Raw genomic sequence first — 71,445 nt, 5'->3', positions numbered from 1 at the left:
TGTTGGTGTGCTGCCTCTGGCCCTCCTTAGCTGGTATCTTGAGGACATGGCTGGCTCATCCTTGGTGCCCATGCGGTCTTCCCGCATGTCTGAGGCTACTGGACATGTGACAACCTCTTCCAAGGTCTCACGGGACTGCTCCTTGTAAGTCTTGATTTTGTAGAAGTCATCCTCCTCGGCCAAGGTGATTGGATCATCGGGAACATAGACTTCAAGATACATCAGCACCTTCTGCATGCCTGAAATGTCCTCTATCTCTTCCAGGCCTGTTGACAATGGCTGCTCAATGCTGAGAAATGCGCTCTCCTGGAAGGTGAGAAAGGAGAGAGGGGCATTTCTTGAGGAGTTCTTCCTCATCTTCAGTAAGAGCTTCTTTATACTGAGGTGGCAGAGCCCTAGCATGTGCTAGCCAGGGAGGTCGTGGAGTCTCCCCAGTCTGGAGACATTCCAAAGCCACCTGAACTTTTATGTGCGTAACCTGCTCAAGGTGACCCTGCCTTGGCAGAGCGTTGGAAGGACAATCTCCTGAGAGCCCTTCCGATCCTAATATTTATGATTCTATGTAATTCAGTGATTCTGTTATTTGTAAAGGTCACCGGGCTCCCACCAGGGAATGCCTGCTGGAGACATGGTAGCAGCAGCTGCTGGGAACAGGGCTGTGGGAGATGATGGGGTTGCAGTGGTGGAGTGCAGCAGCTGGTCCTGACCAGAGGGAGGCTCATCCCCCTGTCCCAGCTTGTCCCATCCTGTCCTTGGCACTCACATGCCCGACACACTAGATGGAACCATCATAAGTCTGCCATGGAGTCTGCCATGGAGCCACCCAGGCCATGGCAGGGAGGCAAGCTGCTCCTTGCCTTCCTGCTTTGGGAGCTCTTCCTCCTCCAGGCTGTAATGCTGCCGTGGCAGGATAGCATTCCTCTGGACCCCTGCTCCTGGGATGGGCCTGGCCTTGCAGAAGCTTCATTGTTTGACCTGGTGGCTGGGGCTCCCTCCATCCTGTGAGCACTTGGGTGGAGGAGCTGTCTGAGCCTGTCCCCATGGAGGGACATGCCCTGGGCCTGGCTCTCCAGGTCTGTGACGCACCCTCGGGAAGCAAGACCAGGAGGAGGATGAGGAGTGGCATGGAGGCAGCTGCCTTGGCACAGCGTCCCTCACAGTGTCAGCAAGCCCAGCCCCAGGCAGCTCCATGCATCCCCATCCCACCCTGGGCCTCACCCTCCTGCCCCTCCCTCACCTGACACTCCCAGTCCAGCCTCGGCATCCTCTTGTGCATGGGGGAAGTGACATTCTTCACATCCATCTCCATGTTTGTCTCTGACACCCTCTGCTGCAGGGCAGCCAGGGGCTCCAGGAGATGCAGCCTTCTGTGGAAGTGCTCTCCTGAGAGTGGCACCTTCTGCATGCCTGAAATGTCCTCTATCTCTTCCAGGCCTGTTGACAATGGCTGCTCAATGCTGAGAAATGCGCTCTCCTGGAAGGTGAGAAAGGAGAGAGGGGCATTCCTTGTGGAGTTCTTCCTCATCTTCAGTAAGAGTTTCTTTATACTGAGGTGGCAGAGCCCTAGCATGTGCTATCCAGGGAGGTCGTGGAGTCTCCCCGTCCGGAGACATTCCAAAGCCACCTGAACTTTTATGTGCGTAACCTGCTCAAGTGACCGTGACTTATCAGAGCGTTGGACAGGACAATCTCCTGAGAGACCTTCCAATCCTTATATTTTTGATTCTATGTGATTCAGTGATTCTGTTATTTGTAAAGGTCACCGGGCTCCCACCAGGGAATGCCTGCTGGAGACATGGCAGCAGCACCTGCTGGGAACAGGGCTGTGGGAGATGATGGTACCACAGTGGTGCGGTGCAGCAGCTGGTCCTGACCAGAGGGAGGCTCATCCCCCTGTCCCAGCTTGTCCCATCCTGTCCTTGGCACTCACTTGCCCGACACACTAGATGGAACCATCATTAGTCTGCCATGGAACCACCCAGACCATGGCAGGGAGGCAAGCTGCTCCTTGCTTTCCTGCTTTGGGAGCTCTTCCTCCTCCAGGCTGTCCTGCTGCCGTGGCAGGATAGCATTCCTCTGGACCCCTGCTCCTGGGATGGACCTGGCCTTGCAGAGGCTTCATTGCTTGACCTGGTGGCTGGGGTTCCCTCCATCCTGCGAGAACTTTGGTGGAGGAGCTGTCTGAGCCTGTCCCCATGGAGGGACATGCCCTGGGCCTGGCTCTCCAGGAGGAGGATGAGGAGTGGGATGGAGGCAGCTGCCTTGGCAGAGCATCCCTCACAGTGCCAGCAAGCCCAGCCCCAGGCAGCTCCATGCATCCCCATCCCATCCTGGGCCTGACCCTCTTCCCCTCCCTCACCTGGCACTCCCAGTCCAGCCTCGGCAGCCTCTTGTGCACGTGGGAGCTGCCATTCTTCACATCCATCTCCATGTCTGTCTCTGACACCCTCTGCTGCAGGGCAGCCAGGGGCTCCTGGAGATGCAACCTCCTGTGGAAGTGCTCTCCTGAGAGTGGCACATTCTGCATGCCTGAAATGTCCTCTATCTCTTCCAGGACTGTTGACAATGGCTGCTCAATGCTGAGAAATGCGCTCTCCTGGAAGGTGACAAAGGAGAGAGGTTCATTTCTTGAGGAGTTCTTCCTCATCTTCAGTAAGAGCTTCTTTATACTGAGGTGGCAGAGCCCTAGCATGTGCTATCCAGGGAGGTCGTGGAGTCTCCCCAGTCTGGAGACATTCCAAAGCCACCTGAACTTTTATGTGCGTAAGCTGCTCAAGGTCACCCTGCCATGGCAGAGCGTTGGACAGGACAATCTCCCGAGAGCCCTTCCAATCCTTATATTTTTGATTCTATGTGATTCAGTGATTCTGTTATTTGTAAAGGTCACCGGGCTCCCACCAGGGAATGCCTGCTGGAGACATGGCAGCAGCACCTGCTGGGAACAGGGCTGTGGGAGATGATGGGGCTGCGGTGCTGCGGTGCAGCAGCTGGTCCTGACCAGAGGGAGGCTCATCCCCCTGTCCCAGCTTGTCCCATCCTGTCCTTGGCACTCACTTCCCCGACACACTAGATGGAACCATCATTAGTCTGCCATGGAGCCACCCAGACCATGGCAGGGAGGCAAGCTGCTCCTTGCCTTCCTGCTTTTGGAGCTCTTCCTCCTCCAGGCTGTCCTGCTGCCGTGGCAGGAGAGCATTCCCCTGGACCCCTGCTCCTGGGATGGGCCTGGCCTTGCAGAAGCTTCACTGCTTGACCTGATGGCTGGGGCTCCCTCCATCCTATGAGCTCTTGGGTGGAGGAGTTGTCTGAACCTGTCCCCATGGAGGGACGTGCCCTGGGCCAGGCTCTCCAGGAGGAGGTTGAGGAGTGGCATGGAGGCAGCTGCCTTGGCACAGCATCCCTCACAGTGCCAGCAAGCCCAGCCCCAGGCAGCTCCATGCATCCCCATCCCACCCTGGGCCTGACCCTCCTGCTCCTCCCTCACCTGGCACTCCCAGTCCAGCCTCGGCATCCTCTTGTGCACGGGGGATCTGCCATTCTTCACATCCATCTCCATGTCTGTCTCTGACACCCTCTGCTGCAGGGCAGCCAGGGGCTCCAGGAGATGCAACCTCCTGTGGAAGTGCTCTCCTGAGAGTGGCACTCCGGGGCTCTGCGCTCCCTCCATCCCCCTGGCCAAGGCAAGGCCCCGCCATGTCACAATGGTCGCTGCGCCCGTCACCACAACGCCCAGGCACAACATTCCATTCCTAGCGCAGGTGTTCCACGCAAGATATAAGAAACCATAATGAAACATTAGTTTGAAGTTTGAATCAATTTTTTTTTTTTAATGCACACAACTCGGTTAATTGTGCTTAATTGACAATTTTATTGAAGAAAAATGCCAACCTATTAGATACAAATACATATCAAATACAGCCTATTTGCAAACTATGTGTGATAATAGTGAACTAGAGCTAATTGTAATATCTGAAGGGGAATTATAAGCTAGTGTTATGAAGACATGGCCAAGAAGAGCCTGGCAGCAGGGTGGCCTGGGGACAGCCAGATGCCTGAGGCACTGTCCCTGCATCCTTCCCTGCTGTGCTTCCCTGTGTCACTTCCTCCGATGACGCTGCTGAGGCTTGGAGCAGCCGTCTCCAGGCACCTGCGTGGCACTGGGAGCAGGGCGCTGCTACTCCATCTGCCGCAGGCACTGGGTGCCAAGGAACGCCCTGCACACAGCCCTGAGTGTTCTCCTCAACAGGGATGGACGCTGATGTTGTGCGGCGTGGGTGGCTCTGAGGGAAGATCTGTCCCCAGGGGGCTGTGAGGGCAACAGGTAAGTTCTTCTATGCATTCCAATCAATGAAAGTAGATCCCAGGTGGAAGTGGATGGTGCCTGGCTAGTGCTTGTTGGTGTGCTGCCTCTGGCCCTCCTTAGCTGGTATCTTGAGGACATGGCTGGCTCATCCTTGGTGCCCATGCGGTCTTCCCGCATGTCTGAGGCTACTGGACATGTGACAACCTCTTCCAAGGTCTCACGGGACTGCTCCTTGTAAGTCTTGATTTTGTAGAAGTCATCCTCCTCGGCCAAGGTGATTGGATCATCGGGAACATAGACTTCAAGATACATCAGCACCTTCTGCATGCCTGAAATGTCCTCTATCTCTTCCAGGCCTGTTGACAATGGCTGCTCAATGCTGAGAAATGCGCTCTCCTGGAAGGTGAGAAAGGAGAGAGGGGCATTTCTTGAGGAGTTCTTCCTCATCTTCAGTAAGAGCTTCTTTATACTGAGGTGGCAGAGCCCTAGCATGTGCTAGCCAGGGAGGTCGTGGAGTCTCCCCAGTCTGGAGACATTCCAAAGCCACCTGAACTTTTATGTGCGTAACCTGCTCAAGGTGACCCTGCCTTGGCAGAGCGTTGGAAGGACAATCTCCTGAGAGCCCTTCCGATCCTAATATTTATGATTCTATGTAATTCAGTGATTCTGTTGTTTTTAAAGGTCACCGGGCTCCCACCAGGGAATGCCTGCTGGAGACATGGTAGCAGCAGCTGCTGGGAACAGGGCTGTGGGAGATGATGGGGTTGCAGTGGTGGAGTGCAGCAGCTGGTCCTGACCAGAGGGAGGCTCATCCCCCTGTCCCAGCTTGTCCCATCCTGTCCTTGGCACTCACATGCCCGACACACTAGATGGAACCATCATAAGTCTGCCATGGAGTCTGCCATGGAGCCACCCAGGCCATGGCAGGGAGGCAAGCTGCTCCTTGCCTTCCTGCTTTGGGAGCTCTTCCTCCTCCAGGCTGTAATGCTGCCGTGGCAGGATAGCATTCCTCTGGACCCCTGCTCCTGGGATGGGCCTGGCCTTGCAGAAGCTTCATTGTTTGACCTGGTGGCTGGGGCTCCCTCCATCCTGTGAGCACTTGGGTGGAGGAGCTGTCTGAGCCTGTCCCCATGGAGGGACATGCCCTGGGCCTGGCTCTCCAGGCCTGTGACGCACCCTCGGGAAGCAAGACCAGGAGGAGGATGAGGAGTGGCATGGAGGCAGCTGCCTTGGCACAGCGTCCCTCACAGTGTCAGCAAGCCCAGCCCCAGGCAGCTCCATGCATCCCCATCCCACCCTGGGCCTCACCCTCCTGCCCCTCCCTCACCTGACACTCCCAGTCCAGCCTCGGCATCCTCTTGTGCACGGGGGAAGTGACATTCTTCACATCCATCTCCATGTTTCTCTGACACCCTCTGCTGCAGGGCAGCCAGGGGCTCCAGGAGATGCAGCCTTCTGTGGAAGTGCTCTCCTGAGAGTGGCACCTTCTGCATGCCTGAAATGTCCTCTATCTCTTCCAGGCCTGTTGACAATGGCTGCTCAATGCTGAGATATGCGCTCTCCTGGAAGGTGAGAAAGGAGAGAGGTTCATTTCTTGAGGAGTTCTTCCTCATCTTCAGTAAGAGCTTCTTTATACTGAGGTGGCAGAGCCCTAGCATGTGCTATCCAGAAAGGTCGTGGAGTCTCCCCGTCCGGAGACATTCCAAAGCCACCTGAACTTTTATGTGCGTAACCTGCTCAAGTGACCGTGACTTATCAGAGCGTTGGACAGGACAATCTCCTGAGAGACCTTCCAATCCTTATATTTTTGATTCTATGTGATTCAGTGATTCTGTTATTTGTAAACGTCACCGGGCTCCCACCAGGGAATGCCTGCTGGAGACATGGCAGCAGCACCTGCTGGGAACAGGGCTGTGGGAGATGATGGTACCACAGTGGTGCGGTGCAGCAGCTGGTCCTGACCAGAGGGAGGCTCATCCCCCTGTCCCAGCTTGTCCCATCCTGTCCTTGGCACTCACTTGCCCGACACACTAGATGGAACCATCATTAGTCTGCCGTGGAGTCTGCCATGGAGCCACCCAGACCATGGCAGGGAGGCAAACTGCTCCTTGCTTTCCTGCTTTGGGAGCTCTTCCTCCTCCAGGCTGTCCTGCTGCCGTGGCAGGAGAGCATTCCTCTGGACCCCTGCTCCTGGGATGGACCTGGCCTTGCAGAGGCTTCATTGCTTGACCTGGTGGCTGGGGTTCCCTCCATCCTGCGAGAACTCTGGTGGAGGAGCTGTCTGAGCCTGTCCCCATGGAGGGACATGCCCTGGGCCTGGCTCTCCAAGAGGAGGATGAGGAGTGGGATGGAGGCAGCTGCCTTGGCACAGCATCCCTCACAGTGCCAGCAAGCCCAGCCCCAGGCAGCTCCATGCATCCCCATCCCATCCTGGGCCTGACCCTCTTCCCCTCCCTCACCTGGCACTCCCAGTCCAGCCTCGGCAGCCTCTTGTGCACGTGGGAGCTGCCATTCTTCACATCCATCTCCATGTCTGTCTCTGACACCCTCTGCTGCAGGGCAGCCAGGGGCTCCAGGAGATGCAACCTCCTGTGGAAGTGCTCTCCTGAGAGTGGCACCTTCTGCATGCCTGAAATGTCCTCTATCTCTTCCAGGACTGTTGACAATGGCTGCTCAATGCTGAGAAATGCACTCTCCTGGAAGGTGACAAAGGAGAGAGGTTCATTTCTTGAGGAGTTCTTCCTCATCTTCAGTAAGAGCTTCTTTATACTGAGGTGGCAGAGCCCTAGCATGTGCTATCCAGGGAGGTCGTGGAGTCTCCCCGTCCGGAGACATTCCAAAGCCACCTGAACTTTTATGTGCGTAACCTGCTCAAGGTGACCCTGCCATGGCAGAGCGTTGGACAGGACAATCTCCCGAGAGCCCTTCCAATCCTTATATTTTTGATTCTATGTGATTCAGTGATTCTGTTATTTGTAAAGGTCACCGGGCTCCCACCAGGGAATGCCTGCTGGAGACATGGCAGCAGCACCTGCTGGGAACAGGGCTGTGGGAGATGATGGGGCTGCGGTGCTGCGGTGCAGCAGCTGGTCCTGACCAGAGGGAGGCTCATCCCCCTGTCCCAGCTTGTCCCATCCTGTCCTTGGCACTCACTTGCCCGACACACTAGATGGAACCCTCATTAGTCTGCCATGGAGCCACCCAGACCATGGCAGGGAGGCAAGCTGCTCCTTGCCTTCCTGCTTTTGGAGCTCTTCCTCCTCCAGGCTGTCCTGCTGCCGTGGCAGGATAGCATTCCTCTGGACCCCTGCTCCTGGGATGGACCTGGCCTTGCAGAAGCTTCACTGCTTGACCTGATGGCTGGGGCTCCCTCCATCCTATGAGCTCTTGGGTGGAGGAGTTTTCTGAACCTGTCCCCATGGAGGGACGTGCCCTGGGCCAGGCTCTCCAGGAGGAGGTTGAGGAGTGGCATGGAGGCAGCTGCCTTGGCACAGCATCCCTCACAGTGCCAGCAAGCCCAGCCCCAGGCAGCTCCATGCATCCCCATCCCACCCTGGGCCTGACCCTCCTGCCCCTCCCTCACCTGGCACTCCCAGTCCAGCCTCGGCATCCTCTTGTGCACGGGGGAGCTGCCATTCTTCACATCCATCTCCATGTCTGTCTCTGACACCCTCTGCTGCAGGGCAGCCAGGGGCTCCAGGAGATGCAGCCTCCTGTGGAAGTGCTCTCCTGAGAGTGGCACTCCGGGGCTCTGCGCTCCCTCCATCCCCCTGGCCAAGGCAAGGCCCCGCCATGTCACAATGGTCGCTGCGCCCGTCACCACAACGCCCAGGCACAACATTCCATTCCTAGCGCAGGTGTTCCACGCAAGATATAAGAAACCATAATGAAACATTAGTTTGAAGTTTGAATCAATTTTTTTTTTTTAATGCACACAACTCGGTTAATTGTGCTTAATTGACAATTTTATTGAAGAAAAATGCCAACCTATTAGATACAAATACATATCAAATACAGCCTATTTGCAATCTAAAGGTGATAATAATGAACTAGAGCTAATTGTAATATCTGAAGGGGAATTATAAGCTAGTGTTATGAAGACATGGCCAAGAAGAGCCTGGCAGCAGGGTGGCCTGGGGACAGCCAGATGCCTGAGGCACTGTCCCTGCATCCTTCCCTGCTGTGCTTCCCTGTGTCACTTCCTCCGATGACGCTGCTGAGGCTTGGAGCAGCCGTCTCCAGGCACCTGCGTGGCACTGGGAGCAGGGCGCTGCTACTCCATCTGCCGCAGGCACTGGGTGCCAAGGAACGCCCTGCACACAGCCCTGAGTGTTCTCCTCAACAGGGATGGACGCTGATGTTGTGCGGCGTGGGTGGCTCTGAGGGAAGATCTGTCCCCAGGGGGCTGTGAGGGCAACAGGTAAGTTCTTCTATGCATTCCAATCAATGAAAGTAGATCCCAGGTGGAAGTGGATGGTGCCTGGCTAGTGCTTGTTGGTGTGCTGCCTCTGGCCCTCCTTAGCTGGTATCTTGAGGACATGGCTGGCTCATCCTTGGTGCCCATGCGGTCTTCCCGCATGTCTGAGGCTACTGGACGTGTGACATCCTCTTCCAACGTCTCACGGGACTGCTCCTTGTAAGTCTTGATTTTGTAGAAGTCATCCTCCTCGGCCAAGGTGATTGGATCATCGGGAACATAGACTTCAAGATACATCAGCACCTTCTGCATGCCTGAAATGTCCTCTATCTCTTCCAGGCCTGTTGACAATGGCTGCTCAATGCTGAGAAATGCGCTCTCCTGGAAGGTGAGAAAGGAGAGAGGGGCATTTCTTGAGGAGTTCTTCCTCATCTTCAGTAAGAGCTTCTTTATACTGAGGTGGCAGAGCCCTAGCATGTGCTATCCAGGGAGGTCGTGGAGTCTCCCCCATCTGGAGACATTCCAAAGCCACCTGAACTTTTATGTGCGTAACCTGCTCAAGGTGACCCTGCCTTGGCAGAGCGTTGGAAGGACAATCTCCTGAGAGCCCTTCCGATCCTAATATTTATGATTCCATGTAATTCAGTGATTCTGTTATTTGTAAAGGTCACCGGGCTCCCACCAGGGAATGCCTGCTGGAGACATGGTAGCAGCAGCTGCTGGGAACAGGGCTGTGGGAGATGATGGGGTTGCAGTGGTGGAGTGCAGCAGCTGGTCCTGACCAGAGGGAGGCTCATCCCCCTGTCCCAGCTTGTCCCATCCTGTCCTTGGCACTCACATGCCCGACACACTAGATGGAACCATCATTAGTCTGCCATGGAGTCTGCCATGGAGCCACCCAGGCCATGGCAGGGAGGCAAGCTGCTCCTTGCCTTCCTGCTTTGGGAGCTCTTCCTCCTCCAGGCTGTAATGCTGCCGCGGCAGGATAGCATTCCTCTGGACCCCTGCTCCTGGGATGGGTCTGGCCTTGCAGAAACTTCATTGTTAGAGCTGGTGGCTGGGGCTCCCTCCATCCTGTGAGCACTTGCGTGGAGGAGCTGTCTGAGCCTGTCCCCATGGAGGGACATGCCCTGGGCCTGGCTCTCCAGGCCTGTGACGCACCCTCGGGAAGCAAGACCAGGAGGAGGATGAGGAGTGGCATGGAGGCAGCTGCCTTGGCACAGCATCCCTCACAGTGTCAGCAAGCCCAGCCCCAGGCAGCTCCATGCATCCCCATCCCACCCTGGGCCTGACCCTCCTGCCCCTCCCTCACCTGACACTCCCAGTCCAGCCTCGGCATCCTCTTGTGCACGGGGGAAGTGACATTCTTCACATCCATCTCCATGTTTGTCTCTGACACCCTCTGCTGCAGGGCAGCCAGGGGCTCCAGGAGATGCAGCCTTCTGTGGAAGTGCTCTCCTGATTGTGGCACCTTCTGCATGCCTGAAATGTCCTCTATCTCTTCCAGGCCTGTTGACAATGGCTGCTCAATGCTGAGAAATGCGCTCTCCTGGAAGGTGAGAAAGGAGAGAGGTTCATTTCTTGAGGAGTTCTTCCTCATCTTCAGTAAGAGCTTCTTTATACTGAGGTGGCAGAGCCCTAGCATGTGCTATCCAGAAAGGTCGTGGAGTCTCCCCGTCCGGAGACATTCCAAAGCCACCTGAACTTTTATGTGCGTAACCTGCTCAAGTGACCGTGACTTATCAGAGCGTTGGACAGGACAATCTCCTGAGAGACCTTCCAATCCTTATATTTTTGATTCTATGTGATTCAGTGATTCTGTTATTTGTAAACGTCACCGGGCTCCCACCAGGGAATGCCTGCTGGAGACATGGCAGCAGCACCTGCTGGGAACAGGGCTGTGGGAGATGATGGTACCACAGTGGTGCGGTGCAGCAGCTGGTCCTGACCAGAGGGAGGCTCATCCCCCTGTCCCAGCTTGTCCCATCCTGTCCTTGGCACTCACTTGCCCGACACACTAGATGGAACCATCGTTAGTCTGCCGTGGAGTCTGCCATGGAGCCACCCAGACCATGGCAGGGAGGCAAACTGCTCCTTGCTTTCCTGCTTTGGGAGCTCTTCCTCCTCCAGGCTGTCCTGCTGCCGTGGCAGGATAGCATTCCCCTGGACCCCTGCTCCTGGGATGGGCCTGGCCTTGCAGAGGCTTCATTGCTTGACCTGGTGGCTGGGGTTCCCTCCATCCTGCGAGAACTCTGGTGGAGGAGCTGTCTGAGCCTGTCCCCATGGAGGGACATGCCCTGGGCCTGGCTCTCCAAGAGGAGGATGAGGAGTGGGATGGAGGCAGCTGCCTTGGCACAGCATCCCTCACAGTGCCAGCAAGCCCAGCCCCAGGCAGCTCCATGCATCCCCATCCCATCCTGGGCCTGACCCTCTTCCCCTCCCTCACCTGGCACTCCCAGTCCAGCCTCGGCAGCCTCTTGTGCACGTGGGAGCTGCCATTCTTCACATCCATCTCCATGTCTGTCTCTGACACCCTCTGCTGCAGGGCAGCCAGGGGCTCCTGGAGATGCAACCTCCTGTGGAAGTGCTCTCCTGAGAGTGGCACATTCTGCATGCCTGAAATGTCCTCTATCTCTTCCAGGACTGTTGACAATGGCTGCTCAATGCTGAGAAATGCACTCTCCTGGAAGGTGACAAAGGAGAGAGGTTCATTTCTTGAGGAGTTCTTCCTCATCTTCAGTAAGAGTTTCTTTATACTGAGGTGGCAGAGCCCTAGCATGTGCTATCCAGGGAGGTCGTGGAGTCTCCCCAGTCTGGAGACTTTCCAAAGCCACCTGAACTTTTATGTGCGTAACCTGCTCAAGGTGACCCTGCCATGGCAGAGCGTTGGACAGGACAATCTCCCGAGAGCCCTTCCAATCCTCACATAGAATTTTTGATTCTATGTGATTCAGTGATTCTGATATTTGTAAAGGTCACCGGGCTCCCACCAGGGAATGCCTGCTGGAGACATGGCAGCAGCACCTGCTGGGAACAGGGCTGTGGGAGATGATGGGGTTGCAGTGGTGCGGTGCAGCAGCTGGTCCTGACCAGAGGGAGGCTCATCCCCCTGTCCCAGCTTGTCCCATCCTGTCCTTGGCACTCACTTGCCCGACACACTAGATGGAACCCTCATTAGTCTGCCATGGAGCCACCCAGACCATGGCAGGGAGGCAAGCTGCTCCTTGCCTTCCTGCTTTGGGAGCGCTTCCTCCTCCAGGCTGTCCTGCTGCCGTGGCAGGATAGCATTCCCCTGGACCCCTGCTCCTGGGATGGGCCTGGCCTTGCAGAAGCTTCACTGCTTGACCTGATGGTTGGGGCTCCCTCCATCCTATGAGCTCTTGGGTGGAGGAGTTGTCTGAACCTGTCCCCATGGAGGGACGTGCCCTGGGCCTGGCTCTCCAGGAGGAGGTTGAGGAGTGGCATGGAGGCAGCTGCCTTGGCACAGCGTCCCTCACAGTGCCAGCAAGCCCAGCCCCAGGCAGCTCCATGCATCCCCATCCCACCCTGGGCCTGACCCTCCTGCTCCTCCCTCACCTGGCACTCCCAGTCCAGCCTCGGCATCCTCTTGTGCACGGGGGAGCTGCCATTCTTCACATCCATCTCCATGTCTGTCTCTGACACCCTCTGCTGCAGGGCAGCCAGGGGCTCCAGGAGATGCAGCCTCCTGTGGAAGTGCTCTCCTGAGAGTGGCACTCCGGGGCTCTGCGCTCCCTCCATCCCCCTGGCCAAGGCAAGGCCCCGCCATGTCACAATGGTCGCTGCGCCCGTCACCACAACGCCCAGGCACAACATTCCATTCCTAGCGCAGGTGTTCCACGCAAGATATAAGAAACCATAATGAAACATTAGTTTGAAGTTTGAATCAATTTTTTTTTTTTAATGCACACAACTCGGTTAATTGTGCTTAATTGACAATTTTATTGAAGAAAAATGCCAACCTATTAGATACAAATACATATCAAATACAGCCTATTTGCAAACTATGTGTGATAATAGTGAACTAGAGCTAATTGTAATATCTGAAGGGGAATTATAAGCTAGTGTTATGAAGACATGGCCAAGAAGAGCCTGGCAGCAGGGTGGCCTGGGGACAGCCAGATGCCTGAGGCACTGTCCCTGCATCCTTCCCTGCTGTGCTTCCCTGTGTCACTTCCTCCGAGGACGCTGCTGAGGCTTGGAGCACCCGTCTCCAGGCACCTGCGTGGCACTGGGAGCAGGGCGCTGCTGCTCCATCTGCCGCAGGCACTGGGTGCCAAGGAACGCCCTGCACACAACCCTGAGTGTTCTTCTCAACAGGGATGGACGCTGATGTTGTGCGGCGTGGGTGGCTCTGAGGGAAGATCTGTCCCCAGGGGGCTGTGAGGGCAACAGGTAAGTTCTTCTATGCATTCCAATCAATGAAAGTAGATCCCAGGTGGAAGTGGATGGTGCCTGGCTAGTGCTTGTTGGTGTGCTGCCTCTGGCCCTCCTTAGCTGGTATCTTGAGGACATGGCTGGCTCATCCTTGGTGCCCATGCGGTCTTCCCGCATGTCTGAGGCTACTGGACGTGTGACATCCTCTTCCAACGTCTCACGGGACTGCTCCTTGTAAGTCTTGATTTTGTAGAAGTCATCCTCCTCGGCCAAGGTGATTGGATCATCGGGAACATAGACTTCAAGATACATCAGCACCTTCTGCATGCCTGAAATGTCCTCTATCTCTTCCAGGCCTGTTGACAATGGCTGCTCAATGCTGAGAAATGCACTCTCCTGGAAGGTGAGAAAGGAGAGAGGGGCATTTCTTGAGGAGTTCTTCCTCATCTTCAGTAAGAGCTTCTTTATACTGAGGTGGCAGAGCCCTAGCATGTGCTATCCAGGGAGGTCGTGGAGTCTCCCCCATCTGGAGACATTCCAAAGCCACCTGAACTTTTATGTGCGTAACCTGCTCAAGGTGACCCTGCCTTGGCAGAGCGTTGGAAGGACAATCTCCTGAGAGCCCTTCCGATCCTGATATTTATGATTCTATGTAATTCAGTGATTCTGTTATTTGTAAAGGTCACCGGGCTCCCACCAGGGAATGCCTGCTGGAGACATGGTAGCAGCAGCTGCTGGGAACAGGGCTGTGGGAGATGATGGGGTTGCAGTGGTGGAGTGCAGCAGCTGGTCCTGACCAGAGGGAGGCTCATCCCCCTGTCCCAGCTTGTCCCATCCTGTCCTTGGCACTCACTTGCCCGACACACTAGATGGAACTATCATAAGTCTGCCATGGAGTCTGCCATGGAGCCACCCAGGCCATGGCAGGGAGGCAAGCTGCTCCTTGCCTTCCTGCTTTGGGAGCTCTTCCTCCTCCAGGCTGTCCTGCTGCCGTGGCAGGATAGCATTCCTCTGGACCCCTGCTCCTGGGATGGGCCTGGCCTTGCAGAAGCTTCATTGTTAGAGCTGGTGGCTGGGGCTCCCTCCATCCTGTGAGCACTTGGGTGGAGGAGCTGTCTGAGCCTGTCCCCATGGAGGGACATGCCCTGGACCTGGCTCTCCAGGCCTGTGACGCACCCTCGGGAAGCAAGACCAGGAGGAGGATGAGGAGTGGCATGGAGGCAGCTGCCTTGGCACAGCATCCCTCACAGTGCCAGCAAGCCCAGCCCCAGGCAGCTCCATGCATCCCCATCCCACCCTGGGCCTGACCCTCCTGCTCCTCCCTCACCTGGCACTCCCAGTCCACCCTCGGCAGCCTCTTGTGCACGGGGGAGCTGCCATTCTTCACATCCATCTCCATGTCTGTCTCTGACACCCTCTGCTGCAGGGCAGCCAGGGGCTCCAGGAGATGCAGCCTCCTGTGGAAGTGCTCTCCTGAGAGTGGCACTCCGGGGCTCTGCGCTCCCTCCATCCCCCTGGCCAAGGCAAGGCCCCGCCATGTCACAATGGTCGCTGCGCCCGTCACCACAACGCCCAGGCACAACATTCCATTCCTAGCGCAGGTGTTCCACGCAAGATATAAGAAACCATAATGAAACATTAGTTTGAAGTTTGAATCAATTTTTTTTTTTTAATGCACACAACTCGGTTAATTGTGCTTAATTGACAATTTTATTGAAGAAAAATGCCAACCTATTAGATACAAATACATATCAAATACAGCCTATTTGCAAACTATGTGTGATAATAGTGAACGAGAGCTAATTGTAATATCTGAAGGGGAATTATAAGCTAGTGTTATGAAGACATGGCCAAGAAGAGCCTGGCAGCAGCGTGGCCAGGGGACAGCCAGATGCCTGAGGCACTGTCCCTGCATCCTTCCCTGCTGTGCTTCCCTGTGTCACTTCCTCCGAGGACGCTGCTGAGGCTTGGAGCAGCCGTCCCCAGGCACCTGCCTGGCACTGGGAGCAGGGCGCTGCAGCTCCAGCTGCCGCAGGCACTGGGTGCCAAGGAACGCCCTGCACACAGCCCTGAGTGTTCTCCTCAACAGGGATGGACGCTGATGTTGTGCGGCGTGGGTGGCTCTGAGGGAAGATCTGTCCCCAGGGGGCTGTGAGGGCAACAGGTAAGTTCTTCTATGCATTCCAATCAATGAAAGTAGATCCCAGGTGGAAGTGGATGGTGCCTGGCTAGTGCTTGTTGGTGTGCTGCCTCTGGCCTTCCTTAGCTGGTATCTTGAGGACATGGCTGGCTCATCCTTGGTGCCCATGCGGTCTTCCCGCATGTCTGAGGCTACTGGACGTATGACATCCTCTTCCAACGTCTCACGGGACTGCTCCTTGTAAGTCTTGATTTTGTAGAAGTCATCCTCCTCGGCCAAGGTGATTGGATCATCGGGAACATAGACTTCAAGATACATCAGCACCTTCTGCATGCCTGAAATGTCCTCTATCTCTTCCAGGCCTGTTGACAATGGCTGCTCAATGCTGAGAAATGTGCTCTCCTGGAAGGTGAGAAAGGAGAGAGGGGCATTTCTTGAGGAGTTCTTCCTCATCTTCAGTAAGAGCTTCTTTATACTGAGGTGGCAGAGCCCTAGCATGTGCTATCCAGGGAGGTCGTGGAGTCTCCCCCATCTGGAGACATTCCAAAGCCACCTGAACTTTTATGTGCGTAACCTGCTCAAGGTGACCCTGCCTTGGCAGAGCGTTGGAAGGACAATCTCCTGAGAGCCCTTCCAATCCTAATATTTATGATTCTATGTAATTCAGTGATTCTGTTATTTGTAAAGGTCACCGGGCTCCCACCAGGGAATGGCTGCTGGAGACATGGTAGCAGCAGCTGCTGGGAACAGGGCTGTGGGAGATGATGGGGTTGCAGTGGTGGAGTGCAGCAGCTGGTCCTGACCAGAGGGAGGCTCATCCCCCTGTCCCAGCTTGTCCCATCCTGTCCTTGGCACTCACTTGCCCGACACACTAGATGGAACCATCATTAGTCTGCCATGGAACCACCCAGACCATGGCAGGGAGGCAAGCTGCTCCTTGCCTTCCTGCTTTGGGAGCTCTTCCTCCTCCAGGCTGTAATGCTGCCGTGGCAGGATAGCATTCCTCTGGACCCCTGCTCCTGGGATGGGCCTGACCTTGCAGAGGCTTCATTGTTTGACCTGGTGGCTGGGGCTCCCTCCATCCTGTGAGCACTTGGGTGGAGGAGCTGTCTGAGCCTGTCCCCATGGAGGGACATGCCCTGGGCCTGGCTCTCCAGGCCTGTGACGCACCCTTGGGAAGCAAGACCAGGAGGAGGATGAGGAGTGGCATGGAGGCAGCTGCCTTGGCACAGCATCCCTCACAGTGCCAGCAAGCCCAGCCCCAGGCAGCTCCATGCATCCCCATCCCACCCTGGGCCTGACCCTCCTGCCCCTCCCTCACCTGGCACTCCCAGTCCAGCCTCGGCATCCTCTTGTGCACGGGGGAAGTGACATTCTTCACATCCGTCTCCATGTCTGTCTCTGACACCCTCTGCTGCAGGGCAGCCAGGGGCTCCAGGAGATGCAGCCTCCTGTGGAAGTGCTCTCCTGAGAGTGGCACCTTCTGCATGCCTGAAATGTCCTCTATCTCTTCCAGGACTGTTGACAATGGCTGCTCAATGCTGAGAAATGCGCTCTCCTGGAAGGTGAGAAAGGAGAGAGGGGCATTCCTTGTGGAGTTCTTCCTCATCTTCAGTAAGAGCTTCTTTATACTGAGGTGGCAGAGCCCTAGCATGTGCTATCCAGGGAGGTCGTGGAGTCTCCCTGTCCGGAGACATTCCAAAGCCACCTGAACTTTTATGTGCGTAACCTGCTCAAGGTGACCCTGCCTTGGCAGAGCGTTGGACAGGACAATCTCCTGAGAGCCCTTCTGATCCTAATATTTATGATTCTATGTAATTCAGTGATTCTGTTATTTGTAAAGGTCACCGGGCTCCTACCAGGGAATGCCTGCTGGAGACATGGCAGCAGCACCTGCTGGGAACAGGGCTGTGGGAGATGATGGTACCACAGTGGTGCGGTGCAGCAGCTGGTCCTGACCAGAGGGAGGCTCATCCCCCTGTCCCAACTTGTCCCATCCTGTCCTTGGCACTCACTTGCCCGACACACTAGATGGAACCATCATTAGTCTGCCATGGAGCCACCCAGACCATGGCAGGGAGGCAAGCTGCTCCTTGCCTTCCTGCTTTGGGAGCTCTTCCTCCTCCAGGCTGTAATGCTGCCGTGGCAGGATAGCATTCCTCTGGACCCCTGCTCCTGGGATGGGCCTGGCCTTGCAGAAGCTTCATTGTTAGAGCTGGTGGCTGGGGCTCCCTCCATCCTGTGAGCACTTGGGTGGAGGAGCTGTCTGAGCCTGTCCCCATGGAGGGACATGCCCTGGGCCTGGCTCTCCAGGAGGAGGATGAGGAGCGGGATGGAGGCAGCTGCCTTGGCACAGCATCCCTCACAGTGCCAGCAAGCCCAGCCCCTGGCTGCTCCATGCATCCCCATCCCATCCTGGGCCTGACCCTCTTCCCCTCCCTCACCTGGCACTCCCAGTCCAGCCTCCGCAGCCTCTTGTGCACGGGGAATCTGCCATTCTTCACATCCATCTCCATGTCTGTCTCTGACACCCTCTGCTGCAGGGCAGCCAGGGGCTCCTGGAGATGCAACCTCCTGTGGAAGTGCTCTCCTGAGAGTGGCACATTCTGCATGCCTGAAATGTCCTCTATCTCTTCCAGGACTGTTGACAATGGCTGCTCAATGCTGAGAAATGCGCTCTCCTGGAAGGTGAGAAAGGAGAGAGGTTCATTTCTTGAGGAGTTCTTCCTCATCTTCAGTAAGAGCTTCTTTATACTGAGGTGGCAGAGCCCTAGCATGTGCTATCCGGGGAGGTCGTGGAGTCTCCCCCGTGTGGAGACATTCCAAAGCCACCTGAACTTTTATGTGCGTAACCTGCTCAAGGTGACCCTGCCATGGCAGAGCGTGTGACAGGACAATCTCCCGAGAGCCCTTCCAATCCTTATATTTTTGATTCTATGTGATTCAGTGATTCTGTTATTTGTAAAGGTCACCGGGCTCCCACCAGGGAATGGCTGCTGGAGACATGGCAGCAGCAGCTGCTGGGAACAGGGCTGTGGGAGATGATGGTACCACAGTGGTGCGGTGCAGCAGCTGGTCCTGACCAGAGGGAGGCTCATCCCCCTGTCCCAGCTTGTCCCATCCTGTCCTTGGCACTCACTTGCCCGACACACTAGATGGAACCATCATTAGTCTGCCATGGAGCCACCCAGACCATGGCAGGGAGGCAAGCTGCTCCTTGCCTTCCTGCTTTGGGAGCTCTTCCTCCTCCAGGCTGTAATGCTGCCGTGGCAGGATAGCATTCCTCTGGACCCCTGCTCCTGGGATGGGCCTGGCCTTGCAGAAGCTTCACTGCTTGACCTGATGGCTGGGGCTCCCTCCATGCTATGAGCTCTTGGGTGGAGGAGTTGTCTGAACCTGTCCCCATGGAGGGACGTGCCCTGGGCCAGGCTCTCCAGGAGGAGGTTGAGGAGTGGCATGGAGGCAGCTGCCTTGGCACAGCATCCCTCACAGTGCCAACAAGCCCAGCCCCAGGCAGCTCCATGCATCCCCATCCCATCCTGGGCCTGACCCTCCTGCTCCTCCCTCACCTGGCACTCCCAGTCCAGCCTCGGCATCCTCTTGTGCACGGGGGAGCTGCCATTCTTCACATCCATCTCCATGTCTGTCTCTGACACCCTCTGCTGCAGGGCAGCCAGGGGCTCCAGGAGATGCAGCCTCCTGTGGAAGTGCTCTCCTGAGAGTGGCACTCCGGGGCTCTGCGCTCCCTCCATCCCCCTGGCCAAGGCAAGGCCCCGCCATGTCACAATGGTCGCTGCGCCCGTCACCACAACGCCCAGGCACAACATTCCATTCCTAGCGCATGGTGTTCCACGCAAGATATAAGAAACCATAATGAAACATTAGTTTGAAGTTTGAATCAATTTTTTTTTTTTAATGCACACAACTCGGTTAATTGTGCTTAATTGACAATTTTATTGAAGAAAAATGCCAATCCTATTAGATACAAATACATATCAAATACAGCCTATTTGCAATCTAAATGTGATAATAGTGAACTAGAGCTAATTGTAATATCTGAAGGGGAATTATAAGCTAGTGTTATGAAGACATGGCCAAGAAGAGCCTGGCAGCAGGGTGGCCTGGGGACAGCCAGATGCCTGAGGCACTGTCCCTGCATCCTTCCCTGCTGTGCTTCCCTGTGTCACTTCCTCCTGATGACGCTGCTGAGGCTTGGAGCAGCCGTCTCCAGGCACCTGCGTGGCACTGGGAGCAGGGCGCTGCTACTCCATCTGCCGCAGGCACTGGGTGCCAAGGAACGCCCTGCACACAGCCCTGAGTGTTCTCCTCAACAGGGATGGACGCTGATGTTGTGCGGCGTGGGTGGCTCTGAGGGAAGATCTGTCCCCAGGGGGCTGTGAGGGCAACAGGTAAGTTCTTCTATGCATTCCAATCAATGAAAGTAGATCCCAGGTGGAAGTGGATGGTGCCTGGCTAGTGCTTGTTGGTGTGCTGCCTCTGGCCTTCCTTAGCTGGTATCTTGAGGACATGGCTGGCTCATCCTTGGTGCCCATGCGGTCTTCCCGCATGTCTGAGGCTACTGGACGTGTGACATCCTCTTCCAACGTCTCACGGGACTGCTCCTTGTAAGTCTTGATTTTGTAGAAGTCATCCTCCTCGGCCAAGGTGATTGGATCATCGGGAACATAGACTTCAAGATACATCAGCACCTTCTGCATGCCTGAAATGTCCTCTATCTCTTCCAGGCCTGTTGACAATGGCTGCTCAATGCTGAGAAATGTGCTCTCCTGGAAGGTGAGAAAGGAGAGAGGGGCATTTCTTGAGGAGTTCTTCCTCATCTTCAGTAAGAGCTTCTTTATACTGAGGTGGCAGAGCCCTAGCATGTGCTATCCAGGGAGGTCGTGGAGTCTCCCCCATCTGGAGACATTCCAAAGCCACCTGAACTTTTATGTGCGTAACCTGCTCAAGGTGACCCTGCCTTGGCAGAGCGTTGGAAGGACAATCTCCTGAGAGCCCTTCTGATCCTTATATTTATGACTCTATGTAATTCAGTGATTCTGTTGTTTGTAAAGGTCACCGGGCTCCTACCAGGGAATGCCTGCTGGAGACATGGCAGCAGCAGCTGCTGGGAACAGGGCTGTGGGAGATGATGGGGTTGCAGTGGTGGAGTGCAGCAGCTGGTCCTGACCAGAGGGAGGCTCATCCCCCTGTCCCAGCTTGTCCCATCCTGTCCTTGGCACTCACATGCCCGACACACTAGATGGAACCATCATAAGTCTGCCATGGAGTCTGCCATGGAGCCACCCAGGCCATGGCAGGGAGGCAAGCTGCTCCTTGCCTTCCTGCTTTGGGAGCTCTTCCTCCTCCAGGCTGTAATGCTGCCGTGGCAGGATAGCATTCCTCTGGACCCCTGCTCCTGGGATGGGCCTGGCCTTGCAGAAGCTTCATTGTTTGACCTGGTGGCTGGGGCTCCCTCCATCCTGTGAGCACTTGGGTGGAGGAGCTGTCTGAGCCTGTCCCCATGGAGGGACATGTCCTGGGCCTGGCTCTCCAGGCCTGTGACGCACCCTCGGGAAGCAAGACCAGGAGGAGGATGAGGAGTGGCATGGAGGCAGCTGCCTTGGCACAGCATCCCTCACAGTGCCAGCAAGCCCAGCCCCAGGCAGCTCCATGCATCCCCATCCCACCCTGGGCCTGACCCTCCTGCCCCTCCCTCACCTGACACTCCCAGTCCAGCCTCGGCAGCCTCTTGTGCACGGGGGAAGTGACATTCTTCACATCCATCTCCATGTCTGTCTCTGACACCCTCTGCTGCAGGGCAGCCAGGGGCTCCAGGAGATGCAACCTCCTGTGGAAGTGCTCTCCTGAGAGTGGCACCTTCTGCATGCCTGAAATGTCCTCTATCTCTTCCAGGACTGTTGACAATGGCTGCTCAATGCTGAGAAATGCACTCTCCTGGAAGGTGACAAAGGAGAGAGGTTCATTTCTTGAGGAGTTCTTCCTCATCTTCAGTAAGAGCTTCTTTATACTGAGGTGGCAGAGCCCTAGCATGTGCTATCCAGGGAGGTCGTGGAGTCTCCCTGTCCGGAGACATTCCAAAGCCACCTGAACTTTTATGTGCGTAACCTGCTCAAGGTGACCCTGCCATGGCAGAGCGTGTGACAGGACAATCTCCCGAGAGCCCTTCCAATCCTTATATTTTTGATTCTATGTGATTCAGTGATTCTGTTATTTGTAAAGGTCACCGGGCTCCCACCAGGGAATGCCTGCTGGAGACATGGCAGCAGCAGCTGCTGGGAACAGGGCTGTGGGAGATGATGGGTACCTGCAGTGGCTGCGGTGCAGCAGCTGGTCCTGACCAGAGGGAGGCTCATCCCCCTGTCCCAGCTTGTCCCATCCTGTCCTTGGCACTCACTTGCCCGACACACTAGATGGAACCCTCATTAGTCTGCCATGGAGCCACCCAGACCATGGCAGGGAGGCAAGCTGCTCCTTGCCTTCCTGCTTTGGGAGCTCTTCCTCCTCCAGGCTGTCCTGCTGCCGTGGCAGGATAGCATTCCCCTGGACCCCTGCTCCTGGGATGGGCCTGGCCTTGCAGAAGCTTCACTGCTTGACCTGATGGCTGGGGCTCCCTCCATCCTATGAGCTCTTAGGATGGAGGAGTTGTCTGAACCTGTCCCCATGGAGGGACGTGCCCTGGGCCAGGCTCTCCAGGAGGAGGTTGAGGAGTGGCATGGAGGCAGCTGCCTTGGCACAGCATCCCTCACAGTGCCAGCAAGCCCAGCCCCAGGCAGCTCCATGCATCCCCATCCCACCCTGGGCCTGACCCTCCTGCTCCTCCCTCACCTGGCACTCCCAGTCCAGCCTCGGCATCCTCTTGTGCACGGGGGAGCTGCCATTCTTCACATCCATCTCCATGTCTGTCTCTGACACCCTCTGCTGCAGGGCAGCCAGGGGCTCCAGGAGATGCAGCCTCCTGTGGAAGTGCTCTCCTGAGAGTGGCACTCCGGGGCTCTGCGCTCCCTCCATCCCCCTGGCCAAGGCAAGGCCCCGCCATGTCACAATGGTCGCTGCGCCCGTCACCACAACGCCCAGGCACAACATTCCATTCCTAGCGCTGGTGTTCCACGCAAGATATAAGAAACCATAATGAAACATTAGTTTGAAGTTTGAATCAATTTTTTTTTTTTAATGCACACAACTCGGTTAATTGTGCTTAATTGACAATTTTATTGAAGAAAAATGCCAACCTATTAGATACAAATACATATCAAATACAGCCTATTTGCAATCTAAATGTGATAATAGTGAACTAGAGCTAATTGTAATATCTGAAGGGGAATTATAAGCTAGTGTTATGAAGACATGGCCAAGAAGAGCCTGGCAGCAGGGTGGCCTGGGGACAGCCAGATGCCTGAGGCACTGTCCCTGCATCCTTCCCTGCTGTGCTTCCCTGTGTCACTTCCTCCGATGACGCTGCTGAGGCTTGGAGCAGCCGTCTCCAGGCACCTGCCTGGCACTGGGAGCAGGGCGCTGCTACTCCATCTGCCGCAGGCACTGGGTGCCAAGGAACGCCCTGCACACAGCCCTGAGTGTTCTCCTCAACAGGGATGGACGCTGATGTTGTGCGGCGTGGGTGGCTCTGAGGGAAGATCTGTCCCCAGGGGGCTGTGAGGGCAACAGGTAAGTTCTTCTATGCATTCCAATCAATGAAAGTAGATCCCAGGTGGAAGTGGATGGTGCCTGGCTAGTGCTTGTTGGTGTGCTGCCTCTGGCCTTCCTTAGCTGGTATCTTGAGGACATGGCTGGCTCATCCTTGGTGCCCATGCGGTCTTCCCGCATGTCTGAGGCTACTGGACGTGTGACATCCTCTTCCAACGTCTCACGGGACTGCTCCTTGTAAGTCTTGATTTTGTAGAAGTCATCCTCCTCGGCCAAGGTGATTGGATCATCGGGAACATAGACTTCAAGATACATCAGCACCTTCTGCATGCCTGAAATGTCCTCTATCTCTTCCAGGCCTGTTGACAATGGCTGCTCAATGCTGAGAAATGCGCTCTCCTGGAAGGTGAGAAAGGAGAGAGGGGCATTTCTTGAGGAGTTCTTCCTCATCTTCAGTAAGAGCTTCTTTATACTGAGGTGGCAGAGCCCTAGCATGTGCTATCCAGGGAGGTCGTGGAGTCTCCCCCATCTGGAGACATTCCAAAGCCACCTGAACTTTTATGTGCGTAACCTGCTCAAGGCGACCCTGCCTTGGCAGAGCGTTGGAAGGACAATCTCCTGAGAGCCCTTCCGAATCCTAATATTTATGATTCTATGTAATTCAGTGATTCTGTTATTTGTAAAGGTCACCGGGCTCCCACCAGGGAATGCCTGCTGGAGACATGGTAGCAGCAGCTGCTGGGAACAGGGCTGTGGGAGATGATGGGGTTGCAGTGGAGGAGTGCAGCAGCTGGTCCTGACCAGAGGGAGGCTCATCCCCCTGTCCCAGCTTGTCCCATCCTGTCCTTGGCACTCACATTGCCCGACACACTAGATGGAACCATCATTAGTCTGCCATGGAGTCTGCCATGGAGCCACCCAGACCATGGCAGGGAGGCAAGCTGCTCCTTGCCTTCCTGCTTTGGGAGCTCTTCCTCCTCCAGGCTGTAATGCTGCCGTGGCAGGATAGCATTCCTCTGGACCCCTGCTCCTGGGATGGGCCTGACCTTGCAGAGGCTTCATTGTTTGACCTGGTGGCTGGGGCTCCCTCCATCCTGTGAGCACTTGGGTGGAGGAGCTGTCTGAGCCTGTCCCCATGGAGGGACATGCCCTGGGCCTGGCTCTCCAGGCCTGTGACGCACCCTTGGGAAGCAAGACCAGGAGGAGGATGAGGAGTGGCATGGAGGCAGCTGCCTTGGCACAGCATCCCTCACAGTGCCAGCAAGCCCAGCCCCTGGCTGCTCCATGCATCCCCATCCCACCCTGGGCCTGACCCTCCTGCCCCTCCCTCACCTGGCACTCCCAGTCCAGCCTCGGCAGCCTCTTGTGCACGTGGGATCTGCCATTCTTCACATCCGTCTCCATGTCTGTCTCTGACACCCTCTGCTGCAGGGCAGCCAGGGGCTCCAGGAGATGCAGCCTCCTGTGGAAGTGCTCTCCTGAGAGTGGCACCTTCTGCATGCCTGAAATGTCCTCTATCTCTTCCAGGACTGTTGACAATGGCTGCTCAATGCTGAGAAATGCGCTCTCCTGGAAGGTGAGAAAGGAGAGAGGGGCATTCCTTGTGGAGTTCTTCCTCATCTTCAGTAAGAGCTTCTTTATACTGAGGTGGCAGAGCCCTAGCATGTGCTATCCAGGGAGGTCGTGGAGTCTCCCTGTCCGGAGACATTCCAAAGCCACCTGAACTTTTATGTGCGTAACCTGCTCAAGGTGACCCTGCCTTGGCAGAGCGTTGGACAGGACAATCTCCTGAGAGCCCTTCCGATCCTAATATTTATGATTCTATGTAATTCAGTGATTCTGTTATTTGTAAAGGTCACCGGGCTCCTACCAGGGAATGCCTGCTGGAGACATGGCAGCAGCAGCTGCTGGGAACAGGGCTGTGGGAGATGATGGGTACTGCAGGTGCTGCGGTGCAGCAGCTGGTCCTGACCAGAGGGAGGCTCATCCCCCTGTCCCAGCTTGTCCCATCCTGTCCTTGGCACTCACTTGCCCGACACACTAGATGGAACCATCATTAGTCTGCCATGGAGCCACCCAGACCATGGCAGGGAGGCAAGCTGCTCCTTGCCTTCCTGCTTTGGGAGCTCTTCCTCCTCCAGGCTGTAATGCTGCCGTGGCAGGATAGCATTCCTCTGGACCCCTGCTCCTGGGATGGGCCTGGCCTTGCAGAAGCTTCACTGCTTGACCTGATGGCTGGGGCTCCCTCCATGCTATGAGCTCTTGGGTGGAGGAGTTGTCTGAACCTGTCCCCATGGAGGGACGTGCCCTGGGCCAGGCTCTCCAGGAGGAGGTTGAGGAGTGGCATGGAGGCAGCTGCCTTGGCACAGCATCCCTCACAGTGCCAGCAAGCCCAGCCCCAGGCAGCTCCATGCATCCCCATCCCACCCTGGGCCTGACCCTCCTGCTCCTCCCTCACCTGGCACTCCCAGTCCAGCCTCGGCATCCTCTTGTGCACGGGGGAGCTGCCATTCTTCACATCCATCTCCATGTCTGTCTCTGACACCCTCTGCTGCAGGGCAGCCAGGGGCTCCAGGAGATGCAGCCTCCTGTGGAAGTGCTCTCCTGAGAGTGGCACTCCGGGGCTCTGCGCTCCCTCCATCCCCCTGGCCAAGGCAAGGCCCCGCCATGTCACAATGGTCGCTGCGCCCGTCACCACAACGCCCAGGCACAACATTCCATTCCTAGCGCATGGTGTTCCACGCAAGATATAAGAAACCATAATGAAACATTAGTTTGAAGTTTGAATCAATTTTTTTTTTTTAATGCTACACAACTCGGTTAATTGTGCTTAATTGACAATTTTATTGAAGAAAAATGCCAACCTATTAGATACAAATACATATCAAATACAGCCTATTTGCAATCTAAATGTGATAATAGTGAACTAGAGCTAATTGTAATATCTGAAGGGGAATTATAAGCTAGTGTTATGAAGACATGGCCAAGAAGAGCCTGGCAGCAGGGTGGCCTGGGGACAGCCAGATGCCTGAGGCACTGTCCCTGCATCCTTCCCTGCTGTGCTTCCCTGTGTCACTTCCTCCGATGACGCTGCTGAGGCTTGGAGCAGCCGTCTCCAGGCACCTGCGTGGCACTGGGAGCAGGGCGCTGCTACTCCATCTGCCGCAGGCACTGGGTGCCAAGGAACGCCCTGCACACAGCCCTGAGTGTTCTCCTCAACAGGGATGGACGCTGATGTTGTGCGGCGTGGGTGGCTCTGAGGGAAGATCTGTCCCCAGGGGGCTGTGAGGGCAACAGGTAAGTTCTTCTATGCATTCCAATCAATGAAAGTAGATCCCAGGTGGAAGTGGATGGTGCCTGGCTAGTGCTTGTTGGTGTGCTGCCTCTGGCCTTCCTTAGCTGGTATCTTGAGGACATGGCTGGCTCATCCTTGGTGCCCATGCGGTCTTCCCGCATGTCTGAGGCTACTGGACGTGTGACATCCTCTTCCAACGTCTCACGGGACTGCTCCTTGTAAGTCTTGATTTTGTAGAAGTCATCCTCCTCGGCCAAGGTGATTGGATCATCGGGAACATAGACTTCAAGATACATCAGCACCTTCTGCATGCCTGAAATGTCCTCTATCTCTTCCAGGCCTGTTGACAATGGCTGCTCAATGCTGAGAAATGCTGCTCTCCTGGAAGGTGAGAAAGGAGAGAGGGGCATTTCTTGAGGAGTTCTTCCTCATCTTCAGTAAGAGCTTCTTTATACTGAGGTGGCAGAGCCCTAGCATGTGCTATCCAGGGAGATCGTGGAGTCTCCCCCATCTGGAGACATTCCAAAGCCACCTGAACTTTTATGTGCGTAACCTGCTCAAGGTGACCCTGCCTTGGCAGAGCGTTGGAAGGACAATCTCCTGAGAGCCCTTCCGATCCTAATATTTATGACTCTATGTAATTCAGTGATTCTGTTGTTTGTAAAGGTCACCGGGCTCCCACCAGGGAATGCCTGCTGGAGACATGGCAGCAGCAGCTGCTGGGAACAGGGCTGTGGGAGATGATGGGGTTGCAGTGGTGGAGTGCAGCAGCTGGTCCTGACCAGAGGGAGGCTCATCCCCCTGTCCCAGCTTGTCCCATCCTGTCCTTGGCACTCACATGCCCGACACACTAGATGGAACCATCATAAGTCTGCCATGGAGTCTGCCATGGAACCACCCAGGCCATGGCAGGGAGGCAAGCTGCTCCTTGCCTTCCTGCTTTGGGAGCTCTTCCTCCTCCAGGCTGTAATGCTGCCGTGGCAGGATAGCATTCCTCTGGACCCCTGCTCCTGGGATGGGCCTGGCCTTGCAGAGACTTCATTGTTTGACCTGGTGGCTGGGGCTCCCTCCATCCTGTGAGCACTTGGGTGGAGGAGCTGTCTGAGCCTGTCCCCATGGAGGGACATGCCCTGGGCATGGCGCTCCAGGCCTGTGACGCACCCTCGGGAAGCAAGACCAGGAGGAGGATGAGGAGTAGCATGGAGGCAGCTGCCTTGGCACAGCATCCCTCACAGTGCCAGCAAGCCCAGCCCCAGGCAGCTCCATGCATCCCCATCCCACCCTGGGCCTGACCCTCCTGCCCCTCCCTCACCTGACACTCCCAGTCCAGCCTCGGCATCCTCTTGTGCACGGGGGAAGTGGCATTCTTCACATCCATCTCCATGTCTGTCTCTGACACCCTCTGCTGCAGGGCAGCCAGGGGCTCCAGGAGATGCAGCCTCCTGTGGAAGTGCTCTCCTGAGAGTGGCACATTCTGCATGCCTGAAATGTCCTCTATCTCTTCCAGGCCTGTTGACAATGGCTGCTCAATGCTGAGAAATGCGCTCTCCTGGAAGGTGAGAAAGGAGAGAGGGGCATTCCTTGTGGAGTTCTTCCTCATCTTCAGTAAGAGCTTCTTTATACTGAGGTGGCAGAGCCCTAGCATGTGCTATCCAGGGAGGTCGTGGAGTCTCCCCGTCCGGAGACATTCCAAAGCCACCTGAACTTTTATGTGCGTAACCTGCTCAAGGTGACCCTGCCTTGGCAGAGCGTTGGACAGGACAATCTCCTGAGAGCCCTTCCGATCCTTAATATTTATGATTCTATGTAATTCAGTGATTCTGTTATTTGTAAAGGTCACCGGGCTCCCTACCAGGGAATGCCTGCTGGAGACATGGCAGCAGCAGCTGCTGGGAACAGGGCTGTGGGAGATGATGGGGCTGCAGTGGCTGCGGTGCAGCAGCTGGTCCTGACCAGAGGGAGGCTCATCCCCCTGTCCCAGCTTGTCCCATCCTGTCCTTGGCACTCACATGCCCGACACACTAGATGGAACCATCATTAAGTCTGCCATGGAGTCTGCCATGGAAGCCACCCAGGCCATGGCAGGGAGGCAAGCTGCTCCTTGCCTTCCTGCTTTGGGAGCTCTTCCTCCTCCAGGCTGTAATGCTGCCGTGGCAGGATAGCATTCCTCTGGACCCCTGCTCCTGGGATGGGCCTGGCCTTGCAGAAGCTTCATTGTTTGACCTGGTGGCTGGGGCTCCCTCCATCCTGTGAGCACTTGGGTGGAGGTGCTGTCTGAGCCTGTCCCCATGGAGGGACATGTCCTGGGCCTGGCTCTCCAGGCCTGTGACGCACCCTCGGGAAGCAGGACCAGGAGGAGGATGAGGAGTGGCATGGAGGCAGCTGCCTTGGCACAGCATCCCTCACAGTGCCAGCAAGCCCAGCCCCAGGCACCTCCATGCATCCCCATCCCACCCTGGGCCTGACCCTCCTGCTCCTCCCTCACCTGGCACTCCCAGTCCAGCCTCGGCATCCTCTTGTGCACGGGGGAAGTGACATTCTTCACATCCATCTCCATGTCTGTCTCTGACACCCTCTGCTGCAGGGCAGCCAGGGGCTCCAGGAGATGCAGTCTCCTGTGGAAGTGCTCTCCTGAGAGTGGCACATTCTGCATGCCTGAAATGTCCTCTATCTCTTCCAGGCCTGTTGACAATGGCTGCTCAATGCTGAGAAATGCGCTCTCCTGGAAGGTGAGAAAGGAGAGAGGGGCATTCCTTGTGGAGTTCTTCCTCATCTTCAGTAAGAGTTTCTTTATACTGAGGTGGCAGAGCCCTAGCATGTGCTATCCAGGGAGGTCGTGGAGTCTCCCTGTCCGGAGACATTCCAAAGCCACCTGAACTTTTATGTGCGTAACCTGCTCAAGGTGACCCTGCCTTGGCAGAGCGTTGGACAGGACAATCTCCCGAGAGCCCTTCCGATCCTAATATTTATGATTCTATGTAATTCAGTGATTCTGTTATTTGTAAAGGTCACCGGGCTCCCACCAGGGAATGCCTGCTGGAGACATGGCAGCAGCAGCTGCTGGGAACAGGGCTGTGGGAGATGATGGGTACCTACAGGTGCTGCGGTGCAGCAGCTGGTCCTGACCAGAGGGAGGCTCATCCCCCTGTCCCAGCTTGTCCCATCCTGTCCTTGGCACTCACTTGCCCGACACACTAGATGGAACCATCATTAGTCTGCCATGGAGCCACCCAGACCATGGCAGGGAGGCAAGCTGCTCCTTGCCTTCCTGCTTTGGGAGCTCTTCCTCCTCCAGGCTGTACTGCTGCCGTGGCAGGATAGCATTCCTCTGGACCCCTGCTCCTGGGATGGGCCTGGCCTTGCAGAAGCTTCACTGCTTGACCTGATGGCTGGGGCTCCCTCCATCCTATGAGCTCTTAGGTGGAGGAGTTGTCTGAACCTGTCCCCATGGAGGGACGTGCCCTGGGCCAGGCTCTCCAGGAGGAGGTTGAGGAGTGGCATGGAGGCAGCTGCCTTGGCACAGCATCCCTCACAGTGCCAGCAAGCCCAGCCCCAGGCAGCTCCATGCATCCCCATCCCACCCTGGGCCTGACCCTCCTGTTCCTCCCTCACCTGGCACTCCCAGTCCAGCCTCGGCAGCCTCTTGTGCACGGGGGAGCTGCCATTCTTCACATCCATCTCCATGTCTGTCTCTGACACCCTCTGCTGCAGGGCAGCCAGGGGCTCCAGGAGATGCAGCCTCCTGTGGAAGTGCTCTCCTGAGAGTGGCACTCCGGGGCTCTGCGCTCCCTCCATCCCCCTGGCCAAGGCAAGGCCCCGCCATGTCACAATGGTCGCTGCGCCCGTCACCACAACGCCCAGGCACAACATTCCATTCCTAGCGCAGGTGTTCCACGCAAGATATAAGAAACCATAATGAAACATTAGTTTGAAGTTTGAATCAATTTTTTTTTTTTAATGCACACAACTCGGTTAATTGTGCTTAATTGACAATTTTATTGAAGAAAAATGCCAACCTATTAGATACAAATACATATCAAATACAGCCTATTTGCAATCTAAATGTGATAATAGTGAACTAGAGCTAATTGTAATATCTGAAGGGGAATTATAAGCTAGTGTTATGAAGACATGGCCAAGAAGAGCCTGGCAGCAGGGTGGCCTGGGGACAGCCAGATGCCTGAGGCACTGTCCCTGCATCCTTCCCTGCTGTGCTTCCCTGTGTCACTTCCTCCGATGACGCTGCTGAGGCTTGGAGCAGCCGTCTCCAGGCACCTGCGTGGCACTGGGAGCAGGGCGCTGCTACTCCATCTGCCGCAGGCACTGGGTGCCAAGGAACGCCCTGCACACAGCCCTGAGTGTTCTCCTCAACAGGGATGGACGCTGATGTTGTGCGGCGTGGGTGGCTCTGAGGGAAGATCTGTCCCCAGGGGGCTGTGAGGGCAACAGGTAAGTTCTTCTATGCATTCCAATCAATGAAAGTAGATCCCAGGTGGAAGTGGATGGTGCCTGGCTAGTGCTTGTTGGTGTGCTGCCTCTGGCCTTCCTTAGCTGGTATCTTGAGGACATGGCTGGCTCATCCTTGGTGCCCATGCGGTCTTCCCGCATGTCTGAGGCTACTGGACGTATGACATCCTCTTCCAACGTCTCACGGGACTGCTCCTTGTAAGTCTTGATTTTGTAGAAGTCATCCTCCTCGGCCAAGGTGATTGGATCATCGGGAACATAGACTTCAAGATATATCAGCACCTTCTGCATGCCTGAAATGTCCTCTATCTCTTCCAGGACTGTTGACAATGGCTGCTCAATGCTGAGAAATGCGCTCTCCTGGAAGGTGAGAAAGGAGAGAGGGGCATTTCTTGAGGAGTTCTTCCTCATCTTCAGTAAGAGTTTCTTTATACTGAGGTGGCAGAGCCCTAGCATGTGCTATCCAGGGAGGTCGTGGAGTCTCCCCAGTCCTGGAGACATTCCAAAGCCACCTGAACTTTTATGTGCGTAACCTGCTCAAGGTGACCCTGCCTTGGCAGAGCGTTGGAAGGACAATCTCCTGAGAGCCCTTCCAATCCTAATATTTATGATTCTATGTAATTCAGTGATTCTGTTATTTGTAAAGGTCACCGGGCTCCCACCAGGGAATGCCTGCTGGAGACATGGCAGCAGCAGCTGCTGGGAACAGGGCTGTGGGAGATGATGGGGTTGCAGTGGTGGAGTGCAGCAGCTGGTCCTGACCAGAGGGAGGCTCATCCCCCTGTCCCAGCTTGTCCCATCCTGTCCTTGGCACTCACATGCCCGACACACTAGATGGAACCATCATAAGTCTGCCATGGAGTCTGCCATGGAACCACCCAGGCCATGGCAGGGAGGCAAGCTGCTCCTTGCCTTCCTGCTTTGGGAGCTCTTCCTCCTCCAGGCTGTAATGCTGCCGTGGCAGGATAGCATTCCTCTGGACCCCTGCTCCTGGGATGGGCCTGGCCTTGCAGAAGCTTCATTGTTAGAGCTGGCGACTGGGGCTCCCTCCATCCTGTGAGCACTTGGGTGGAGGAGCTGTCCGAACCTGTCCCCATGGAGGGACATGCCCTGGGCCTGGCTCTCCAGGCCTGTGACGCACCCTCGGGAAGCAAGACCCGGAGGAGGATGAGGAGTGGCATGGAGGCAGCTGTCTTGGCACAGCATCCCTCACAGTGTCAGCAAGCCCAGCCCCAGGCAGCTCCATGCATCCCCATCCCACCCTGGGCCTGACCCTCCTGCTCCTCCCTCACCTGGCACTCCCAGTCCAGCCTCGGCAGCCTCTTTTGCACGGGGGATCTGCCATTCTTCACATCCATCTCCATGTCTGTCTCTGACACCCTCTGCTGCAGGGCAGCCAGGGGCTCCAGGAGATGCAGCCTCCTGTGGAAGTGCTCTCCTGAGAGTGGCACCTTCTGCATGCCTGAAATGTCCTCTATCTCTTCCAGGCCTGTTGACAATGGCTGCTCAATGCTGAGATATGCGCTCTCCTGGAAGGTGAGAAAGGAGAGAGGGGCATTTCTTGAGGAGTTCTTCCTCATCTTCAGTAAGAGTTTCTTTATACTGAGGTGGCAGAGCCCTAGCATGTGCTATCCAGGGAGGTCGTGGAGTCTCCCCAGTCTGGAGACATTCCAAAGCCCCCTGAACTTTTATGTGCGTAACCTGCTCAAGTGACCGTGACTTATCAGAGCGTTGGACAGGACAATCTCCCGAGAGCCCTTCCAATCCTTATATTTTTGATTCTATGTGATTCAGTGATTCTGTTATTTGTAAACGTCACCGGGCTCCCACCAGGGAATGCCTGCTGGAGACATGGCAGCAGCACCTGCTGGGAACAAGGCTGTGGGAGATGATGGGGTTGCAGTGGTGCGGTGCAGCAGCTGGTCCTGACCAGAGGGAGGCTCATCCCCCTGTCCCAGCTTGTCCCATCCTGTCCTTGGCACTCACTTGCCCGACACACTAGATGGAACCATCATTAGTCTGCCATGGAGTCTGCCATGGAGCCACCCAGACCATGGCAGGGAGGCAAGCTGCTCCTTGCCTTCCTGCTTTGGGAGCTCTTCCTCCTCCAGGCTGTAATGCTGCCGTGGCAGGATAGCATTCCTCTGGACCCCTGCTCCTGGGATGGGCCTGGCCTTGCAGAAGCTTCACTGCTTGACCTGATGGCTGGGGCTCCCTGCATGCTATGAGCTCTTGGGTGGAGGAGTTGTCTGAACCTGTCCCCATGGAGGGACGTGCCCTGGGCCAGGCTCTCCAGGAGGAGGTTGAGGAGTGGCATGGAGGCAGCTGCCTTGGCACAGCATCCCTCACAGTGCCAGCAAGCCCAGCCCCAGGCAGCTCCATGCATCCCCATCCCACCCTGGGCCTGACCCTCCTGCTCCTCCCTCACCTGGCACTCCCAGTCCAGCCTCGGCAGCCTCTTGTGCACGGGGGAGCTGCCATTCTTCACATCCATCTCCATGTCTGTCTCTGACACCCTCTGCTGCAGGGCAGCCAGGGGCTCCAGGAGATGCAGCCTCCTGTGGAAGTGCTCTCCTGAGAGTGGCACTCCGGGGCTCTGCGCTCCCTCCATCCCCCTGGCCAAGGCAAGGCCCCGCCATGTCACAATGGTCACTGCGCCCGTCACCACAACGCCCAGGCACAACATTCCATTCCTAGCGCTGGTGTTCCACGCAAGATATAAGAAACCATAATGAAACATTAGTTTGAAGTTTGAATCAATTTTTTTTTTTTAATGCACACAACTCGGTTAATTGTGCTTAATTGACAATTTTATTGAAGAAAAATGCCAACCTATTAGATACAAATACATATCAAATACAGCCTATTTGCAATCTAAAGGTGATAATAATGAACTAGAGCTAATTGTAATATCTGAAGGGGAATTATAAGCTAGTGTTATGAAGACATGGCCAAGAAGAGCCTGGCAGCAGGGTGGCCTGGGGACAGCCAGATGCCTGAGGCACTGTCCCTGCATCCTTCCCTGCTGTGCTTCCCTGTGTCACTTCCTCCGATGACGCTGCTGAGGCTTGGAGCAGCCGTCTCCAGGCACCTGCCTGGCACTGGGAGCAGGGCGCTGCTACTCCATCTGCCGCAGGCACTGGGTGCCAAGGAACGCCCTGCACACAGCCCTGAGTGTTCTCCTCAACAGGGATGGACGCTGATGTTGTGCGGCGTGGGTGGCTCTGAGGGAAGATCTGTCCCCAGGGGGCTGTGAGGGCAACAGGTAAGTTCTTCTATGCATTCCAATCAATGAAAGTAGATCCCAGGTGGAAGTGGATGGTGCCTGGCTAGTGCTTGTTGGTGTGCTGCCTCTGGCCTTCCTTAGCTGGTATCTTGAGGACATGGCTGGCTCATCCTTGGTGCCCATGCGGTCTTCCCGCATGTCTGAGGCTACTGGACGTGTGACATCCTCTTCCAACGTCTCACGGGACTGCTCCTTGTAAGTCTTGATTTTGTAGAAGTCATCCTCCTCGGCCAAGGTGATTGGATCATCGGGAACATAGACTTCAAGATATATCAGCACCTTCTGCATGCCTGAAATGTCCTCTATCTCTTCCAGGCCTGTTGACAATGGCTGCTCAATGCTGAGAAATGTGCTCTCCTGGAAGGTGAGAAAGGAGAGAGGGGCATTTCTTGAGGAGTTCTTCCTCATCTTCAGTAAGAGTTTCTTTATACTGAGGTGGCAGAGCAATAGCATGTGCTATCCAGGGAGGTCGTGGAGTCTCCCCGTCCGGAGACATTCCAAAGCCACCTGAACTTTTATGTGCGTAACCTGCTCAAGGTGACCCTGCCTTGGCAGAGCGTTGGAAGGACAATCTCCTGAGAGCCCTTCCAATCCTAATATTTATGATTCTATGTAATTCAGTGATTCTGTTATTTGTAAAGGTCACCGGGCTCCCACCAGGGAATGCCTGCTGGAGACATGGTAGCAGCAGCTGCTGGGAACAGGGCTGTGGGAGATGATGGGGTTGCAGTGGTGGAGTGCAGCAGCTGGTCCTGACCAGAGGGAGGCTCATCCCCCTGTCCCAGCTTGTCCCATGCTGTCCTTGGCACTCACATGCCCGACACACTAGATGGAACCATCATAAGTCTGCCATGGAGTCTGCCATGGAGCCACCCAGGCCATGGCAGGGAGGCAAGCTGCTCCTTGCCTTCCTGCTTTGGGAGCTCTTCCTCCTCCAGGCTGTCCTGCTGCCGTGGCAGGATAGCATTCCTCTGGACCCCTGCTCCTGGGATGGGCCTGGCCTTGCAGAGGCTTCATTGTTTGACCTGGTGGCTGGGGCTCCCTCCATCCTGTGAGCACTTGGGTGGAGGTGCTGTCTGAGCCTGTCCCCATGGAGGGACATGTCCTGGGCCTGGCTCTCCAGGCCTGTGACGCACCCTCGGGAAGCAGGACCAGGAGGAGGATGAGGAGTGGCATGGAGGCAGCTGCCTTGGCACAGCATCCCTCACAGTGCCAGCAAGCCCAGCCCCAGGCAGCTCCATGCATCCCCATCCCACCCTGGGCCTGACCCTCCTGCTCCTCCCTCACCTGGCACTCCCAGTCCAGCCTCGGCATCCTCTTGTGCACGGGGGAGCTGCCATTCTTCACATCCATCTCCATGTCTGTCTCTGACACCCTCTGCTGCAGGGCAGCCAGGGGCTCCAGGAGATGCAGCCTCCTGTGGAAGTGCTCTCCTGAGAGTGGCACCTTCTGCATGCCTGAAATGTCCTCTATCTCTTCCAGGCCTGTCGGCAATGGCTGCTCAATGCTGAGAAATGCGCTCTCCTGGAAGGTGAGAAAGGAGAGAGGGGCATTTCTTGAGGAGTTCTTCCTCATCTTCAGTAAGAGCTTCTTTATACTGAGGTGGCAGAGCCCTAGCATGTGCTATCCAGGGAGGTCGTGGAGTCTCCCCCGTCTGGAGACATTCCAAAGCCACCTGAACTTTTATGTGCGTAACCTGCTCAAGTGACCGTGACTTAGCAGAGTGTTGGACAGGACAATCTCCTGAGAGCCCTTCCAATCCTAATATTTATGATTCTACGTAATTCAGTGATTCTGTTATTTGTAAACGTCACCGGGCTCCCACCAGGGAATGCCTGCTGGAGACATGGCAGCAGCAGCTGCTGGGAACAGGGCTGTGGGAGATGATGGGGCTGCAGTGGTGGAGTGCAGCAGCTGGTCCTGACCAGAGGGAGGCTCATCCCCCTGTCCCAGCTTGTCCCATCCTGTCCTTGGCACTCACTTGCCCGACACACTAGATGGAACCATCATTAGTCTGCCGTGGAGTCTGCCATGGAACCACCCAGGCCATGGCAGGGAGACAAGCTGCTCCTTGCCTTCCTGCTTTGGGAGCTCTTCCTCCTCCAGGCTGTAATGCTGCCGTGGCAGGATAGCATTCCTCTGGACCCCTGCTCCTGGGATGGGCCTGGCCTTGCAGAGGCTTCATTGTTAGAGCTGGTGGCTGGGGCTCCCTCCATCCTGTGAGCACTTGGGTGGAGGAGTTGTCTGAGCCTGTCCCCATGGAGGGACATGCCCTGGGCCTTGGTCTCTAGGAGGAGGATGAGGAGTGGGATGGAGGCAGCTGCCTTGGCACAGCATCCCTCACAGTGCCAGCAAGCCCAGCCCCAGGCAGCTCCATGCATCCCCATCCCACCCTGGGCCTGACCCTCCTGCTCCTCCCTCACCTGGCACTCCCAGTCCAGCCTCGGCAGCCTCTTGTGCACGGGGGAGCTGCCATTCTTCACATCCATCTCCATGTCTGTCTCTGACACCCTCTGCTGCAGGGCAGCCAGGGGCTCCAGGAGATGCAGCCTCCTGTGGAAGTGCTCTCCTGAGAGTGGCACTCCGGGGCTCTGCGCTCCCTCCATCCCCCTGGCCAAGGCAAGGCCCCGCCATGTCACAATGGTCGCTGCGCCCGTCACCACAACGCCCAGGCACAACATTCCATTCCTAGCGCAGGTGTTCCACGCAAGATATAAGAAACCATAATGAAACATTAGTTTCAAGTTTGAACCAATTTTTTTTTTTTTTGCACTGAACTCAGTTAATTGTGCTTAATTGACAATTTTATTGAAGAAAAATGCCAACCTATTAGATACAAATACAGATCAAATACAGCCTATTTGCAAACTATGTGTGATAATAGTGAACTAGAGCTAATTGTAATATCTGAAGGGGAATTATAAGCTAGTGTTATGAAGACATGGCCAAGAAGAGCCTGGCAGCAGGGTGGCCTGGGGACAGCCAGATGCCTGAGGCACTGTCCCTGCATCCTTCCCTGCTGTGCTTCCCTGTGTCACTCCCTCCGATGACGCTGCTGAGGCTTGGAGCAGCCATGTCCAGGCACCTGCCTGGCACTGGGAGCAGGGCGCTGTTGCTCCAGCTGCTGCAGGCACTGGGTGCCAAGGAACGCCCTGCACACAGCCCTGAGTGTTCTTCTCAACAGGGACTGCTGTTGCCATCGTGCCAGGGGAGGTGATCTGTTTTCAGTGAGCTGTGTGGACATCAGACACGCTCCTGCCTCCACTCCAGGCACTGAGGGCTCTTCCCAGGAAGATGTGTGCCTGGTCATTGCTTGTGATTTTGGGGATGCTGAGCATACGTGGGTGCTGCTCCCCATGATAGCTGGGCCAGGCCTGCCCACCCTTGTACACCACTTGACTCTGGATGTGTCTCATCCTTGGTGTCCATGGGCCAGCAGACACGCTCTTGTAGGTTTGCTCCCATCTGAATTTAAAGTCAGAAGCTTGTTTTGTGCAGCTGGACGTGACACAGCATGGAGTCTGGCAGAGCTTGCTTTTCTCCCTGTCCCTGAATAGCCCGTGCCTGTATCATAGTTTGTCACATCAGAAACAAGGTCAAAGTATGCAGAGTTACACACACCCTTCAAGTGCACACAACCCCCAGTGATAAGCCCATTAGGTAGGTAATATAAGCCACTATTGGGCAATTAGAGCTCTTGGTATGTTTTCTTTAGAGGTGTGCATGATATCTATCAGATAGTACAAGTATTTCACTTCCTGCAACGAAAGAGCAGGGTCCCAGCAGCAGAATGAAAATCCAGCCTCTTGCTGTGAAACTCTGTGGGACTAGCTCAAAACTCAAGTTCCTGCTGAGCTGAGGACAACTGGCTCAGTCACTTCACATGGGATCAGCAACCACTTGAGGAAGCAAATTGCTTCCATTGCACCCAGACACAGACAAGAGCAAGTCACCTGGTGGCAATTAAAGGAAGCTAAAGCTTTACACCTTGACTTCCCTGTGAAAATATGCTGCTTTTACACAATCACTTACAAAGGGTATGTGCATGCTAACAAAATCCTTATAATACCAGTCTTTGGCACCTGTTCCTTTAGGGATCAAAACGTGTCCCTGTCATTTATCAAGGAACAGTATTGAGAAGTCAGTGTGCAGTATGCAGCCAGTGAACAAATCCCAGTGTCTGTAGTACTCAGCTCTACATTAATGGGGGACTTGGACTGCTGGGCTACTGGCCAGACTCCATCATCTCAAGGTGATTTTCAACCTAAATTTGGTGTGTGTTTATGGGTGACACACTCCCACCTGTTTCTGCCATCCTGTCAGATACAGGACTCACACCTAAGTTCATGCAATTAGAAATTCCTAAACAAGGAACTGGATATCCACTTTATAATTGGGAAACTACTTGCAAGAGAAAGGGAAATTACAACTTAGCTATGTGCAGGTAGTAGTACCAGCCGGACAAAAGGACTCTGTGCAAGTAACAGACCCAAACATTATCTGTCTAGCACAAGAAAACTCCATTTCTGAAAACTGCTAGTTTTCCCCTTCCTTTCCTCAGAAGACCATTAGGAAGTAGATGCAGACCACAGAAAAGCTCTGTGCTTCTCCACAAGTTCTCTAAAACCCAAGGAGGTGCACAGCACACACACAGTTGGCTGAGGATGAGTGTTTAACAGTCTGCATAATCTAGAAATAAGATGCATTTCTTACCTGCCTTGTTTGAGGCTGCAGGAGGTGAAGGGTCTCAAATCCAAGACTTAAAAGAAAAGGAGCAGGAAAGCAAGGAGAGGTAGCTGCCAGCTGCCAGCCCATCAGCACCACAAATGGTGAATACTGACAGGTTTATATCACTGTTGCTGGAGTGAGCACCTTTAGGAAAAGATGACAAGCTTGAGTATCTTTGGACACGAGGCATGTTGTACAAGTTTCAGCAACAGACATGGATGGTGTGAATCCTTGAGGGGCAAAAGGTAGGCAGCAAATAGCAGAGCTTCTATTAAGAACACAAATGTAAAAGAAGCTAAAGGAATATAAATTCTTGTTAAGAAAACTCCACCCACTGTACATGCTATAGGAAATAAAAGACAAGAGGACTTCTGTCCCAATTTTATTTTTTTTTTTACAACACTTGTTTCAATGAAAGATTGAAACAGTCAAACTAAAACAGACATTAAATGCTCATACCATTTACAATATTTACAGAATATACATTTTTCTTTTTTTGCTCAGCAGGTAATTATAGCCACTTGGGACAAAAGTGCAAGTGAAAAGAATCACTGGTGTAAAAAGGTACACTTCCCTGTTGGTCAGGCTGCAATGCTTGAACTAACAGAAGTAGCCAGTGTGGTGAATTCTCTTTATAGTAACCAAGCATAGATGTCACTTCACAGTGACAGATCCTGCTCAGTCATATTTACACCAAGCCTTAACCAGAAGGAAACTATTACTCTGTCTAGAAAATTGATGAGTGAGTTCACAGGTGATCCCATCTTCATTTTAACATTGAAAAGCAGAATTGCAGTGTTGAATTTTCTATTGTAGGGCTATGTATAGACAGCAATTAATTTCAAATGCTCTGTCGTATTAAATACTAAAATATATTTTAACTTCCTTATTGTACATGCTATAAAATTACACTAAAAATTTCAAGTTTCTGAAGTAACAATTACTCTTTTACATATATATTCTCTACATAATTTTTAAATATTTAGATTTTTTTAATAACCAGGATAAAGATATACTAATTCCAGTATGGCTGCATTTTATCATAACATCTACCAGAGTCCCATACATAACCAAAGCCTCATCTAAAAGCTAGTTTTGAAGATATTTTATTTTGGTTTCCCTCTCATTTTCTCTTCCCTTCTTTTAAAATCACCTTTCCAAAGGTAGCTGTACTACCTTTTAACTTCAGGTTATGCTCTATCTGGAATGAGGGCTGAAATTCAGTCCTCTACAACTAATAAGCCAAGTCACAGAGCTACTGATGGACAAGCAGCAGGTAATGCTTTTCACCTCTTGGAGTGTTCTTCAACACAGTACTGACATAATTTAACTCTGTCAATACTTGACATCAACAGAAATTACTTTAGACCTGGATTTTGTTGAGTGTACAAGGGGGGTGCCTTTCCATACACAAGCTGTACAAGCCCAAGGGTAAAACAGTGCATGGTGGTCTCAGCTCCATGGTGTTCAACAAAAACCAGTTTGAATTTTACAGATACATCTTATCACTCACCCAAGTGATTTTCTTCATGGTTGCATCCTCAAGTAGCACCAACCATTTAAATTTTAATCTTTAGTATATATACATCTTTTAATAATTTATATACACACACATATATGTGGCATCAATATATGGAGAAACTTATTTACAATTAGTTGGAAAAATGAAATTGTATCAATTTACAGTATATGAAAACAAAATTGGCATTTGTGCTTTCTGTTTGTACAGCAGTAATTTTTGTCATTTCAGAAAAAGTTCATATTTTTATTTGCATCAAGACACGTTACATGATGAAAAAGGTTGTAAAACAGCTATGATTGAGAATAATAGAGCATTAATTCTCCTCATATGTCCCACTAAGCCTACAGAACAGCTGCTTTCTATAAAAATTCTCCATTCAAACCCCTCCGTGGTTACCAAAGCTTGCTTGAGGATCTTCTTAATAAATAATAACACGCAGTAGAAGAACCATGCATCCTGTCTTGCACTGTGCACATTCATGAGATAAAAGTTCCTGCCTTCACTGGGTAACACACTGATACACACCACTTAAACCTCACTTTTTACTCAAGACCTCAAAGTGCTTTTAAAATGAAGGAAATACCCCAATTCTACACAGCAGTTAAGAGGCACAAGGAATAAGGCTTGAATTACTGTCTTCAGACACTGACCTGGCCATGGAAACTAGGGATTAAGCTCCAGATTCTCCCAGATCTATTTATTGGGCTGAAGAATTCTGTGTTCTCAGGTCATCTCTACTCCTTGAGGTACACACTTGTTTATGATGTGTAATGTTAGCAACAAAACAAAAGTAGCTCTACAGCCTGAACTGCCCAATTGTATTTCAGTGCACAGCTGTATTTCCATAAATGTATTTTTCTCTTGAAAGCATGAAATGGTTTCATAAGAAAGCTGTTTCAACCTAGCTCTGTTTTTAATTAATCTTCATAACAACTAAGTAAATACAAGTAGTCTGATACAGTAGGCTAGAATTACTACTTTGACCAGGCTAACAGTGTTTTCTGGCCAATAGTAATTTCAACATCAGCTTATACAGAAGTTACTGCCTCCCTGATGTGTTTACACTTCAGTAACCACTGGAGATGAAAAATGTATTGCTAAGATATACAGCTTTAAATAATTCATTAAAAACTTACAGTGAATTTAATTTTTTTTCTTAAATACAAAGAATGTCAAGCTGGGTGCTGAACAAAGACTGCTGTCATCCACCTCAGGAACTAAAATACACAGCATGTGTACCATTACTTTGTAAGCAGTTGAATTATTTTGGGAGTAAGAGATCTTTAGTGTTCTAGTAGGAAGTCATAGCATTCACATCCATTTCAGGAAACATTCACCTTTTCCAAACTACAAACTACTCTTCCTTTAGCCATTATTTATGTGCACTTTTGCAACGTTTTTGCACAGGCTTCTTGTAGATGGAGTTTTCTTCTAGTCCTCTGTTTTGAAAAATTACCCTTTTAGGGATGGCTGCAAGATCCCTTTTTCAACAAGGTGAGATTTCAGGGTTTTATACACACTTAATTGTTGTTCAGGTTGAAGTATCAACAGCTGTTTCAATAATTTGCTAGGATTTGGACCCCTGTTAATGAAAAAAAAAGAAATTATTTTGTGACCACAGCTCTAAGGAGTCGTTTGGATTTCTTCTTGCTGCCCAAACAATGTCTTCCCTTTCTCAAGGGCACCAAGTTAATGGATTTCTCCCAGTCTGTCTCCTCAAGATGCATGGGCTAGCATTACTGGCAAAGCATACTCTTAGCTCAATAGAAACAGAAACTAAAAAGCATTCCTATTTGTTTGGGATCTTAAGAAGGCTTACAATAAATAAAACCCCTTGATCCATCCTTTATCACTGTAATCAATGTTTTCTCTTAGCAGATCTTCATTTTGTATCTGTTGCCTGCTAGATAAGCTATGTACTACTGAACTAAATGAGAAATTGGCCAAGTCAATAAAGAAAATTAAAACCAAGCTTTTCTAAATATCAGCCTCATTTTTAGCTAGGCGTTTACTTACAATCTACTTCTAAGATGAACCAAATACAAGGCAAAGAATCTGTTGGTGATTGGATATCTAATAATTATTTAGCCATATGCATTTACAAAACTAAGGGCATGTCTTGATTTTGCCCTTTGAAACACCCCTGCCTCAGAAACCAAAATGTCTGTTGTAAGAGAATTGTGATTACCAAGATTTCTACTTGAAAGCTGGTGTGGTTCAGGGAAGATAAGCAATATTTTAGAAAGTTGTCTCCTTTCTTTAACTATAGCATTTTCATCTTAAACAGAAAATCCCAAGCCAAGCAACTGAGAAATACTGAAACTCATGGGAAGAACTGCAGTCTCACAACCTACAGGCTCTTTAGGAACCACACAAGGAAAGCAGATGCTGCACAATCCTCTTGCCTGAAACCCCATCCTACACCTTTCTGTAATCAGTAAATTCTAGTAAGAATTCTAATAGGCTGCTACACAAAACTTTCTGGTATTTCAGGTTCACAGGTTACCTTCAATGGCAGTCACAGAAAGTCACATTAAGGCATAGCTTGAACCTGACACAAATCCTAGGGAGGGACACTGTTTTCTTAATAGTCCTGTATTTGAAGTGATTGGATAAATCCTTTTTAGCAACCTGCAATCTCTGCTATGCTAACACAACTCCCCTAAGCAGTCGTTATGGCACAGCTCCTGTGAATGCTTCAGTAGTTAATACTGTAAAGAGTCCATACCTTATGAAACTGGTGATATAGACGTGAACAAAAGTGGCCATCAGGTACTGACAATCAAAACGATCCATTATCCCACCATGCCCAGGGATTGTGTCTGCAAAATCCTTTTAGGTGTAAAGGGAAAGAAGGGGAAAGAAGAAAAAAAAAAAAAGATGGTTAGTGGTTCCCACGAAACACAAATGATGTTATCACTTGGCAGCAGCACATTAGGGCTGCAAGTAAGCCATGGTTTCACTGCATGGAGCCAAAAGTTAGCAAGAGGCTCCTTTGCTAAAGGAGTTTTTAACTGCAAAGGTGAGCCAAGGGGTGAGAAGAAAAAGAAAAGAAGAGAAGCAGGAATTTGTCTGCAGAATCGCACAAGAGTACAGCAGTAGGTCAGGTGTGCCAGTGCTGAGAACACCTGTGTGCCTATGCACACTTCATCTTGTGGCAAACCTCTTAAGCTACTGCCTGTTGTTTCTTGCCTCTACAGAATCTAATTCTCCTCTTTAATACCATTTTGCTTTATCCTCTACCATAGTTAAAAACCATAATATGTGCAAACAATATAAATGTATCTAATAGAATAAAAAAACACGTTGTAAAAAATGATCATTGCTTAAATTTATTTCTGATGCAAGCAAAGCTCAATACACTGCCTTTGTGTTACCTAGCTTGTCTATAGAACAGCTTTATCAATCAAAATACCCTAATACATCCTTTCTGTCAGCCGCACTCACTCATGTCCTTGCTGAGTGAAAACCCTGACCTTAGTTGTGTGGGGTGACTGCCAGCAAGTTAAACTAGTCCTGCCTAGTGCAGGGCAGGCATGGAGTGCACTGCATTCAGCAGCACTTCCACAATACCCCTGACTTCCCAACAGTCCTTAAGTCATCACTTTGGGGTGCAGAAGTTTCAAAAGTAATCTACTTTTTGATGTTCTACTTTAAGAATAAGTGCTGCTTTTCAGCAGCATTTTTTTAATCCTGAATTCCTTCTTCACACAAACAGTGTTTGGCTATGTCTCATACAGGTATGAGAGTGCTGTGGCCAGCAAAGTGCTAGGCAAGCTGCTGGGACCAGCATGAGAAAGGTTAGGTACAAGCCCAGATACAGGAATCCAGCACAAACAGAGAGGTTTACACACTTCTGTGCAAAGCACATGCCAGCTTGGTGGACATACAGAACAACAACGTGAACGACAACAAGCAACAGGGTAAGAATTACAGCAGTCCTACCAAGACATAAAGAAGGTCGGGAGAAATTTGGGGCTGCCCTCTTGCCAAACTCCTGCTGCCATTTAATACCAGCCAAGGACAGCATTGCCACAAGCGACAGCGCACACCTTGCAATAAACAGAGGGTAGCAGGTCACAAAGTTTGCCAATACACACTCCTGTTACAAGGCAGCACTGTATTGGCAAAGGCAGCCAAACATCTCATGCTTTGGTGAGCCTGACACACCAGCATCTGCCTGTGACACCAACACCACTGGTAAAAACCAGCCAGCCAAAATCTGAAGGGTAAACCACTGCCAGCACTTCTGAGGCATCTACAGATTGCCTTTCATGTCAAGTATATGTCACATCTTGCTTGTCTAAACCACTTCTGCTACATGATTTGGAAGAGTAATTATTGACCAAACCATGTAGCCAAATCATTCTTAGATTTCCAGCATTGAAGTCACATGTTGACTATTTAAAGTTTGAAGAGTATCACACACATATCTGAAATCCTGCTTCTGATTCTAAAAATCAGCCAAAACATCATTGCAACTTAGTAGAAACCCAACTACAATGAAGGATTTAAAAAACCCCTAACACACCAATTTATCTAATCCAAAGAGAAAACCAAAACAAAACTTAGAGGCTTACAGGATTCATTACATACCTTGATTTTGAAAGCTCTTTTAAATCCACTGGCAAAGAATCCTCCAAATGGCCCAATTAATGAGGCAAATGTTGACAGTGCAAAGCTGTGCATCTGAAATGGGTACATATCCACCGTTTCCTACAAGAAAAATAAATAACACTGTGTTTCAATATGTATGACTGTAGGCATTTTTAGCTTACATATTTAAAGGATCAGACAGTACATCAAATGTAAGTATTGCTGTAGCACTTCTTCACTCAGCATGGAAGTAATGGCACTAACACACAGGATGCTGTGTGGTGAAGAGAGTAAAACTCCAATCCTAACAGCAGTTACACACCAGCTGAGAAAAGAGAATGAAGTTCTACAGGCTTGAGACTAATTCAGGCCATAACAAGCCTTTGTCCACTTCCCACAATAAAATTCAAAGGTTGCTCTTCAAAAGTAAATCTGCAAAATGCTGAAGTGGCACCCATGTGCAGCACAAAGAGAACACAGGCCTCAAGAACACAGAATTCAAGTCACCCTCAGATGACTCCAGCAGTGATTCTGACAGGGTGACCTCACCCCCACCATGAGCAATGGAGAAGCTCATGGTATTGAGTCAGTTCTTAAGCTTTACCAGCATTCAGATACCCTTCTAAAATGGTTTGGAGACCCATTTCAGCTGGGAAGCATGATTTCAATTATAACCAAAGCCTGGGGTTTTTTTTCCCTTACCCATCCCAACACAGCCTGAAGTAATGGTGGTACAGAGTACTTCTTCATTTGGAAGAGCTCTGAAGGTTCACACTCTGTCACAAATCTGTTGGTTTCACTGTTGTATTCCACAGGGCAGACAAAGTACTGATGTTGAGCCAAAAAATAGGAAAACTGAAAAGCAAAACAAGAACTCCTGAACTAGGCATTTGTTATTACACTCAAAAATCATGCTTGAATGAATGGTTTTATCACCACAAGCTCAAAGTAACAAAAAAATCTTTCTAGTAAGAGAGACAGAATGGAGAAAAATCAGCCTGCTTAAACTAGAGAATGCCTCAACAAAGTAGATGATCAATGAGCTTAGTGATGATTTCCCAAATTGTTTTCCTTTTTCTCTCAGATTTTTATCTACTGTATCTTTTGTATTATAAAATCCAAAATGTCATCCACTCATAATTTTTTGCAGTTCACTTGTCCATTAAAACTTGAATATCTCTTCTACTCAGTTTGGCTACTATGAGTTCTGCTTGTCCCAAGTGACCTTGGTGACAAATTACTTATCACAACAGTTACATATGTTGTTTTTATTATCTATGGATATTATTAGAGTAAATTGCTTTCCAGGAGAAATATCATTATGAAGCATGTAGCACAGAAGGACTACTTCACAAAGCATAAGTAATGCTATTGATAAACTTTAATTTAAAAATAGGGATGCAACTGATAAAACTATTCCAGATACTGTAATAGAAATGGTAAAAAATGGTCAATATAATATATTCAGGAGAAATTAAAACTCTGAGGCTTTAACAAGTTTGAGACGAAATTAGTGATAAATTTTGTTATTTCAAGCACAAATACAAAGACTGAATCTATATATGAAAATTCCCTTGCCTGGAAGTGTTCAAGACCACATTAGATGGGCTCTGATAATCTAGGGCAGTGGCAGGTGTTCCTGTGTATGGCAGGGGGATTGTAATGAGATGATCTTAAAGGTCCCTTCCAAACACACCCATTCCTTGGTTCTATCAATGTCCTGTGGTCACTTACAATAAATCCAAACACAACAGTGGAAAAGAAGCCTCCAATGAACCCTTCCCAGGTCTTCTTGGGAGATAGCTAGGCACAAAAGAGATAGTGTTAGTCCATCACTTAAATCACTGCACCTTTTTTTACTCCATTTCTTGATATTGCTTGTGAAAATTAAGCTTCTACACTGTTTTTCAAAGGCTTGTGTGAAATACTGAATGTCAGCAGCTGCAGCCACTGAATGTCATAAATAGAAGAGTATGTCCATGACCCATCCCAGGCAAGGTGGGGAAAAGCCACACTTTGGTTGGTGCCACTGGGCAGTTTGAGGGCAGGGACAGCTCCCATCCCATCCCATCCGCTGCTGCTGGCCTCTGGCTGCATCTGACCCAGACAAAGCAGCTGAACTCCCTTCAAGCAGAAAACTGGGAGACCTGCACGAGCACACCTCAGCTCTGTGGAGAGCTCTGCAAGCAAAAGCCCATTTGGACAGTGGCAGAAACCCAGATGTGACACAACCACTGCTGGGGATGCTCCTCAGGAGACACCAGCTTTCTGCAGACTGGATAACCAATACACAAACAACTAGAGATCAGTGTGCCAAGCTGTCACCAAATTCTATCACGTTTTCAATTTAAGAGCATTTTTGTATCACAACCAACTAAATCCCCAAAAGTTAATGTGGCAACATCATGAAGATATTTCATGGCTTGCTGTGGAGTCTTGCATATTCTACCAGAATAGGAAGATTAATGCTTGATCCCTTCTCAGTCAACCAAGAGGAACAGGTATATATGACCTAGTGGTTTATTTCAAATTACAGTTTCTGTGCAGTAAGCATGCAGCCAAACCTGCATCTGAAATCCAAAAAGAATGCAATTATAAACAATGATGCAATAGGCTCAAACTGCATTATCCTGTAATGCCAACATGACATTAATCCCTGTTTCTCATGTACAAATTTTCAGGAACAGGATAGCCAGTTTGGAACTTTTTAGCAAAGATGTGAATCATGTGTGAAGTGGTTTTTTCCATTAACATGGAACAAGCAACAAAATTGCTATAAATTGTAAAAGCTTGTTAGCGAGGAAGTGCCTGAGCACCTACCTTAATTAATGGAGTTCTGCCAAAGAAGAATCCAAAAATATAAGCGGTAATGTCATTGCAGATAACACTTGAAATTGGAACCAGAAACCTAGAGAAAGACATCAAAAATTTCACAGAGAACAACTGTGCCTGAACCTCAACGCAAGACAAAAATTGAAAGAGCAGAATTTCTTTCTGGGAACTTTTTCTGCAGTATTTAGAAGGAATTATGTGTCATAACGTGTTCACCTCATTCCCCTGTGAGCAGCACACTTAGCTATATTTGTTTTAGTATTTAGCCAAACTAGATCATAACAGATTCAAGTTAGTTCAAGTTAAAGTGTTATTTTGGTGCATGAGCTTAAAACATGAACAGGCTGGCTTTTTCCTATCAGGCATAAAGACTGGTACCACAGGTAAGAAGAACTCAACAGATATAAACGTATTAATGTTCTTGGTAACATCAAAACAAGCAAATTGCTCAAAAAGTTTACATGATAGCTAGATTTTTAAAAATAGTTTTCCTTACATTCTTTCCCCACTTGGCAATTTAGAGCAGCTTTTAATGTGTTCTTTGTATGCAGACTGCATCTGAAGTTGTTATTCAAGCCTATTAAGCTTTTTTTATTTCTCCTTTTCAAAGTGGGGATGTATTAATAAGCTAAAAGTCAGATTTTTGGACTTTCTCATCTGCCAAACTCTCTAGCGAGAGTGGCAATAAGAAATAGCAGGCTAGCAAAGCATCTAGGTTCAGTTTTTGACACATAAGCATAATCACTACAAAAAGAATTTGCATGTAGAAACTTTGTCAAAGGCTTTGGCCCTTCTTTCTAACTGTAAGCACGCCTTGTCTGCAATAATCTCCCCAGATGTACATGTATCAGGAAGAGGAGAACATACAGCATTATGTCCTTGGAAGAACACAAATCATCTTCCACGTGCTTCTTCCTTCTTTCTAAACTTGGAATTGACCCTGTCCCTGAAGAAGTGAGGGGTAGGAAAACACACCCGCTCTCTGAGGAGTGGCTTTACGTAATCATTTTCAATTGCATTGCCAAAATTTAATGTATCAGTGGAAACAGGGCACAAAGATTGCCCAACCATAGTCAAGATTAAAACTCTTAAAATATTTTAAGTACTCTGAATTTATTTGAACGAGACAGGCTGCAGGGAATGTGGCCAGATTGGGATTTCAAATTAAATGGCCCAACTTCAATAGCTCTGAGCAAAGCTCCCAAGTAATTGCAAAAGAATTGTTGGATATTCATCCATTCAGCAACATGCTGTGGAAACCATTTGACCTAGCATGCAATCAGTCCTATTCCCTGCAAGTAAATGAAGTGGTAGTTCAAAACCATCAGACTCATGTCTGTCAATCTAGATAAAGAAGTTTCTGCTTTACCTCATCACTCCCAATTCCTCTGATTCCCCTTCCAATTAGACACTAATGCTCCTATAATTTGTACTGCTTTAACTGTTCCCACAACTACTCCCTAACCAGATCTATGCAAAAGAACCAATCTTTCAATGCAATAGAGGTACAAATCAGTTTGTCACTGTCCCCTTACCAGATCATGCCTTCAAAGAGATTTTGGATGACAAGATGAGATTGAGTTACAGTGATCAGCAAAGTGACATGAGTCCATGCGAACTGTTAACAATGCAACAACACAACAGTTAGTGAAAACACGACCCGCACACCTCCATAAATCCTGGCACATCAGCTACAGGAGCTTCTGAGGAGCTCCCTGGCAAGACCAGTTCTAGTGATAATGCAAGAGATGTGTGCATACAGTATATCACAAGTGAGCTGGCTTTCTGAAGCAAGTGCTGAAACTTCAGCAGGTCTCTTCATCACTTACCTCCACCCAGAATTTTTTAACATGCGGTTTAACACCTGATTTGATAAGACATACACCCCCAGCATGAAAGCAGCAAAGAACTTTAAGCAATGTGATATTCTGTATATACATATAACAGACATGTTAGAACTGTAACAATAAAATGGCAATGAACTACTCATGAAAGTCATGTTACACAGATGTGGATCTCTCTCATAACAGAATATTCTTACGAAACATGAAAATTCTCGGGATTACCAAAGAATAAAGTGTTTTTAAGGGCGTGGTCATGTAAACAATCATTTAGTTCAGTACTGCCATATGTACTTGGTGTTTAATCTGTAGTGAGTGTACAAAAATGTGGTTTCCAGGTTACCAGTAAAGACTCTGCAATAGATTTTATTTTCCAAGCACTTTTAAATCAAGAACTGGTAGTTTTCTCACGATACACCAAACTTAAGCACTCTAAACTTCTGGGCCATTTACACTCAAAATGTCCTACTTCTTTAATTCTCTTATCACTTGTGTTTACCTATGGCAGTCAGACTCGACTTCCAGATAAGACAACTCAAGAAGCCTTAAAGGAGGGGGGAAGGTATAAGAAATGACAAAAGGTTTCTGAAAAAATTACCTACCGGTTAATTAATGCAGCACTGCAGAAAAGTTCTTAGTATTTGTAGAGTGACATTAGAACACCACCTAAACCCAAATGCCTACTCTACTAGAACCATGAACAGTTTGATTGGAAAGGACCTTAAAGATCACATAGTTCCAACCCCCTCACTACAGGCAGGGGCACTTCCCATTAGGTGTCTGGGTTAGACTGTGTTGCTCAGGGCCCCATCCAGCCTGGCTTTGGACACTTCCAGGGATGGGATAGACTCTCCTTTTCTTCCTAAACACTGTGCTGCCACACAGTAGATACATGGTTTCACTCTTTTGTTGCAATTCCTGGACAGTCACATTGTAATGTTTTCTGGGCAGGCACCAAGCCACATGACTGACACTACACATTTTCACCTCCTTTCCAGAAGAAGAAAAAGGAAAAAAAAACCATGGCAAGTTAATATATTTAGGTTGTGCCAATCTGAAGATGAGGAGGGTTTTTTTGCAGATTAGAAAAAAAAGACTATACCTCCTAGAAAAGATGCATCTCACTGTCAGATAAGCTCTCCAACAAACAGGGTACATTATTTTGAGTAAAAGATTTATTTACATGTTATTATAAGGCTTGGTTAAGTCCTAGTCTAGAATTGGGGATCCTCAAGGGTAAAGTGCTACCTAAAGCAGTGCAGAAACAGGAGGGTTAACAGCATTCCCAGAACTTTAGGAAATCTTTAAATTGCGCAAAGCCACGATTGCTCAAGTTCTTTCAAGACAGGAGCTGTACTGCACTGCTGTTTCCCTGTGATTTCTAATCACTCCTATATAGAAGTGGGAGGTGGGGCATTGTCAATGGGGTGCTTTGGGTATTTTATTTGCTTTGGTTTTAACCTGTAATGTTACAGAATTAGTTTTCAATGTGTAAGATACCACATAAGAAAGAGGTTCATGCTGTTGCTTAGCTACTATGCTGATTATTAGGTGGACAGATATGAGGGATGAGAATGCTGGTTCCTTTTAATACACCAATGATCCATTGAGACACTGCAGAGCAGAAGACCAGAACAGCTGTGAAGTGTCACAGAATAAATATTCCACATGGGGCTTAAGATCGAGTTCCCTTCATGGTACTTCAGTGGGGCCTCTAGAAAGCAACACTTGAGCCACAAAAACCACTTTCCACACAATGCTGAACTGTTTGGCCTCAGACCTGGCAGGGAGATGCATCCCCCTTCTCCAGCAAACTCTTTCATATCAGCTTATCACTAAGGGAAACATATCATGTGAGGCACAAGGCCTCACCAAGGACAGCTTGTACTGAGAGGCCACATCCTGGATATAATAATAATAACAACAATCATCATCATCTGGAAGGTGATGAACAGATACAGTCCAGCATTACTTGATTTCACGTTACCCTCAATTTTAGCACTTCTTCCACACCCCTCTTCTGAACAATTTTATGAGCATGTGGACATGACTGTTTCTAGTGACATTCATAACGTGAATGACCACAGCAAAGTGGGTAATACACACCATGTAAAACTGCAGACGATAATGTTTCTTCACTAAACTCAAAACAAACATGCAGAATCCTGCAAAACAAAGCAAGGGTAATTTGTACCATCTTCTATTTAATGACACTGAACTGTGATATACTAGTAATTCTCTTCCTTTGAAGTAGTTACAAATCTCTCTGCTGCTAGAAGTGTTGGCTTATATTCAGTTAAAAGTACACACAGAGTTATTCTCATACAAGATTATGATTTAGTTAACACAGGTTTAGCTAACATCAGTAAAGAACATTCATAGTAAACCATCAGTAAGGCACATACAAGGTCCCATTGTGGGCATCAAACTTTAGCAAAGGAAATCATCACTTTTGAAAACCACTCAAAAGCCAAGGTCAACAAACTGGTTTTGAATAATTAACAGAAATAAATGAAAGGTAAAGACCAGCTTGCCCCTTTTTCCCCAGACAGGCACATGGCTGCATGTGATGCAAGTGTGAAGCACAGGTTTAGAGAATTCAGCAGACCAAAAATAATTTTCTGGGTGGCTAAATGAGCACCTCTTCTCTCCTATGGCAACTTCCTGCACCAACAGGGGGTCAGAGGCCCTCGAAAGACCCTGAGCCCTGGAGATAGCCCCTAAGTGACCCCACAGTCCCAGTGCCAAGGGCCCTGCTATGCTCTGCCTCCTCCTTTTGCTCTTGCTTGCCTTGCCTCATGTCTACCTTCACCAGCTCACAAGACATTATTTAAGTTAGTTCCCCCAAGTCAAAGCCAGCTGGAAAAGGTCAAGTTCTGCAAAGCTGGTTTCAGGTTTGTGATCTAAGCACTGAGCAGAAATTTTATTGGGTTCAAGAAAAATAACAAAAATAGAAAAACTGACACATCATCACAAAGATCAGATTTCTCAGTACACTTTAGAAATATGGTCCCTGACAGCAGGCCCCTGTCCCTTAAGCCAATCTGAGTATTCAGCTGATTTAATTTTATGCTAAACTGCATTGTTGAAAAAACATTTACATGTTCACAAAGCAATACCCCACAAGAGTGCCAACTCATACCTCTTATTCACAGAAAAAAAGCTTTTAAAAAGCTTTTCTTTGGACAGGGAAGAAATTTTTCCATGAGGCAAGTATCCGAGTGTCTTGCAGACAAAATTAAGACTCGGGCATTTTGACTAATCAGTTTAAAAATATTTTAGTAAATCCTATTACTAGAGACCTAGGGGAACACTTGCACAATAAAGAATCAATTCAGCACAGCAGTTACACACAGAAGTCATCTCTACAGCCTGCCAAAATAACACCAGGCTTCAGCAATCAAAATTAATGCTTGTCAACCTCTTTTGAGCACTATTATCTCAACTGTCTCAAGATCATCTCCTTGTTTAGGCTGCTTTCTTTCTTCTTTGTACTCATCTTCTCACAGGAAAAATGCAACTGCGAACACTTTATTTCCTCAAGCATTAAGAGAAAATAGAAACTGGAAGTGTATTAGGATGAGGAACAATTACATATATTTTTAAATTAAATAAGCAAATGCAGCAAAAAGCTCTTTCATTTTTGTGATTACCTGTTAAATAGAGTGCAAAAGATATAAATCTGTGGTAACGAATGAGGAACTGCAGCTGCTCTCTTCTTTGCACAAATGTAGCGAAGTAATCAGCTACAGTCTCTCCATAAAAGAAGTAGTTCACACACAGCAAAAAGTACCTGCAATATGCAACAGCTAACAGTTATTAAAATAAGACAATATATATTAAATCCAATTCTTAGAAACAAACCAAGCAAGGATTTATTTATAACAAGTTAAAAAAAAATAATAAAAGGCCAACCGATTTGTCCAAGTTCACAGGGGGAACACAACTACAAAATTCCGTCTTAGAGACAGAAGTCAAGTTTTATGCCTGCACATGACCCACAAAGCTGTCATTCCACCATAACAGGAGAGGAAGATGATGATTCAAGTTTCACATTGATTTCTTATTGATGTTCTGGCCTGCTACTCACCAGCTGAGAGATCTAAACCATGGTAAATCATATGAGTGGTAGACTCTGTAACCAATAGTAATGATTTCATGATAACACTTCACTTGGATGCTTAAGACCTGAAATGAGAAATAAAATCTTTGTAAATGTGCTGCAGTTGTATCTTAAAGGGGGTAAAGAACACTGCAGCCTGAATTAAGGGAAGACATTATTCTAAAGTCAAATTCCACTCAGAAAACAGTTTCAAAGCAAATCCAAGGAAAAACTAAACTCCATTTAAAACTTTAAAAAAGTCTCCAAAGCACTGTACATGAAGGAAAAAGCCACCACATTGGGTTAGTTTCAGAATATACTTGTGAAACAAGGGAAGGTTCTTGACCTTTCTGCATTAAAAGTTTGACAGGAGCAGTTCAGAAGTGCTTCCTGTAATGAAAGCTCTCCTATTTCTTTTGGTTAAGTTTTACCTTTACATTTGATTCTAGAAATATTTTCTGAGCCCAATGGAGAAAACCAGCTGTGCAACACAGCTTGGACACCCAGGTCTTTCACTTGCAAGCATCTCATTAAGGGCAATTAGCATTTATGATTAGAGGCAAAGCTCATCTAACCCAGCTCTCAATGTCACACCCTCCCGGCCTTCACTTTGTTTTGCTGACCTCACTGCTCCTCTGAGCTGAGCACTACGTCCTGTCATGCCTTCGGGCTGCAAAGGGCTCTGCCACTTCTGTCCAACCTGCAGCCTCCCAGCAGATCACCCTCCCCAGACACTTGGGATTGCCAAACTCAGTCCATGGCAATCCTGTGCAGGGGGTGGATGAGAAGCTCCAGGCAGCCGGCGCGTGTCAGCAGGCGAGGCTTTAGCACTCATCAGAGCAGCTCATACTGCTCAACGTGTGAACACAGACTCAAAGCCTTACTCCACACCTCAGTGAGGAGTTTTGAAGCTCCCCTATCTTGTGCTCTTTCTTCAGTTTGGCCAACCTTATAAAACTCAAATGCTACAGGCAAGAGCAGCACTACAGGATTGCACCTGACAGTGGAAAAGGGCACCAGGCTCCAAGCCTGTTACCCGAGCAGCCAGCACATGCAGAACATACATCCCAGCTCTTCAGAGCAGTCCCAGGTCTTGTCCTCCAAACCTCACTGGACAACTCTTCCTATAAGTCTCTGGGCACTTTCAGTATTGAGATTGGGTTTTAACATGACAATGTTATTTAAATACAAGTCAAATTAAATAATTCATGAACAAGACTGTTTTTTTCCCTCCATTCTCCTTTTTACATAGTCTCAAATATCAACTTAATTACCAGTTCATTATATTAGAAGACAGACTTTTTGCTTTATGGTACAAAAGAAGAACTCTATTACAATTCTATACTAACTTTAATTACTTTTTGGTTCATGTCTTAACAGCATGCCCATGATTGCAATCTCACAATATACCACGAATACACAAAATCACCCCGAAAATTAGTTAGTTCCTTTTTGATCATAATCATAATTCTCAAATGTAACAGACTACTAAAGGAAGGATTGCAGGGGAAAAAAAATCCTTTTACAGCAACCTGCAGTTTAAAAGGGCTTTTTCTGCTGTTTCTTCACACACAAAAAAGAAAATCTTCCATGAATGAGACAATGAATTAGCAGTTTGTTATGCCACTCATCTGAAAACAAGCAATATTAACCAGACTAATTCAGGTGTAGAAACTGTAATGCAGACTATAATGCTGGTGAATCAGCATTCCAGTCTCTCAAGACACTAGATTGACCTTTGGAAGAAGGGGCAGGTGACTCAGAATGACTATAAGGATGTTGTGAGGTTAGGCAGGAAGAAAAGTAGTAGGGCCAAAGCCCAAGGAGAACTTAATCCAGCCACTGCCATAAAAGACAATAAAAACACCTCTATAAATACATCAGAAGCAAAAGTAGGGCTAAGGAGAAGCTCCATCTTTTGTTGGATGCAGGAAGAAACACAACAACAAAGAATGAGGAAAAGACTGAGGTCCTTAATGCTTTCTTTGCTTCTTTAATGCTAAGACCAGTTGTTGAGCTGGTTACCCTGTCCCCTGAGCTGGGTGACAGGGGTTGGTCTTTTCTCCTAAGTAACAAGTGAAAGAAAATGGCCTCAGTTTAGATGGGAGTGGAGGTTTAGAGTGGATATTAACAAAATTCTTCACCAAAAGGGCTGTCAAGCATTGCAAGATGCAGTTCAGGGCAGTGGTTGAGTCACCACCCCTGCAGATACTAAAAGAATATGTTTAGGTAGGGAACTTGGGGACTTGGTCTAGTGGTAGACTTGGCAATGCTGGGTTAACAGTTCAACTCAATTATTTTAAAAGCATTTTCCAACCTAAATGTCTCTAGGAGTACAACCCTAAAATTGCCTCATAAGAGGTCAAGAAAAAAACTAAAAAAAATTTCGATACTTAAACCAATTTAGAGTCAAAAATTGAAGCAGTTACCTAGAAGGACCAATTTCAGCCCATTAAAAGCTAAATTCCTCTCTGTTCCTTGCCAAGTCTGGGAAGGATAGTTAAACCATCATTCCATAAAAATACCAGCAATTAAAATGGTGCAAAGAAGCAGTAAAGGCTGACCTGCTATACAGCATGTATGAAGAATATTATTGTCTTTTTTATTGTTATCCTCATCAGTATTTCACTTCATGAACTAAAAATGCACTTTGTACCTCAGAAAGGGATTTAGTTCCAACCTACAGATAAATGCAAGGCCCACAGAGAAATATGGAATTACAGGAGCACATCTAAGGAAAGCCTTTCAGTTGCAGATAGGAGGCCAGGGCTGCCTGCTCTCCTTAGCCTCAAAATTGCACCTCTTAATTTTTTTTTTTTTTTTTTTTAGATTTTTGCTATTGTTAGTCGGACTGGCATTTTTCTTGAGTTGGTTTTGGTCTGATTTATGTTTGTTTGCTTTTAAAAACAAACCTGAACATGCAACAGTAGAGGATACAAACTGGTCACTGAAAGTTAAGTAAGCCAATAGTAATTCAACTTCTTGGAGTTACTTTAATTAAAAAAAAAAAAAAAAAAACAAAATGTAATTACATATATAAGAAGTCCTTAATCTATAAGGTCCAGTTTTGAATCCCTCAAGTGTTTTTCAAAAGTATTTATATTTACAGAAATAAAAGACAATTGCACTGAATTGTCCATGTAGCTTTCTTTCAGCTTAGGCATGATGAATGAAGAGATCAAATAACTCTTGCACAGAAGAATGCATTTAAATAAACTTACCAGTAGCATCAGCATAAATGATCCCAGATATATAATCAGAAAAAACCCAGAAATCATAGCTAGGGAGAGAATTCCACGAATCCACCAGTTTTTCCATCTATTAAAACAATAAAAATAAAAAGCAAGCTGTTATAAATAAAAGTAAATTTCTCTAAATTTGCTCTGCTAACTAGAGATTAAACTGTATCAGAAACAGTGGGAAGAGCAGAAATTTGTGTTTAATCAATGCATAGCAAGAAACACAGAATCAAGCAACTATCCAACTAAACAGGATGCACAGTAAAATAAAGTTTGACACCTTTCTTCTTCCCCTGTGCTGCTTCAACCCTGCCAAACATCATTTGCAATGAATTGGTACAACCCCTTATTGAAGCTGCTGTGCAAATACATCAGGACCCTCAAAAAGCATCACCGCAAGACTGATGGGGGCCCAGCCATGCAGAGGCTGGAGTATGAAAGAAAGGCTGCCAAGTAAAAAGCAAATTATTCTTCGAGGAGTGACAAACACACAACAAAACCTCTGAAGAAGTGACCACCAACTTGCTACAGCAGCAAAGCAGTTCTTTCGCCAGGAGGAGGGTTATCTATTGGAAGCAGTCCTGTGCTCTTGTGAGCACTGGGACCAGGACAGAAGGTGTGGCAGTGGGTTTGATGGGTCAAACTAGCTGTGCTCTTTAGTCCTTGTAGACCTTTGCAGCTGCTAGTGGCTACCTAAGGAAAACAGAACAAAAACTTCTGTTGCTACAGAACCATAGACTCATTTAAGCTGGAAAAACATCTAAGATCATAGAGCCCAACCATCAACTTAGCACTGCCAAGTCCACCACTAAATCATGTCCCTGACTGCCACATCTACACATCTTTTAAATACCTCCAGGGATGGTGATTGCACCAGTTCCCCAGGCAGCTTGTTCCAATGCTTGACCTTTTTCCTAAATTAAACCTCTCTAAAGGTTGAATTCCAAACCTTTTTCCTAAATTAAATTTTTGTAACATCCAACCTAAACGTCCTTTGGCACAATTTGAGGACGTTTCCTCTAAATGTCCTCTGAAGTAACTAATCACCAGTTACTGCTAAACACAAAGCCTCTTACCACAGCCTGAAGACATTCTTCCCAATGTTTTGTTCTGCAAATCAGTCTGTGTTTCACTGCTTCATCAGGAGATACACCTGATTCAGTGTTAGTCTTGAATCAGACTCCAGTTCCAATGTAAATTTAAAGTACAGTAATTTGATTTTCTAGGATGTGACTCAATGACAGGTTAATGGCAGACACAGTCACTAATTGGATTTGCCTTAGGTATCAGAACAGAGGTAGAAGAGGCTTTATCACAACATGTTTTATGTTGTTCTGTGATGTGGGACACACAGTAGCAGCTTGGCCTTGGTGGCTTATCCATAGTGAGCAAACCTCCTCCAGAAGAGCTCAGTTTCCTTTATGAGTAATGCTAAAATACCACACGGTATCTTGGGGGTGTTGGCAAGCACAGTACAGCAAAGACAACTTCAGTAAGACAAGAAGCTCCAGAATTTAGGAAGCCACCTGGCAAGGTTATTGTATCCTAACTCTCTGCTAGAAAGTTACAGATACTATTTCTTTCAAAGGTCAGATACAAGGAATATCCATATTTCTGAGAGATACAGTGCAAGCCGCTCATGTTGCACATGATGACAAGGACTCTGCTGGGACTGCTGGCTGCTGAACTGGCAGGTAATTTCAAGTCCAGCATTCATAAAGCACCAAGAATTTAATTTTTCACTCAAAGCACCCTTTGTACACCTTTGTGCAAACACTCCAATAAAGAATTTCAAGCACATGAAGCAGGAAAGGTTTCACCTGCACCTCTTATTTGTAGGCTTTGAGGTATCACCGTGCCCTTTGGAACAAGTTTGATTTGGAGGCCTAAGATATCCACATTTAACACAACATAACTCAGACCCTCCTTGCTCAGTCATGGCAATGGAGAATATCATGTTCTGCTCACAGCTGGTGCAGTTGAGAACCAGGATTTTTAAAACCTGAAACATTACATCTGTTTATAGCTCATGGACAAAACAGAAACAGACAACAGATTAGAAAATGAGCAAGGCAAAAAGCTCATTTCACAGTACTGTTGGAGATGTCTGCTGGACACCAGTTTTTTTACAAGGATTTGGAAGGTTTTAATTATAGTCTGGATTAGAGATCCTTCTTTTGACTCTTGCAAGACCTAAGTTGCTTCTAAAATACACACTGTATATGGCTTGACTTGCTATACTGAGCATAACAAACATGACACCCATATTCTTTTTAGTAGGTAGTTTTTGGGTATCTATCACCTAAATGCTCTTTCATTGCATTAGAAAAAAAAGTATGATGCAACTTGCATGCCCCAGAAGGGTTTGACTGATCAGGTGTTACAAAGGGACTGCATAAAAATTATACAAGGAACTTTATCCGACAGCCTTCATGAATAATCAGGTCCACACAATTATCTGTCTATCTTGACACATACACATCCCCCCCACATTTGTTGGCCATCCAGCTCCTGGGAGCCTGGAGGTAGAAGCCCAAGTTTGAAAAGAAAGTAGGAAAAAAAAAATCATTGTTTTAAAAAGTATGGATGTATCAACTATGATGTACAGCACTGTACAGCAAATTATTTAGAAGTGGAAATCTCACAAAAATCTAGCAAACCTTATTTTGAGAATTTACACATCTTTTCATTCATAAACCAATCCCCCTCTCAATCTTGAGGGTAGGAAATCAGTTTATTACAACCTCCAGAAATAATCATTCTGTAATTCAAATTCTTTAACCCATATTATTGCAAATGCTTAGACTCAGTAGATGTTTATGTAAACTCTGTTTACTTAGAAAACCATGCAATGGGTAAATACACGTGTATGCAAAAAAATATTTCACTGAAAGGACTACCAAAGCATAAATAAATCAATAATATCCAGCAACAATTTATCCTTGAAATTTTCATATCTACCATATGAAACTTGAAACTGCAGTACAATTTTTAAGACTTAAAACTGCAATATCATCTATATGAATTAGTCACCAGCTGTTAGTCTTTGTTTCACTTTACCTGGCAGACAAGCCTGACAAAGCCCTCTTGAGGATTTCTGGAGTGCTGTCTGTTGGTGGAGGAACATCAGGAATATCTGAATCACTTCTAAGGTCCAACTCATGAAGTCTTTCTTCCAAATCCACTTCCTATCACAAAAAGGAAAATAAAACTATCAGAAATCTCAATATAAAATGAAAGATTATTAGCTATTTTGTCAGAAAACCATATTCTGTTTCAAACATTACTTTAGGAACTGATAATATCTGCATCACCTTTTAAAAGACAGCAGTGGTATACTAGTGAAACTGCAGATGCTGTAGGAGATGAATGTGTACCAATAAACGTTTATAGGAAGGCCTGTACTTGGATTTTGTGACATTACCTGCTGTAGTCAAGAAACTTCCCACTCTAGGCATCACTTTTTCATGGATATATGTTCCTAGAAACACTACAGCTGCCGTAGTATACTGAAGTTAGCCAGAAATCCCCAAGCCTCTAACACATTCCTTCCTATTCACCTCAAACTGTCCTTCTATGGAATATGGGGAAGGTTTAATGTCACACTAAGAAAGGCGATGTAATGCATGAAAAAACAGTCTCTTTATACAATGAGAAGAGGCTGCTGGCAGTTTTATACACGGTAGGGCTTGAAAAGAACAATCCAAAACCAAACTGTGAAGTGACCAAGTGTCCCACAGACACAGAATTACTCAAAATAATTTTTTGTATGGCTGCAGCACTATGATTCTTCCTTCAGTATTTGCTGGGGACTGCTAGGGCAGACATCATCTGGACAGACTGTGTGTCTAACCCAAAAGCAAAACAGGCACTACATATTTTGGTGACAATGTACAAATTGTCACCAACTCTCAGAGTACACTGTCAGGACTATTTTTCCCTCAGTTAAAGCCAACACTAAGGATGACTTCATTTGTTCTGAAGTTGCAAACAGCACAGCTCCAGGGAGCTGGAAAGCTGCACTCAGCCCTGGCACAGCAGTAACGCAGAGAGCAATCTCCAGCTCAGTGTCTGGCTCTCTTGAGACTTGAACTTCCTCCTGACCTCCCTGACTCGCCTCACCTTCTTACAATCTCAGACAGCTTCCAGCCTGCCCTGCTGCCTCAAGTTCATCAGCTCTTAACAGTTCTGGGCACTGTTAAGTAACTGTGCTTTAAAACTTTCTTCCCACTCCTATATGCTATTTCTCCATCTCCCTCTCTTTCCAACATCATCATCTCAGTTCTTTCTTCTTTATTTCCATTAATTACAAACTTCTGCTTTTCTTTCCCACTTTTCCTAAACAACATTATTTTCTTCCCTTGTTCTGAGTGTTTTGGTCACTTTTTCTAAGCCAGCAGAGATATACCCTCTCTTTCATCCCCACTACAAGACACCACAGAATTTAGACGCCTGCACCCCCAGCCATCCCACCCAAGCCCAGTGTGGTTACTGTTTATAATCCATGGCCTTTTCCCTGCAGCTGCACTGCTGTAACCTCTGTCCCAGTGCCTGGCCTCTGCAAACAGCAGAGGATAAGCTTTTCCAGAGCTGGCTGGGCAAAGCCAAGGGCCGTGCCCAGCCCTCGGGGTTGGGCAGAGGTGCCCACGGAGGGGCAGGGGTCAGGAGCTGACCAGGGTGCTGCAGGCAGCCTCCAACCTCAGACCCTCCCCAGGCCCTCCAGGGACACTGCTCCGAGGGAAAACACCGTCCTTTCCACTTAGTGCTTGCAACCTTTTAGAACCTGAGACAGTGAGCTGGCTCTGTGCACACGCACAAGGCAAGTGGGTACATCCTCTCTTTTTTTCAGTTAGGCCTGGGTTTTTCTCATTCGCTTCCACACACATGGCCAAGATTAAATCCTTGATTTTACACCATTTTCTTCTTTCAAAAAGGTGATCAATGCTTCCCCAGACCTTGAAACTCCACAACTGCATAATTATTAGGCAGACTGCCTATAATTAATACAAGTAACAAGACCAAATAAGCTGTGGTCCAGACTTGCCAAAATCTATAGAACACGTGAAAACGCGTGTAAATAAAAAATTACCACACTCACAACCCTGCTATTCAAAGATGTTTCTCAGTGTTGTACCACAGCCTAGGAAATCAACTACAGATGCGACTGGAGGGATCACAGCTCTCTCCCAAAGCCATGTTCCAGCTCCTGTGACCTGCTGTGGAGTGCAGCAAGTTGTCTGTACAGTTCCAGGAGACACTGCTCACTGCACAGATGACGGGCAGTAATCCTGGCCCTAAGACCATGACTTAGCGTCTTTAATATTAATCCCTGCTTGCAGATGGCAGAGATGTTCTCTTTTCTAAGCACTCAGAACTAAGAATATCCCCAAACTTTTTTATTCCACTTTGGTGTTGCAGAAAACAATCGTGTTTAAGCAATTAAAAAAAAATATATCTTACTTAGTTTTGTCCCTCTGATGTTTAGCACACAACTGTCACTTATAAGCATCTCATTATCAGCAATATTCTAAATTTGCTACTTCTAACATCTGAACTCACAAGTGCACAGCTTTCTTCAGAGTATCTAACCAGCCTGAAGAAGGAGCCTGTGTTTATATGATGTGATTTTCAGTAGCTCATGGGAGCTTGGGTGGTGCAACCTGCAAGTTTCTTAGAACTTGGTGCATTTTTTTCATCTTACACTACTAAAATAACCAGTGGAAATCAACAGCTCAATTATCTTCAACTTCCCTGGCAACATACCTCAAAAATTACCATGAATGCTTTATTTTCCAATTAACTGCTATCTCAGCCACAACAATTTCCTGAATAAGGCATTTAAATTGTAAAGTCAGGAGTCAAAGAGGACATTGCTCACTAAAAGTTAGTTAATTGTCTTCTGCATCATTAAGTGCTTAGAACCCCATCACTAGGGGACAAGACTTCCTTGCTAATCATTTTTAAGTTATTTTACATGATTGATTACAAACATTCCAGTTTAAAACCACAAATAACAATAATTCTGGAAGGAAACACTAAGTTAATCACTACAAAAAAACAAAAAAATTAAAAGGAGCCTTCTGCATCAGTTTGACCTTGTAGAAGCAGTTTTGGAGTTCAGCACAAACCCAAGCAGCCCTTCCTTCTCCTGCTCTTCAGATTTGAGATGTGGCCAAGCTTGGTACACAGTAACATCAAGGACTTGTGAAGGTCCGTGGGAAATGCTGTGGGTTTCACACTGTGAGCAAGTATTTATGAGGTTTTCAAAGGTTAATTGAAACCAGCACAGGTTATACTGTCCTAAGTGCCTAGGAAACCCTTCAACCTCAACTCCAAATTAAGTGTTTTATCCAAGGTGCTTGGATTTTTTTCCTAGAGTTTTCAAACTGTAGGTGACAGAACTGTTTACACACAGAGTGTGCCACTCCTGCCTGCTTGATTCACACCCAAAGCGTCTGTAAGGGGTAGATGGTTTAAGTTTGGTATTCTCAAAAGACAAGATTTTCATCCTTGTGCTAAATCTTCTGTACAAGACCACAAATACTTGGCCATGCAAAGGGGGAAACTCATGCAGTCAAGAGCTTGAGCCTCCACACCAGGAATTCAGAACATGTGACATCTTGCCATAAATTAAGCTTCCATGTGGATTTCTGCTCACTGGCTATTTTGCAACAGCTCATCAAAGTCAGTCATGTGTCATGGAGAAAAAAATAGACATCTCCATTTAAAAGGCCACACACATCTGAATTGCTGTTTTGCACCACACGCCCTCCACTACAATTAATACGTGCCAAGCAAACCACGCACCAGAATTATTCTGGTTACAAAGGCACTTGCAATGCTCCTCTCGCACAGCGTTTTTCCAGGACACCATAAGGAACTCCTAAATAGACTGCAAATATGTTCTTTGACAATGTAGCATCTCCATGAAGAGAAACTGAAAAAGTTAAGCCATTGTCCAGCGATTTATGTGAAAAAGTTAATGAGTAAAAGAATTTATAAAATTTAGTTGTCATTTTATAAGTCTAAGTGCTATTCAAAGTAAGTTTTCTCCTCCATCTTTGATCTTTCTGCAGTCTCTCACAAGTTCCATAGTAAAAATCAATAGTTCAGTTAGAACACATTGTAAAGTATTTAATTAGGTGTACCTTGATACCCTCCTCTGATGCCAAGATATCAAAGTATCAACAGATCCTGAATAATGAAACCTTTTTTTCCAAACTATTAAAGCCTGACACGTGCAGAAACAGAGGCAAAAGACCAGCACATACTGAATCAATGACTGGAAACTACAGACCCTTTGCATTAGTACAAATTCACCACCATTTCCAAGAAAACAGAGGTTTGGAAACAGTCCACCCTTATTATTAGTACCATGCTTGTAGCAGAAAGCATAGAGGTCAGACCTCTCTGTGAAAATTAAACTGATCCATTTTTGGGGTACTCCAAAAGAAGTAATCCCAAAGAAGTAACTAAGTGATCCACGGCAGACTGACAGATCCACAATAGGCTTTACCTCAGTTAGGAATTTCATTTATCTCCCAGCAGGTATGTGAGGTTTTGGACATCAAAGATTCAAGTGCCAAACTGAGCTTGACAGGTCTGAGCAACTTATCTGGCAATTGATTCTCTGGAAGGGCTGTCCCATGGAACAAAAACAGCTTTTTCAACACCACAAGAGAAACAGCATTCAGTGATTCCAAGCTTGTTTTAGTTACAAATAATTAACAGCCAGCAATGCAATACGATCACACTTCCCCCTCCCTGTCCTACTCTGACAACTCTGTACAGTAGAAAGAGGAATAACTGTGTGATTTCTTCCAGGATACATTAATTTTTTTGGAAGATTTGAAAGCACTGTCTCTTGCTTTTTACCAAAGAATGCAAACAATTGAAAATTTAAAAGAATCATGAACACATGCAGATCAGCCTGTAAATCTTTAATTGATTTATACATATTAAGTATCTGAATGCCAAGTCATTCCCTCTTTCTCCCAAGGCTCACAGAATATTTATGAAGGCCTTTGACCAGACATTCTTAGAAAAAGAGCAGCCAGGGCAAGCAGCAGGAAGTAAGAAAGTGACAATGAAAAAATCACTCCTGCATGCCACAGGACAATACAAAGAAAACAACAAACTTGTGAAATTGAAGGGCCCTACAAGGCATGTTCACAGCAATTTTGCAAAATGTCAGCAGCTCAACAAGCTAGTGAGCAACTGGAGACACTAAGGCTTGCAGAGCTTGGGAACTTCAAGAAGCTTTCACAAACGGTACCTCATATTCCTTCATACAAACCAAGGAATTTAACTTTCCTTTGAAACTATATCAATACAGAAATAGCTATTAGTTGTTTTCAATTAGTGACAAAAAGGCATGCAAATGAGAAAAAAAAAACAAACACAACAGCTTCACATAAATTCAGTAGTAAATGTAACATGAAAAGTACCAGATAGCACACTGAAAACAGAGTTCAAAGTAGAATACAGAAAAACCTTCAGACATATTTAGGGCAAAAAAGGGTGCATGTTGCCCATATATGTCTAGAATGTTTGGTTTGGGCCAACAACAGCAGAAGCAGAATGAAGCACATATGATCCAAAGAAACAAGTTTTCTCCTTCATTACAAGTCATGAAGTGGGTGATGTTTCTCAGCTGCATTCTAGAAAGCAGTGCAAACCCACTGCATCATGGCTGAGTAGTCATCAACCAAAGAACCAGTTTTGAGTCCAAATACAGGATCACCACACCAGAAAGGTCATCTCAAAATAGCCAGAGGAATATACAAGTATCCACTTGTAAAGTCCAGGCAAGAGAGAGAGCAGTGATAACCATCTAGGAAGCTGTATAATGTGACACCTGTGAATCCTGATGACCAGATGCTGCTCATCAAATCACCTACAGCAGACATGATGTGTGTGTCGTACTCAAAACAGAGTCCCAAACTGTGACCCACTGATTGAAACCTCAGTACAAAATACTGGTTTGTTTCTACAGTTATCAAGGGCACTAAAGCCAGCTTAATATGTAAAACCAATCTTTACTGTCACTTGTGAGCCACAACAAGGGTCACCAGGTCTGGGCACATTGCAGATGGGTTAAACAACTCCTGTGGGAGTACGGAGGGTCCCACAAATAATCCATGAAAAAGCCTCTGTGCAGTGGAAAAGGCTTTCCTTATCTGTTGTTTAAGTGAACACAAATGTATGCACATTGAAATCCATCTCTTGTAACCAGCCCCCTGGCTGCTAATCACCATCTGAAATGGGATGAAACACCAGGCTGTCCAGCAGCTCCAGTGAAAACACAGTAGGCCTGTAAGTAAGAACAGCATTTTCCTCTCTGAAAGTCACACAGGTAAGCCAAGATTAGGGGCACCTTTTGGAGGTCTGGGTAGCACAAGCTTTGAACAGCAAGAATTCTTTGAAGGTAGCTCACTGAACACCTCAGAAACAAACTTCGCAAAATAAAGCAAGCCAGAGTAACTCCACAGAAAAAATAGCTTTTGGAGCACACAGTGATGAGAAATTATGCTTGAAAGTTAATTCTCATCTACAGAGAAATACTGTGCACAGCTATAGTCTAAACACTACCTTATGTGATCACAGCCCTCAATGCAGCACAGCACTACAAATTTGCAAGTTCATTGGCTTTGAGTTAAAGCAGCCAAAGCATGGAATAAGAAGTCTTGAGTTTCACTTTCCAGTTCCTTGCCACAATGCCCAAGGCAGACTACACACTCTGCAACATTGACATCCATGCAAGTTTAAGCAGTTACTGATGCAAGTAAAAAGACAAGTATTGCTACCTCAGTTTAGAAATCAGAAAGCTTTTTTTAACTGTAATTCCAGAAACCCAAATGAGACCTTCTCTTTCATTTCATTCAGACAATTAGCAACTGTGATGTGGTGATGTGCTTAGCTTTTGTAGAGATAAGCCTTAACTCCACAGCAAACAAAAGAACAGCACTGTGGCTATTTTGCCACTGTAATGAACCTGATGCATAGACTTAGTATTTCAAAAACCTCTTGCCTTAGCAGAAATGTCATACTGTAAGGCCTTTCCAGGCCAGAGGTGAATGCCTATCACTTAACAGGCCATAAAGCAGAAAGAGTTGCTGGGGAAATGCTGACACAGCCTTTAAATGGAGCAGATCACTGTTCTGAGTTAGTTCCAGTGCTTCTGGACTGCCCCAGCCACACTGAAGCGTGCTCTTTGGAGTTTCATCTGGGACAGGGTTAATTCTCTTCCTAGTCGCTGCTACAGTGCTGTGTTTTGGATTTAGCAGGAGAATAATGTTGATAACACACTGATGTGTTGGCTTCGCTGAGCACTGCTCAGCTCAAGTCAAGGACTTTTCTGTTTCCCGTGCTCTGCCAGTGAGGAGGTGCACAAGAAGCCAGGAGGGAGCACGGCCAGAGCAGCTGGTCTGACCTGGCCAAAGGCTCTCCTGGGGGGTATTGGCTGAGAAAGGCTGATTGCTGCTCGTTGGTGGGCAGCTGGTGAAGCAATTGTGTTCCGCACCACTTGCACTTCCTTGGGCTTTACTGCCTTTTTCTCATCTCCCTCTCCATTAATATCACTACTTCGTTATTTCATTTCAATTATTAAACTGTTCTTACCTCAACCAACGGGTTTTACCCTTTTTCCCGACTCTCCTCCCCATCCCATCGGGTGGAGGGGAGCGAGGGGTGTGAGGAGCGGCCGGGCGGTGCTCAGCAGCAGGCTGGGCTCACACCACGCCATCCCCTCCCTCCTCGAGAGGTGAGTGAGGTGCGACACGCAGCTACGGCTGAGCTCTCGCTGCGGGCCCGGAGAGAGCCGCTCCCATTTCGGTCTCGCCACGGGGGAATGGCAGTGGGGTGAAACACGCGTGGGCCCACAACCCCTAACCTGGCACCTGGCCCTCTTCTACTCCCGCTACAGCCCGGGAGGGTCCCTGCTGCCGGGGCCCCCCTGCCCCAAAAGCCGCCCCCGCGCGTCCTCACCTTGTCGCTACTCTCCGCCGCCTCCTCCTCCTCTTCTTCCTCCTCCTCCTCCTGCTCGGCAGCCGCCCTCCGCCGCCGCCGCGCCGACATCGCGCCGCGGGAGCGCAGCGCCCGCCCGGCGGGGAGCGGGGCCGCGATCGGCACGGGGAGGGCGCGGAGGCCGCGCCGCGGAGCCCGCCCGCCCGCTCTCCTTCCTCCTCCTCCCGCCGGCAGCCCGGTGCTGTCCCCACCACCGCGGAGGCGGCGCTCCGCCTGCGGACGCCGCCGCAGCTCGGGGGCGCGGCCGGACCCGGAGCCCCGGGAGCGGAGGAGCGGCCGCGGCCGGGGCGGAGCGGAGCGGGCGGGCGGTGTCGCCCAGGTGCGCCCGGCGCTCCGCCCCCGCCGCCCGCACCGCCCCCGGGGCGGGGAGAGCCCGGCCGGGCCCGCGGGGCTCCCGGCCCGGGGCGTCCCGTCCGCCCGCCGCGGCCGCGGGCACCCGCAGAGCCCCGCGGAGCTCCAGGTCCTTCTCTCCCGGGTGCCAGAATGGCCGCGGGACGTCGCAGCCCGCCGGTGGCATCCCCGGGGAGCCCCGGTGTCAGCAGCCCGAGCGGGCATCGCTGGGAATCCGTAGGGCGCTCTGTTTCCTTCTGGGATGCTCATGCCCACCTCCATGCCAATATAGAAAAGCAGGTGCGGTGCTTGGCTCGTCCCTTCCCCACCATGCCATGTGCTCTGCCGGGTGTGGTGCCACCAGCCTGCACAGAAACGAGACGCTCCTGCCTAGGAGCTCTCAGTGGAGAAAAGCGCTCTGCAAGGCCAGCTACACGTGCAGAATTCCTGCAGCGCCCTGTATCGGTGCTTGTGCCACTCCACCATGTTTGTGTGACAACAGCTGGCTGCCTGGGAGCACTCCCATAAAGTCACTCAGCCTGGATGTCACCTCAGTGTCCACACACTGGCTTACTGTGCATGCAAACACAGGGCCAGCACCTCTTGCAAGGCAGTGTCGAGCCACTCCTGCTGTCATTCACATTATCCATATGGTGACTGGTTTCACCAAGCTTGATTGGTTTTCTTTCTTTTTTTTTCTTCTTTTCATTTTATTACATAAACAAGATTATTATTATGTCCCTCCAAAAGTATGCTTGGCATGTTTTTAATATAAACGCCATGGTTCAGAGCTGGTGCTGTGGGTGGATATGGATTATGACATATAAAACAATTCCAGTCTTGCTGCCAGGAAGTGTGGACACCCCAGTATTCCAGAAAAACAGCCATTTATAAGAAAGATTTTAGCTGTGCACTGCTGACAGTGTCAGTGTATGTCTGCAGCATCCCCCCAAAAGCTGAAAAACCATGGTGTGCTGAGAGAAGAGCTGGTCCAGCACAAGGCAAAGCAGAGACCCAAAATCAGGCCAGACAGGCCACAGAAGCACAGTTTCTGGAATTGTGTCCTTATGGACAAAGGTGAAAGCAGCAGCCCACTTGCAGGTCAGTGATATGGCCAGGCCTCTCCAACACTTTGCTCTTGCTAAGTATAATTTTGATGTATTTCTCCATAAGGGAAATATTATGGGGTAAATTTAGTTGGATAAATTCACCTCTCCTTACTCAGAATATGAGAGAGTGGGAAACAGATCCCCAGCAGGGCAGAAACTAAACCATACAGGGTGAGCAGAGGGGACCCCAATGAATGATAAGGCATCCACTCCATTCTCTCCTCTTTCAGTATGTTTCTCCTATTGAGTTTTCCCTTGTGAGTGACCCCCCAGCAAAGCTCTCAGAAAAAAACGGTTTCCCTTACTTCAAGAGCAAAGATGTGCATTTACCCTGTTGGCCCTGGAAATGGGAGGAACTCTCTAGGGGAAAGCATAAATATTTATTTTCCCTGTGCAGAGAGAATAAGAAGTGGATTGTCTGGTCCCCACAGCTCTGCCAGCCATGGTTGCTGCAGTGTGTGGAGCAGACATCCAGGCTGTTTCCCCCAGCACTGGTCACACATTGGTCAGTAGCCTGGATTAGGGTGGACTCCAACTGGCCTATTTCCACCATGGGGCAGCTGGGTCTAGCTGAAGAAGAACATGACTTGTTACAGCCCTTCCTGGTAAACCTGGAGTGAAAAATACAGGGATAGAATGACTAGATTTCTTTTGCCACAGAAAAAAACTTTTCTGTGGTCAATGAGGCAGAAACTAGGCTTCAATACCTGCATAAAGATCATTTATATCCTATCTAAGAGAAGAGTAAGAGCTATATCTGTGCTCCATCCTTAACCTAAACAGTGAAGGGGAAAAGAATTTGTTTAGAAAAGCTCAGAGGAAAAAAACAAATTTGTTTAGCAAAAGGTGTGTTGGGGAAAAAAAGTAGCAATAATGTCAAAGATGGAAAAGGTGAAGTACTCAATGTATATTAATGAGCAGAGGCAAGGCAAATTCAAGATGAGTCAGTGCACAGCAAGCAATGAACAACTGGTGACAGTGGGGTGAGGAGTGAACAATCTTCTGGGCAGGGCCACTGGGAGAGAGAAAACTAAAAACAAGGACCAGGCCCCGGCGGGATCAGGCAGGAATCCAGTCCTAGCTTCACTCCCCTCTCCCAGCCAGGTGTTCCTGCTCCTGTCATGCACCTTTTCACACACGGAGTGCTCAGAAATGTGAGGAGGGACAGCAAAACCAGCTGTATCACAGCAAAGCATTCCAAGCCTCTCCAGCTCAGCTCTCCCAGGAGAGCTGTGGGGCAGAGGCTTTAGGGATGAAGCAGATCGTGGGAGTGTGGTTGTCCTGCTTCTCAGCTGCAGCACCTCGCAGCCATGGGAGCCCAGTACCTGGTTAGACTGGTCGGATGGGAATTTTCCAAGTCAACACCCTGTTACTCAGGTTCCTTTGGGGCAAGTAACTACACTGGCTGGAATGCAACATCACTTCTCCAAATGTTGTGACCCGGCATGGTTTCACAATGTGTGGCAGAAACTTCCATGTGCTCCCAGGACAGAGGGATTAGCATGTCAGCAGACAACTCTCCTGATATTCAAATATTGTCACCTGTCCTGAACAGATTTCAGTGTCTTGATGTGTCAGACCTCAGAGGTTTCTGCTGCTCTGTCTTGTCTTGTATTCCCACATGAATTTAGTGGTTCAAAGCTGCCAGTAAACAACCCAAACCTCATCTGCCTACTCAACATGATGTGCAGCACAGGGAAGCCTCTAACAAGCAAAGCCCTGCTCTTCCCCCAGCTCCCCAAGCTAGGACACATCTCCTGCCCTGGCTCTGCTGTCCCTGCCCTGCACTCCGGTTACCCACAGCAGGCAGATCTGCCTCGCCTGCTGCCGGCTGAGCCCAGAGCTGCCTCTGCTCTCTGTGCCTCGACCTACGTGCAAAAGGAGGAGTTTTCTGCAGGCAGACGCAAAACTGGAGCCCTGACATTAAAAGAGTTATATAAGCCCTTACACAAGCTGCATCCAGCCTCCTGGAAAGGCAGCCGGCATGGAGCTGCTGCTGTCTCCACTGAGCAGCATGGCCAAGAGGCAGAGTGGAGCTGCTTCGTGGCTGCAGCAGCAGAAGGAAATGGAAGGAACTGGTTCCCTGTCCTCTCAGAGCCCGGGGACAGAAAGTGTCTGGCTCAAAAGAAGTGTTGGAAAGAACGGCACATCTGCAC

General features: G+C 49.2%; 1 protein-coding gene across 1 annotated transcript; it reads right to left on the bottom strand.

The window, feature by feature from the left end:
• Positions 1–39,059: 39,059 nt before the first annotated feature.
• On the bottom strand, positions 39,060–67,901 carry CDS1 (CDP-diacylglycerol synthase 1). Its single transcript, XM_033060996.1, has 13 exons — positions 67,812–67,901; positions 59,886–60,013; positions 56,808–56,904; positions 53,575–53,672; positions 53,138–53,277; positions 51,591–51,649; positions 49,179–49,261; positions 47,632–47,719; positions 46,546–46,614; positions 45,514–45,666; positions 44,812–44,931; positions 42,944–43,047; positions 39,060–41,797 (listed from the first exon to the last, which is right to left on the bottom strand). Exons 1-13 carry the CDS (start codon positions 67,899–67,901, stop codon positions 41,668–41,670), a joined length of 1,359 nt encoding a protein of 452 aa, XP_032916887.1. The 3' UTR covers positions 39,060–41,667.
• Positions 67,902–71,445: the final 3,544 nt, after the last annotated feature.

Source organism: Catharus ustulatus, chromosome 5 (genome assembly GCF_009819885.2).
Source record: "Catharus ustulatus isolate bCatUst1 chromosome 5, bCatUst1.pri.v2, whole genome shotgun sequence".
NCBI lineage: Eukaryota > Metazoa > Chordata > Aves > Passeriformes > Turdidae > Catharus > Catharus ustulatus.
This window is presented reverse-complemented; position numbering and strand designations above follow the sequence as displayed.

What these genes read in the sequence shown, in the direction of transcription:
- CDS1 (XM_033060996.1), bottom strand. Translation starts at nt 67,901, where the DNA reads ATGTCGGCGCGGCGGCGGCGGAGGGCGGCTGCCGAGCAGGAGGAGGAG. An exon ending in CATTTATGCTGATGCTACTG is followed by an intron (nt 53,673 to 56,807) that starts GTAAGTTTATTT and finishes TTCTCATTTCAG; the next exon opens with GTCTTAAGCATCCAAGTGAA. An exon ending in AAAGAGCTTTCAAAATCAAG is followed by an intron (nt 43,048 to 44,811) that starts GTATGTAATGAA and finishes TACACCTAAAAG; the next exon opens with GATTTTGCAGACACAATCCC.